A 63733-nucleotide genomic window follows, 5' to 3' on the forward strand; every position below is an offset into this window, starting at 1 on the left:
CGCACTTAGCACGTAGGCAATACTTTATTGCAAAACCATGCCCTCAAGCATCATTCATTATCCATGAAAGGGGGTTCAGTGTGCCCTGAGGTATTGGCACTTTCAGATAAAGGCACTGATAAGGTGGTATGCTACCCTTTCATGACTGTCACCAAAAACTTTATTAGTTAGTGATCAATGCGATACAGATGTCGGACATCGATTAGCGAACGAGGGGTTTTTTAGCCTCTAGTTGCTTGTCCTACAACTACCGAGTCGATAATGAGTTGCTCTTTGCAACCCCTTGACCCAATTTGGCAGCCCTTGCCTTCCTCGGGCAAAATGTTGTTGGTCTCGAGGTACGCATTGACCCTTCTACTAAACACGGACGTTATGAATTTGCAGAGGGTTGGTAAGCAAGTAATCGGTCCTGTGTCTGCGGGGTCCTGCACCGTGTCCTTCTTAGGGATAAGGTAGGTAATCCCCGCGGTGAGAAATGGTGGAAATTCCTCCGGCCGACTCCAGGCCTGATTTACGCTGTGTGCCAACCGACTGTGTACGCTGGTAAATTTCTTATACGAGAAATTCTGCACCCGATCCAGACCTGGGCCCTCCAGTTCTTCGAGCTGTTTACAGCTCGTCGAACTTCCTCTTCGGTAACATCCGCAAAATTCATGCTAGGCGTATTGGCATGACAGGTGCTTTCGGCGGTTATCCACTTAGCATGCACAACATGCTGGACGCGTAACACCCAAAGTCCAACCCAATACTCTTTCGTTTCCGTTACCGAAAACTGCATTGCCTGGGAGGTCTGATTCATGGAGGGATCTGAAAAAGGTCCGGTAGTTCATCGCATATCTTGCATTCTAGACACGTCTGGAGTGACTTTTCCTATACCGTCGTAACCGATCGCATTTCTTTTTCATTATTTTATATATTAATCTTAGCCTTTTCCATAATTTATTATTTTATCATTTTATATATTTTTGTTCTGTTCCCTGCGATTCTGTTTTTTTATTCTTCGTTGAATGGAATAACTTTAGCATGATTATTATGAAAATATACCCTATAATGAATTATATCTAGACACTTCTAATTTTTGAGGATTTCTTTTTCCCTACTCCTCTATAGCCCCGCGAAACTCATCTTGACAAGGAACACCTTCCAATACCATGACCTGAGACTGTCAAGTAAGGGTGGGGACCTAAAAGGCCGCGCCTCACAATACATCTGAGGCAGGGGAAACATTGATCGAGCATGTGATGCGTCGTGAATCCTCCTTTTCGATCGCGGCACCCGGATCCGGAATTTTATAGCTCCACGCACGCAGTCAAGCAGCTTTTTTTATTTTTTTCACTTCTAATGTTAGCCCGCGTGTTATTTATTCGATAGGTGCACGCATATCCGCGTTTTTAGGTTCTTTTTCAGGATCCAGTGCGGACTCACCTACCAGAAAATACACGTGAATTTTGTGCACGTGAGGAATCAAAGTGTTCAAAAGACCCTCCCCCACATTCCCAGGCCTGGCTAGCAGAGAGGTGTGTAGACAAGTGTCGACGGAGCGCTTCGATGGAGCTTTAAAATTTACGAGCGTACTCTCCCCCTCTTGGTCGCCTTCGACCACTAAGGATGGCCGTTTGACCATCGACAATCTACATTTTGTCATAACAGGTTTCTCTATGTTATGTTCTCTATGTTACTTTTTTTTCTTAAACTACTACATTTCTTCCCAAAGTACCCAATCTTTTTCAAGTAAAACTCTCTCCCAGTTCCTCTCTCAACTTTCTTTAAAACAAATTCAAAAAATGAAGAATTCACTCTTCAATGGACTTCCGCATTACAAAGGAACACAGGATAATAAAACAGGCCGCAGATTACCAAAAGTATCAAAGGCTCTAGAACTAAAACGCCTCAAATTCCGCATAACACTCGGAGCAAACAAAAACCAACTCTCGCTTTCATATATTCCACAATGCAGACATTCATATGTTCATAACTACTCTACAGTTTTTGAACACCAAGGGTGCGGGAGGAGTGGCTAAGGATCATGAGACTAAAAAGAGCCAGTCATGTAGGAAAACGCATAATTTATCGCGTATCATAACTCAAAAGGCATGAAGGAGCTTTTTTTGAACGGGTCAGTGAATTTTATCCACTTTGTGGCCAAGTTCCCATGTCTTTATTAAATTTAAATAAATGGCTGGAAACTTTACTCTGGGATATATTGTGGTAAAAAACCTGGGGATAAAATTTTGCACAAAGTTACTGATGAAGCGATGAGCCCAATAGACTTATATATGTGTGTACCTTTTGAAGTTCTTTCTGACCGCATAAATCTACATCTTCATCCAGTTATTGGCTTCATATTGGCTGACACATCCATCCATGCCTACATGACTATAAGCCTTGGGTTCCAAGGATTGTTCTTTCATAGGTGGTGCCTGCACGGCACTCAACAATATGTGTGTCTGCCTGTGCAATGTTTTTTGCCGTCCTGTATCTATCCTTTGAAAGTATACTCCAACTTTTCTATAGCACTACTTACCCCCTGCCGAGCTGTTTAGCACAGGCTACAAATTTTTGTTTGAAGAACGCCAGCATTCATACTCATCACAGTTAAGAGAAGCACTTGAAACTTTCATTTTCGACTCGTTTCGGCCTGGTTGAAGTGAAGTTTCGACGTACATGGAAAAAAGCAAGTGGGAACTACAGCTCAACACCTTCCTTTGCCATTACATTTTATGCGTCTTTGGGATCACACTTTTTTCAATTTGAAAATTTTTTCGTTTAAATCTGGATGATTGGCTGATGATATAAGAGTCCACTCCGATGTGTAAGAACTTGTCCTTTGATCTATCAAATTTTCAACACTTCAAGATGAATACAGGAAGGAGAAACTTGGGTCATTTTTAAGGTTTTGTGTGAAACAAAACCTTATTAGAATCGATTCGATGTCTGTCTGTCCGTCTGTCTGTCTGTCTGTCTGTCTGTCTGTCTGTCTGTCTGTCTGTCTGTCCGTCTGTCTGTCTGTCTGTCTGTCTGTCTGTCACAGCCGATTTATTCGGAAACGGCTGAACCGATTGTCACGAAAATTGGTAGGAGTATGTAATCTGCCGTTCCCTTTACATGCAGCGACTGACGCCATTTTGTGTTAAGTTTAAGGGGGGCTCCCCATACATGTGAAAGGAGGGTGCAAAATTTTTTTTTATAAAATGTGGCCATGTGGGGTATCAAATGAAAGGTCTCTCTCTGTACTTTTCGAAACTGGCTCAATATTTGATATGAGGTGAAACATAGGGGAGTGAGGGCTCAAAATATGACCCCCAAAAAGTGTAACAGGTCTCGTTCTCAGAACCTATCCAACCGAAAAATCTGAAAAAAATCTCAATAGTGCATCTCTACGAAATCTAGGCCTCAAAATATATCCGGTGCCGATATCTGTACAAATAAAGTTAATAATAGTATATTTCCACATTTTAGAAATTTACCCGACACCCCCCTTATGTTCATCCCAGAAGCACAAAATTTGGCATGGGTATAATGAAGAATATAGTACACAATTTGGTCAAGTTTCAAGAAAATCCAACTATTATTAACAAAGTTATAGGGGGTAAAACTTTACCATGTTTCGTGAATTTCATGCACTCTACACCTAACCTGAATGACGTCATCATTACATATCAATTCGTCAATACCACAACGAAATGAGTTCTTAGGAATGGGGTCGCAAAGAATTATTTTGTTTTAGTTTTTTAGTCATTTGCATATATCAATTACTCCAACCAGACATGTTTGTATGTAGGTATATAGTATATGCGTGCTAATGAACTTTGCGGGTAGAGCCTAATTCAGATAGATATAAGAAGTAAATCGGAAATATGGGTACGATCAATTTATATACACATGCACGTATGTACAGTATTCGAAAATAGGCAGTTTGTTTGTTTAGGGTGAGCGTAACATCTACGGCTGTAATATGTACGTATGGCTCGTAATTTTGTCGCTGTATGCGGGTAGAAAAATGTGCGTTGATAAGATGAACACAAAACCTTTATACCCGAAGCACGAGCTTCCGGTATTCCGACTTGTTTTGGATAAATAGACTAAGACCAGCTTAATTACTTACCGTCACTAGCCAATAATCTCATAGAATATTCGAGTTTGAATCACAGCATTATTCACTTGTGTAATTTCTGAAAAAGGGTCAACGATATTGAGTAAGGTGAAGATGATTTGCAGATACTCTCACAAACAGTGAAAACCTGGCAAATTGCATGTTTCTTTAGCAAAATAAAATCTGAATTGATAATTTGGTCAATATTAACTCTGTCGTGCTATGTGTACAGCGTGCTGCTTCTAAACCCACGTAAAGAAGGAGGATTTGAGGCAACGTGCTTAGTATTATTCTCAGTAAAAACCTGTGATCTGGAAAAATGAGAATAAAATGTAGAAATGGATGCCCAGTTAGTTGGGACGTCTACATCATACTGGCCCCCACTGATCCTCCCCCGTCAAGGTCTAAAGCAATTGATGTGGCCATTCAAGCTAGGGGTTCGGAACAACGGCCTTATAACTCGCTATCCACCAAAAAAACCAAATAATAGATACAAAGAAAACAAAACTAAAATTGTGACGCAAATGATTGACGAGACAACTTCTTCTTCTTCATTTCCATCTACCTTTGTCCCGTTCACAAGCGGGGTGGGCGCAACTAGTCCAAGGCAACATCTTTGTCTCCATTCCCCCAACACACCGTTCATTGTCTTTTATAGTCGGCCAACACTCAGAACCATGGAGAGCGACAGGACGGACGAAATCGAGTTAAATTTTAGATTTGAGACGTTCGTTGATGCGTCGATCATAGAGAACACCAATTCTGGAACGCCACTTTATCCAGGTTGCGTTGATGCGTGAAGGAATTTCGTAACGCAGGTCTCCATTGGCTGATAGCATTGACCCGAGATGAAAGATGGAAATGAAGTGAACGAAATAAAACGCCGAATTCAGGTCGCGAACAGAACCTTCTTCTCGGTCATGCCAATTTTCAAATCCAGTTGCATACACAGGAAAACACGGCTCCTAGTATACAAATCGATACTAAGACCTTATACTTAGAATAAAGGTAGGGGGGTAAGAACAGTATGCGATGTTAACGTTTATCTCTTGGGGAAATTCTAACAACAACCCCTAGTCTTCGCGACTATTGGAATATCTAGTAGGGATCGAACTGCTGATCTTCACCTTGGCGAATGAACCCACTATTTTTCAATACAACCTTATCTCCAACCGTCTTATTTCGAAATACGCAGCACAAAGCTATACACACATTAATGCTGAGCGTACAGGTTTTGATCTCTGAGAAACACAACTAACATGAGAAAATTTTTTCGAAAATAGCTATCTACTAAGGGCGCGAAAAAGGATGGAATACCATTGTAGTGTAACATGGGAGGCGCGAACCTGGGCGCATTATTTATTCTCCTCCACCACAGCATCCAATGGTCGAGGAAAACAGCTGACGGTTTGACAGTGATAGGAGGAGTCAACTGGTCGTCATCCGGTCTGTTTGCCTTAAATGTCAGGAAGAAAAATAGAGAACAATTTCCCAACGACGGATTCCAGTGTAAAATGTACAAGAAGTCGTTGTAATATTAGAAAGTTTTTGCCGTATTTAATTATGTTTTCAATTAAAAAGTTATAAATAATTACTGAATTTCCAAGCGTGAGTATCGATGTAAAAGTTCCGGTTTTATCTAGAAATTAATTAACAAAGAGGCGAAGAAGGACATTTTCCCAACGTGGTGGGTCGTCCGTTCGGTCAGAAGAGTTTTTTTCCAAAGCAGACAGTTGCATACGGGAAAAGAAAGTACCGTGCAATAAGCAACAATTTTAAACAAATTACGGCTGCTACACTAAAGTGTCTTAAGATTCAAGAAGCCGGGCGTGCAATTTCCTCAGATCGTCTTTTTGTCGACAATTTTCAATTGTAAAATATCGAATATTTATCGAAACATTGAATCCTGTGAAAGGTATTACAGTGAGCGAGGAAGCGAAGTTTAATCACTCGCTGAATGAGCTGACGTTAGGCGACCGTGGTTACGAGAAATGAAATAGCTGGATGGGGATAACATCGGCTCTGAGCTGCTAAAATCGCTCTGGCTGCAACGACCCCTGCAGAGCACCCGCGCCTGCGTCTTATAACACACGTCCTGCGTCCTATAACAAACGTAGCGCAGACATTTTCAACATGCCCTTCGCAGAGCTCGAAGTCTTCTTTCATTCCCCGATTCCTAAGCTTTGCCGAAATTATAATGCAGAACAGCTTGGTTCTTTTGACTTCCCTACTTTAAGTAGTTTTAAACGCAGTTTTTTGCTTTCTCCTCCTTATGAGGACAATAATGAATTGGTATTTACTCTGCTTGTTGTCCGTTAAATTAAATTAAATTAAATTAAATCATGACCTGCGCGGACTCGCCACGGCCGACAAAGTACACGAGGTGTACACGCGCTCGTGATCGCGGAAGCTTCTGTAGGCAAAACTCAGGAAATTGATGAGGTTACATCGATGAAACACGGAGCTCAATCGACTAAATATACACCGGAGGTCCGAGCTCACCAAACATTTTCGTGGGGTTTCATTCTGGCGAACATTAGTATCCCTATATTAGGCGCTGACTTCCTGTGTCACGATGAACTGCCGGTGGACTTACAGAACACCACAATAACAGACCCCGCAACTTCGTTACGTCCGTCAAAGAAGATTTCAACCTGCCAAAATTTGCGAGGACGTTGCCGACCACCTCATTCGCGCACTCCTTCGAAATCACAGTAACATCACTACTGAAAGTAGTTTCTCTAAGCCAGTTAAGCACGTTGTGCAGTATCGCATCAACACTACCAGCTCTCCAATCTTCTCAAAAGTGCTTCCACTTTCACTCCAGAAGCTTGCGTTTGCGAAGAAAGAGTTTGATGAAACAGAGTATCTGCAAACTATCCAATAGCTGTTGGTCCTCCCTACTTCATTTGGTCCCTAATCCAAAAGACGAATGGCGGCCATGTGGAGATCATAGGCGCCTCATACAGTTCCAAACCGATATCCAATTCCACTCATCCATGATTTTGCGCACTCGCTAAAGAACTGCGGTGTTTTTACAACCGTGGATTTAGCCAAGTCGTATCCCCAAATCCCTGTCGCTCCTGAAGACGGCAGTCACATTTCTGACTCTTCGAGTTCACTAGTGTGACTTTAGACTTGTGCAACGCTGCGCAGATTTTCCAAAGGTTCATCCACTCTGTCTTACGAAACTTGAACTGTTGTTTCGTATAAATGGATGATGCTTTGGTCGCTTCCTCTTCCTAATCTAAGTACTCAGAACATCTCAAGGGCATTTTTCAACGTCTACTTGGGGTCGAACTTGTACTGGACGTTGAAAACTGAAGTTTCCCTTAGTAACCCCTGGCGATATCCAACTTGACCCGGACAAGGTTAAGGCGATTAAGAGTGTTCCGCTACCAAGCACGGTGAAGGATCTGCGAAGGTTCTTGGGCATGTTAAATTTCTATAGTCATTTCTTGCCCAGGGCCGCTCATCATCAAGCAATCCTGAACACCTACTTGTCTGGGCTCAAAACTAAAAACTCCCGCTAGGTTGGGTGGTTTGATGAGGCCGTCCATGCGTTTGAGGCAGTCAAACAACAGTTTGTTGATACAGCATTGCTGGCATTTCCTCAGCCAGATGCACACCTAGCTGTGTTCGTCGATGCTTCTGAAACAGCGGTAGGCACCGCTCTTCATCAATGAGTGAATCAGACCTGGAAACCATTGAGCTTCTTTTCGAAGCAGCTCAACCCAGCTCAACGGCTACGATCATGAACTACTCGCCGCGTACCTTGAAATTAAAAACTGCCGTTTCTCCCTTGAGGGCTTATATAAAAGCCTGACAAAGCATCCCTTCACCAACTGATATCCAACACATATCTAAAAAAGACAACATGGTTGCTGACGCTTTGTCTCGAATCTTGGAGGTCACAGTCTCTGCCGTGGTCGATTATAGGGCAATTGCCGAGGCACAAGAAGACGGCATCGAGCTTCAGAACCTGAAAGCAAATTCCAAATACAAATTCAAGAAGTTTCCTATTTTCGGCTCAAACTCATATTTACTCTGCGTGACCTCACATAAGGGACCCAGGCCATTCATTTCGGCCGATTTTCGCAGAGAAGCATTCCACGCGATTCACGATCTTGTGGCGCGGCAGGATCCGCAGCATTCGAAATTTATTTCGAATGTTGCGGATGCGGACGGGTAGATGGCGCGGAACTCTCCACTCACTCATTTTCTGAACGCACCGGGGGAGTGGAGAATTAGCGGTGGAAAAATGCCGTTGTTTGGGACAGTAAGGACCGCATGGAAATAAGTCGGTCTCTTCTGTTCCAAACCGCGGCGGCATACACACGTAACCACCTAAAAGAAAAAGTGATTTTTGGCGATTGTTCATAATACTTTGCCTACTTAGTGATAAATTTAATCAATCATTTTAGCTGATATAGTGTTACTATCAATTCGATTATAACAATTAACTTTTGTGACATTTGAACTGCCCAGCAACATTTAAATTATTAAACGAACTTGCTAAATAAATTCAAACCTACCATTTATAGGAAATTTTACAAATATTATGAGAACATAGTTTAACTCCAATTACACTTTGAATTACTTGTGTGTTACCAATAACTACAGAACAATCTTTCGCACCCATGCATCAGGACGACGAACCAATTAGTCACTGATAAATATTTCTGGCCGTCCACGAACAAGGACGTAAACTCTTCGGCTAGACCGTGCACCGCGTGCCAGAAGTGCAAGGTCAACAGGCACGTTCGAAAGGAAGTAGGTGTATTCGCTCAGTCAACCAAGCGCTTCCCCACCATTCATCTCGACATCATCGGCCCTTTGCGAGACTCACAAGGATTCACCGAATGTGCAAAGGTTCACAGTAGAACCGGTACACCGAATTTCGTGTCAATATGTGCAACCGTTTCCGAGAATAGTACACATGACAGACAAATAGATAAACCAGCGAGGAGTTGCCAATCGCCCATCAGGTGCGATTCCAAGTGGTGGATAGGGGCATACCTGTTCATGTACAAATTTGTGTTCATATACTTTCTTTTCTGACTGTGCATGGTCTAGTGTTTTCTCATTTCTGGTACGTGGATCAAAATTGCTATGGGAAAGGTACCCAGAATATAAAACCACCATGGATCGGAACCCCAGTGCAGGCGGCTTTTGTGAGTGAATAAACGGGCTCCCGATCGTCGATATCTCTCGACTCTCGACTCGATCTAATGTTACAAATGTTTTAGGAGAAAGAAGTGTTCAAGAGTATCCTTCTTATCAAGAACACCAGTAATATAACAAGAGAAAGGCAAGTTAAAAGCAGACCGCTGGACTATAAAACCGAGACAGCTGGAGGTACTCTAGAACTAAGAAAGAAAACCATTCCGAAGGAGCTCTTCTATACTGAGATCTCCACCAAAGACTGTACAAGAAATGGTACAAGAAACATTTATGCAAGGAATCAACAGTCCGTTAAAAGAGAAAAGGGAACTGCCTGCATGGCAGTTTCAAAACCAAAACTAAAAAAAAAATCAAACTAAAAATTCAAAAGTGAGAAAACACATAGCCAAAGTGCGGACATTGACTAGTGTTGGCAAACCCACGGTACAAAAACACTGAATGGATCAAAATTATCAACAAAAACGCGAAAAGGAAAGCAAAAGTACGAATTCGCCAAGAGTTGTCTCTATTTATCTCTAGCAAGAGCAATCTATCCTATGCGGCGATACGCAAAAAGGTCAAAGCGGATCCCGACCTAGAGGATTTGGGCGGAAATTCCAAAAGAATCCGCAGAACCCAAGCAAGTGTTCGAGCTGAAAATATCCAGCTTGGGAAAAACTGACAGCTTTCGCACTCAAGTCAAAACCCACTTGGGGAGAATACTTCAGTACGGGCTCAAAAACATGAAATCCACATACAGTATAAAGATCTCTGTCTTGAAGGAACAATGCAAGTTAGAAGTACTTGCGGAGGAGTCTATTGTCAGTTAGAGAAAAGGATATGGCAGTACTCACCCGGCAATATTACGATCGCCAGTGGAGGCAACGCATAAGTTCAATGCTTGGGGCCTTGTATCGTGGAGCAAAGAAACAAATGGAAGAGGGCCAAGTCTATTAGAGGCTTTTGTGCAGTTGGATATAGTTCAACGAACCAGGGAGAAGTACCTTTCAGGGTACCACAGAGGGAACGCCATCATTCCCCAAACCGAGATTTCAGGCTGGTCTGCAAGAAAATTGAATTGGCCAGCCATCAATCAGGATGACACGGAGCCAGACGAATGGCCGATCAATGGCGAAAAGAGCACACCTATAAGGAAGCCCGAGAGGCAAGAGGTCAGAAGCGAACGTAAACCCGTACGGTAGCGCCTATAGAATCGTAATGGGACGTTTCAGGAGCCGTCATTTTCCACAGATCACGTCTCCCACTCGTTTGTTGAAAATCATCAAAGCGTTATTCGCCCTGCAAGAAAGGGGCACCGATAACTGAATGTGACGGCGATTCCAACATTCACCAGAGTGTAGCTACTGGAGGTTTGCGGTAAAATATGGAACAATAAAGCCTTGGACTTGGACGGAATACAAAATAAGGCCCTTATGCTTGCCGTGAAATGCAGATCGAAGCGATAGAAGTAGGTACTGCTACCTAACCTTCATACCTGAAGCGCCCAGCTTCCGGTAATCCGACTTGTTTGTATCTGTTGTAGGTACTTCATATTTATCAGTAATATTAAACTCCGAGTGTCGAGCGTATGAGGTTGACTATTATCAATACAGTGCTTTCCAGAAAATGATTTATTTAAATCGCTTCCTAAAAAATAGAGGCAAAGGAATTCTTAATTATATGACACGGAACCGTCATGCACTCGTCGCTCCTCACATCTACTTCTTCTTCTTCAGTTTTTGTCCCGTTCACAAGCGGGGTCAGCTCGTCGTGATCGATTTCTCCATTTAATTTTATCAAAGGTCTGATCTGGATGTAATCACGGGCTATTAAATCCCCATCGAGCGTATCAAGCCCCCGTTGTTTTGGCCGGCCTTTTGGTCGCTTACCATTGAGTTCGATGTTCAGACCATTCTTGGCAAGTGAATTCTCGATAGCGCGAATTGCGTGACCATACGATCGAAAACGTTATGCTCCTCACATAGGGAAGCACAAAACCTTTTATACCTGAAGCGTCCAGCTTCCGGTTTCCCGACTTGTTAAGGTTTTGTTTATAAAGGTTAAGGTTTTGTTTATAAAACAAAACCTTATTAAAATCGGTTCAATGTCTGTCTGTCTGTCCGTCTGTCTGTCTTTTTTTTTTGTTTTTCATCGTTGGAAGGTGGAAAGGTTCAAAACCTACTGCTGGCACCTGCCATACAGTTATGTGAGACTTCTACTCATTAAAACCACCTCCTTCTTCTTCCACTCTCCCCACGGGACTGCTATAAGCATTGCATCGTGGGGCTGGATCAGTTCTTAACTGCGGCGCATTATTGTTCGCTACCTTTCTTGCTTTCTTCGCAGTTCTTCACTTGATTCCAAGCCTCCGTTGATTCCAACATAAACTCCGCTATATTTCCAGGTCTTCAGCGCCTGTCTGCGATCGCCTCCAGCCTAGTTCGGTGTGCTGTAAACCTTGGGCACTCAAATACAACATGCTCCGCATTCTCAGCCACGTTACCACATCTTGGGCATCATGGTAACTCGTCGTGTCCTAATCGATAAAGACAAGCCCGATAACCTCCATGTCCACTTAAAAACTGGATGGAAATCACGGGGAACTAAGCTACGAACTAACAGCTCGTAGCTTAGTTCCCCGTGATTTTTTCCATCCACCTTCGAATGTGTGGAATGATACAGTAGGTCCAACGGCCAGTTTATGCCTCGTTCCATCTCTTTTGCCATTTTGCGATGGATTCTCGCTGTGCTAGTTGCCGTCGAAGTACAATAGACTCCCCGATTGCGTACATTTTGTCGTAGAGACGCCGACCTTCATCCGCCAAGATGTTTATGGGGATTGTCCCTGCCAGTACATATGCTGCTTCTCCTGATGTCGTTCGATAAGCACTGCATACCCGGAGTGCACTTAGTCGATACGCCATCCCTAGTCTTCCGCAGTTTGATTTGTTTTCCAGAACGGTTGCCCAAACTGGAGCTGCGTAGAGTAGCACGGAACTAACTACCCTTGAAATAAGACGACGTCGACTTTGTCTTGGTCCACCAATGTTCGGTAGTATCCTCGAGATCGTTACAGCGATGGAAGATGCTTTGCTTGCAGCGCACTCAATGTATTTTTTAAAATTGAGTCTTTTGTCAATCATTACTCCCAAATATTTAAGCGACTCTTGGGAGTAAATTGTTTTTTCACCAACTTTAATTTTCACGGTCGTGTCTTTCCTTCTTTTGCTGATTAGCACTAGTTCCGTTTTATGTTGAGCAAGTGATATACCGGACTTTTTTAACCAGGAATTGATCTCCCATATCGCTTTATTTGCATAGATTTCGATCTCGTCTAGGCGTTTTGCCACTATTGTTACCCCGATATCGTCCGCAAAGCGAATAGTTGTCACGCCGTTAGGAAGGCGTAGCGTCAGGACTCCATTGTATATAATTAACCACAGTAAGGGACCTAAGACAGACCCCTGTGGTACGCCGCACGTCATTGGGAATAATTTCTCTCCATCGTCCGAGTCGCAATATAATCTTCTTCCAAGAAGAAATGCAACAACGATGCGTTCAATGTACTTTGGAGCCTGTAGTTTGGTTAGAGCCTCTACGATTTTCGTCCACTTTGCAGTGTTGAATGCATTTTTTCCATCGAGTGTCACCACCGCGCAGCATTTGTCATCTTGAATTGCAGCGCATGCCAGGCCAGTCACTATGTTGATTGCATCGATGTTTGATCTCCCCTTACGAAACCCGAATTGCTTATCGGGTAGGCCTCCTTCCTTTTCCACAACAGCGAGCAGTCTGTATAATACTCGTTCAAATAGTTTTCCAATGGTAATGACCAAACATATCGGTCGATATGAGGAGGGATCTCCCAATGGTTTACCTGGCTTCGGAATAAGTATCCACTTTTGCAGCTTCCATTTCTCGGGGAATTCTCCTTCTCTAAGGCATGCCGTAAAAACTTTGGCAAACATACCTGGTGCTGACCTGACTGCCACTTTCAGAGCGATATTCGGGATTCCATCTGGCCCTGGGGTCTTATTTTCAGCGAACTTCCTTGCTGCATCAAAAATTTCCTCTTCTACCACTTCAGGAATTTCGTCGGGGTTTACATGAACTTTAGGCAGATTTGTGTAGTTCACATCCTCTGGGAAGAGAGTGATCACTATGTCTGTCTGTCTGTCACAGGCACTTTTCTCAGAAACTGCCACGCTGATTGACACGAAATTTGGTGACAAGGTGGGAACTGTGGACCCCCAGACATGCAGTGAGTGATATCCTTCTACGTTGAGATTTAGGGGGGCTCCCCATACATGTAAAAGGGGGTGTAAAATTTTTTTTCCCCGAATATAGTTATGTGGGGTATCAAATGAAGGGTCTCGATTAGTACTTTTCGAAGCCGGTCTTAGTTTTAAGATTTGTTAAAAAGACGGGGAGTGGGAGGGGTGCAAAGTGATGATTTCTTTATCGGAGCCATTCTCAGAAACTACTCAACCGAAAAATTTGAAAATCATGAAGCTGCCTCTATACGGTGTCCAGGCCTTAAAATACCCTCCATATCGATATCTGTTCAAATAAAGTTAAGTTAGGTAATATACTATTACCATATTTTTTGAAAAATTGAGTAAAACCCTCCTTAAGTTTATCTCAGAGTTATAAAAGTTGGTAATAGTATAAAATATAATATGGAGCATACTATCTCCAAGTTTGATCAAAATCATACTATTAGTAACAAAGTTACAGTAGCTCAAAGTTGTCTTTACCGTGTAAATTTACAACCCAAAGTACTAAATCTGACATGCTGAATGCATATTCGTAACAGGCTGCGCACAAATGGGATAGTTCTACACTCAAATATACTCACACAAGAAGCAAACAAAACCTTTCATACCTGAAGCGCCCAGCTTCCGGTTTCCCGCATCCTACGGCAATATAAAACCGTAGGATGCTTCTGGCTGTCCCATATTTGATGTTGGCGGCAATTGCTGCTTCCTTTATACTCATTCCGACCTCATACAATTTTACCAGGAGGTCTTTTTGCTCTGTCTTGTTGGAATATTAGATGAAGACCCGGATGGACGCTGTTGAACATCAATATCTGACGAAGCTGAGCTTTACTGAGGCTCAGGACTGTACTGTTCATCTAATTCCACATCGTATACGAACCGAAGCTAAAATCAATTACATTATTCCCATTTATGTTACTATCACTCATTGCATTGCATTGCAACAAGATAAGGCAACTACTAATGACAACAAACAAATTTTCAAAACCTTTCTAATTACTTGTTTTGCTTTCAAGTTTTTGTGTAGGTATTCATTAAAGAATTACCACACGCACAGTTAGACTGCATAAAGTGAACCACAATCGTTTACAACAAATTATACTTAGTAGTAGTAAATTAAACTAAGATGAAAAAATTTTAATTTAATTTTTAATTTTACTTTTTTAATTTCATTTGTTAAAGTATTTATTTCATTTTTTAGCGTTAATTTCATTTTTTGAAGCGTTAATTTCATTTGTTGAGGCGTTAAGAGCCTTAATAATATATATTCGATAGTTTGTGGCTATATATTCACAACGCAAACAAGTTCTTTAGGTCAACACTGAAATTAATCCCCACAAAGTCATTTCGCTATCAACAGCTATTTTTCTTGATAATCAACCTAATCATATAATGCAAATCAGTCTACATATGAATATGCAAGTTTTTCTACACTTGAAGATAGATTTCATACAATTTGACCGGTTACATGGCATACAATTGCAAGCATTCCAATAGAACTCTCCCAAAGTTCTCGATCAAAAAAGTAGCTGGCCCTTGTGTTTACAGGTAATATGAATTTTAAACCAACTCACAAATATGTACATATGTAAATTTACCCCCAACTGAGCGTCGTAGTAAATACAATCACTTGTGTAATAGAGCAGTCCCAATTAGCGATAAGATTACGAGGAATCCAATAAGCTGAATTATAGCAATCAGCGAAAAATTTCCAGTCACTATCTAAGCTGAGTGCCCGAATACAACATGAACCTCTCTTGAAATAGAACTCGCTCGAAGATACAACTCAGTCTAAGCATAATTTTAGTATCTCTCACGATTTTTAGTTTTCTATCTCTCATATTACGGATAAGACGTTGGAGACTCGCCTCGCTAAAGTGCCGGCTGTTGTTATAAGATTCAGAGGCTAGTGTTCAATTGTGGAGACTTCTGTGTAGTTTGAACTCGAGTGCTATCAATTTATCATTTGTGAGTATTCTTCTTGATATTTAGTTCTACCCTGAACATAATATTTTGAGTCAGAAAGTATCTAGTTCATATCTATGTAGATTATATCCCTTCCGTCAAGCGCATTGTCCTCAATGAACTATCGTGCGCGCATGACAAACAGATTTACACAAGTTGATAAGTGGAAATTCATTAAACTAAAAGATCCGTGGAGCGGTCTTCTAGTTTCTAGTCTTCTAGGTGGAAATAGTCAATTATATATTCTATGTATATTCGTGACCGCGTGAATGAGTGACAATGTGAAGCATGTGCTAATAACTACATAGCCTACCAGTAAGAGAATTTTTCATTCACACTTTTGATTTGGTAACATTTACATTTACCAACGCCTGCAGTGTGCTTATAACCTGACGCGCACTGATCCGCTACTCAGACTAAACTGAAATTAATGCGAAAAACAACATTTTTAAGGTTTTGTTTGCAAATCAAAACCTTATTAAAATCGGTTCAATGTCTGTCTCTCTGTCTTTTTTTTTATACGTTGGAAGGTAGAAAGGTTCAAAACCTACCGCTGGCTCCTGCCATACGGTTATGTGAGACTTTTGCCTCTTTGCCTTTTTTTTGCCATTCCAAAATAGAATCACTTCGTGCCAATTGCCGACGATTGGAATAGGGCTCACCGATTGCATATGATGGGTCATAGAGGCGTCGGACCTCGTTCGCTAAGATATCGACGGGGATCATGCCGGCTATCATACAAGCTGCTTCATCTGAAGTTGTACGGTAAGCGCATGACATACGTAATGCGTTCAATCGGTATGGGATTGCGATTTTTCTTCTGTTTGCTTCCATCTTCAAAGACGATGCCCAGACTGGAGCTGCATAAAGCAAAATGGAGCTAACAACACTCGAGATTAGGAGCCGACGGCTTTGCCTAGGACCACCTATATTTGGCAACATTTTTGCCAACAATGTAGCCACTCTGGAAGCCTTGGTTGCAAAATTTTCAAGATGAGACTTGAACTTCAGTCTTTGGTCAACCATGACTCCTAGGTACTTAAGCGTTGGCTTCGACTGTATTATGTGTTCACAATCCTGATCTTTATCGACGTATGCTTCTTTCGCTTTGTAATCAAAACTACCTCGGTTTTATGCTCCGCGAGTGTCAGACCAGCATCCTCTAGCCAAGACCTGATTTCAAAAATTGCCTCGTTTGTGAGTACGTCGATCTGATCAATGTCTTGGGCCACGATAGTTACTCCGATATCGTCTGCGAAGCCAATGATTGTCACTCCTTTGGTTAGTTGCAACTTTAAAATTCCGTCATACATTATTATCCACAGGAGAGGACCGAGGACTGATACTTGTGGAACCCCGCAGGTTATTGTATACGTCTTAGGTCCATCGTCCGAATCGTAACACAATATCCTCTCCCGGAGAAATTCCATGACTATCTGCACCAGATTTGCCAAATTTGGCTAAAGCCGCAATTATTTTGCTCCACTTTACCGTATTAAAGGCATTCTTCACGTCGAAAGTAACTACCGCGCAAGATTTATTGGCCTCCATTGCTTTTTCCGCAATTTCCGTCACCGTGCTGATGGCATTGACAGTGGATCTTGCCTTTCGGAATCCGAACTGCCTGTCTGAGAGACCGCCCTCCCTTTCTGTGATTGGTACAAGCCTATTGAAGATGACCGGTTCGAAAAGTTTGCCGATGCCGTTTAGCATGCCTATAGGTCTATAAGACGTCGTAAATGTTTCAGAGAACCACATTGGAACTGTTTCGACGGCCACTGTGAGTGCTTTATTCGGAATGCGGTCTAAACCTGGGGCTTTATATTCGGCAATCTTCTTCGCGGCTTCCAGGACTTCTTTCCTGGTTACTTCGGGAATTTCACCGGGATCTACCTGGACAGTGGGTAGGTTCGACTCACTTGAAACGTATGGGAAGAGAGTGCTAATGATTTCCCGCAGCAAATCAGAGTTGGTGATCGGCGCTTTCCCTTGATTGTTGCCATAACTGCCTTGTATGCACCTCCCCATGGGTTTGTCTGTCTGTCTGTCACAAGCGCTTTTCTCAGAAACGGCTATACCGATTGACACGAAATTTGGTGAGAATGTGGGACCCCCAGACATGCAGTGAGTGATATCCTCGCAGGTTGAATTTAGGGGGGGGGGGGGGGGGGGGTCCCCATACATGTAAAAGGGGGTGTAAAATTTTTTTCACCGAACGTAGTCATGTTGGGTATTAAATGAAAGGTCTCGATTAGTACTTTTCGAAGCCCAACTTAGTTTTGAGATTTGTTAAAAAGGCGGGGAGTGGGATGGGTGGGAAATGATGATATCGATACCTATTCAAATTAAGTTAATAATAGTATATTACCATATTTTTGGGGAAATTGAGTAAAACGCCCCTTAATTTTATCCCAGAGTTATAAACGTTGGTAGTGGTGTGTGTGTGTGTGTGTATGGTGGGGGAGAAGCTACAGCTTCTGAGCACTCAGGCCGTGTTGGCCCATTGTACTCGCCTCCCCCGTCTAACGGAATATTCCGGATTCCTTAACGTATCGCAGGATTTCCGTTAGTGGATGTGATGCTACCCGTCGCAATTGGAGAACATCGGCACCAAAGATCTGATGCCTGATGCGTCCATAGGCGGGGCATTCACATAGGAAATGCTCCGTGGATTCCGCTTCCTCATTACAGGAGGGACACATATCATCTTCGGTAATTCCTATTCTGAACATATATGCGGTGCGTATGTTCGGTTCTGGCAGGATAAGTTTGGTGTGTCGAGCAGCATTTAAGCTCTCTCTCATTATGGGAAACTTGTTCCCAGTTTTTGAAAACAGATTTAGCCAATGCTACTGATACTCCAATTGCTGGCTCCGGTCCCGGCATAGGGGAGATTGATCCCTCTTTCGCTAAAGCGTCCGAGATTTCATTTCCCTCTATGCCACAGTGACCAGGTACCCAGAGTAAATAGTTGGTAGTAGTATAAAATATAATATGAAGCATATTATCCCAAAGTTTGATCAAAATCATACTATTACTAACAAAGTTACAGTAGCTCAAAGTTGACTCTCCCCTGTAAATTTACTGCAACTAAATATCAATATGACATTGAAGTGGGTAGTCAGACATGCTAAATGCAAATACATAAGGGGCTACGTACAAATGGAATAGTTCTACACTTAAATATACTCATAGAACAAGCAAAAAAAACCTTTCATACCTGCAGCGCCCAGCTTCCGGTTTCCCGACTTGTTATTTCTCTATTCTTAACCTACCTTCTCATTAACTACCTTAACAGTTTAACTTAATCTAAGGTATAAACTAGGGAGTAAACTAACTTATCACCAGAGAACTATTGTAAGGAAAAGTCGAAAAAAACCTCTACTTATTGAACTTTTGATAGAACCACCCGGGCGGGGGAGGAACTAGGATGTGGGTTGGGATGGGGTGAATGCGGGAGAGGTTTGGCAAAAAGAAGCTAGGATTGGCGCTAGGGATGGGTGGATTTTGAAAATTGGGATGAGGAGTAGTTACCGGTGTAGAAGATTACTCTACCGTCGGGGTCGAAAAGGAAGTTTCAGGTATGGAGAGATACGAGAATTTGGGGGAACAGATAAGTTCGTAGAAGATTCTCTTCGACGATATCGACCTGTTTGGCCTGAGAGATATGGGGATTAGGATGGGTTTGACATTTACTGAGGAAGTTGGGGGCATGACGAACTAGGACGGCGGCGATGCGGGGCGTTTGGCAGATGTCGTAGAGGATCTGGTTGGAAATGTATTTAGACCGGTCTTCGTTTTTGTAAGTGTTGAAGCAGGGGCGAAGAATTCTGCACTCTTTGAGTCAGAGTCGTTCGATTTGGATAGGAGAGTTGTCGGACCAGAAAATGAAGCAGGGGACGGATAATCTGTTTGTGGCAAAACAACTTGACTTTCAGAGATCTTGGGATGTTGTATTTCTAGATTGGGTAAAGGGATTTGAAGGCACCAATTGCACGGCATAGTGCCCTCGTGATATGTCGGTAAGTGACTATATTTACGATTGGGATTAGGGCTTTTTGAATTTTGAGGGCTAGGATTGATTGTTATACCTCATTTTCGGTGTCATCTTTATGTTACCGCAGAATAAATTGTTTCCTCTGCCTCAGATTTTCAAGGATGCGCGGCCCCTGAGGCTCCCTGCCATTTTTGACATCCTCAGGTCATTATTTGGAAGATGTCCCTAAATAAAGGATATGCGAGGCGAAGGTGAAGGAGAAAAGGAGGAAGTCCACAAATTAAAAGGATTTAATTAGCGTTCATAGTATGATCTATATTATAAATCCGTAAATAGCAGTAGAATTAAAAGAAATATAAAATAAAAGTAGGAACCAAAAAGGAAAACCCAACAGAAAACCGGGTGAAAAAAATAAGAATTAACAAAAAATAACTAATTCCAATTGGTCAAGCCAAAATCATAAAATAAATAATGCATTAAAACGAATATAATTTAAATAAATAAAGGAAGAAAAATTAAAAAAAAAAAGAATAATAAGAAAACGAAAATAAAAAAAAAATAAAACGCAAAAACTTACACTTTTCACTCCGAGCCCGTCGTGACGTGTACCATCTACACGTTGGTTTCAAAAAAAAAATTATTTTCATCTCAAAAGTACAAAATATGCCGGAACATTTTCTGACTAATCGCCAGATTTTTCCAACGAGAAACAGAAAAATTTTTCCGTAGTTCCCTTTTTCCAAGTAAAACAAAATTAAAGTTTTTTCTCTTCCTTGTTTTCTTTCCTGAGTCTTCCCAGCACCGCACACGCGAAATTAAAACTCCACCATAAACCACTCCAATTCAACTATTTTAACTATTTTCCCCACAGCCGGAATACCATTTAACTAACGCAAGATAGTTAATTTGCCCATCTTCCGCCCTTCATCAGCTCTAGACTATAATTTTTTCCCAGATTTGCTACATTAATTTAGGATTGACTTTCTTTACAAGAACGCGAACTAAGAGATTTGAAAGAAACTCGCTCAAAACACTCAAATAACTCATTTAAAACAAAACGCTAAAACCGCGGACAAAAGCCTAATTTCTCACCTCTTTTCTACTCTCCCTTTTTCGTCCTCATTCCTCGATGGTTAATTTAGCCATCTCGCGCCGTTCATCAGCTGTCCACCTCGAGAAGATTCCGATCCCGCTACGCTCGCCTTGAACTTCGAAAGTTCATAGTGCAGCAACATACGCATGCGCACCCGGATGCCGCAAATCATTCCCCTCTGTCACGATCAATTCGCCCGAATGCATTCAATAATGCTTAATCTACGGCGAAAGTTAAGGAAATTGCACATAGAATGCATTATTTGAGCAAATTAATCCAGAAGAAAACTGTGGCCATGTGGGGTATCAAATGAAAGGGCTCAATTATTACTTACTTACTGAAACATAGAGGAGTGAGGGTTCAAAATATGACCATCAAAAAGTGCAGCAGGTCTCGTTCTCAGAACCTATCCATCCGACAAATCTGAAAAATAATCACAGTAGTGCATCTCTACGAAATCTAGGCCTCAAAATACATCCGGTTTCGATATCTGTAGAAATAAAGTTAATAACAGTACCGGGCAACCCCCCTTATGTCATCCCAGAAGTACAAAATTTTATATATAAGATGAAAGGGACAACATAATGCACAATTTGTCAAGTTTGAAGAATATCTAACTATTATTAACAAAGTTATAGGGGGTGAAACTTTGCCATTTTTTGTGAATTTCGTGCTTTCTACAACGTGTATGACGTCAGCATCCCATATCAATCGTACCAGCATATATCAGCGAACACCACAACGAAGTAAGTTTTTATGAATGGGGTCGCCAAGAGTTATTTTGTTTTAGTTTTTTAGTCATTTATATATGAATATCAATTACTCCAAATATGCTTAAATCTAGGTATATAGTATATGCGTCCTAATCAAGTTTGCGGGTAGTGTCTAATTCAGATTGATATATTTGTCCATTAAACTAGCCGTATTTAATATACGTACTATATATGTACATATACATGCTTTTGTACACGAAGTAAATTGAAAATATGGGTAAGATCAATTTATATACGTGCATATATATCTGCCAGGTGCACTCCTAATTAATTTCCGTTTTTTTTGTGAATAAAACACATAATTCCAAGGGGACCGTAATAGCTATTTTTTCGAAATATTTTCCATCGCTTTTTACACATCTCTCACACCTTTCTGGTAATTTGTAAATACCACCCCAGTAGAATTGACTGTCTTTGGAGTTGAACCATTCAGTGAGCCATTTCCGCAAATTTTCGGAGCAGTCGAAGTGCTTCTCAGAAAGTGGGTGGCCCAATAAGGTAAACAGGTGGTAATGCGATGGGGCCAGGTCTGGTGAGTAAGCTGTATGGTTAAGCACCTCCCGCTTGAATTTCTCCAGCGTGTCGCGAACGATTTTCGACTTACCATAAAACAAAACCTCATTAAAATCGGTTTACTGTCTGCCCATCTGTCTGTCCGCCTATTGCTCGCACTTTTCTCGGAGACGGTTTTAGGAATTAATACCAAATTTGGTGAAAAGGCGTGAACTGTAAACTCTCACGCATACAGTGAGTTACATGATTCTACCTCGAATTTAAGGGTGTCCGCATATATGTAAAAGGATATTTGAACCTCTAGGATAGCGGTCTTTGCGGTTGATGGCAATTTTATTTTCATTCTGTATAACTTTTTGTTGAGAAAATAAAGCCAGGTTCAACAAATACCGAACTTCGTCATCAGCGAATCGTCGAGAACATTTACAAAAAGTGAACTGGAACTACTCAATAACGGACTCAATTTCGAAATAGGTACTAAGCCACGAATTGAAAACGTAGTCATCGACGTAGAAGGAGCCATTCGGCATCTAAACTCTGAATCAAAGGAAATCATTCGTAAAGAAGTCGGGGATATTCTACACAAGAGAACTACAAGCGAAGAAAACATACAGATAATTTTTTTAAGTTGAGAAACAATAAAAAAAAATTTTTTTTAAGTTGAGAAACAATCCTCTTCCTGACTTTATAAAAAGGGTAAAAAAAGCGCTCAACGAAAGTAGGAAAATACTGGGAAACATTGCAGATCTAAAGATGCCGAACCTGCCTTTACCGAGAATTAGGATCCAGCCAAAAATCCATAAGCAAGGTAATGAGACACTAGAAATCATAGCGGACACCAATTCTCCAACCTATAAAATTGCAAAGCGGCTTATGGAAGATATCAGTATCCTCGGAAATTATCACAGCCAATATTCAGTAAAAAATAACCTGGAGCTAGTGAAGAAACCTACTGCACTCAAAAAGCTGGAAGGAAGCGACTGTCTGGTATCATTTGATGTAAAGGCCTTATATTCGAGCATACCAACCAAAGAATCTATTTCGAAACTCGAGGATTGGCTAACGGAACAATGTGTGGAACTTAACGAGATGAAAAGGGTAAAATCTACACAAAATTAACAGCTCTCTGAATGAATGAGAATTACTTCATCTGTGGAAACCAATTTTACAAAACCACTTCAGGAACTGCAATGGGGAATGCGTTATCCCTATTGATAAACGAAATTTTCATGAAAAGCATAGAAGAAGAAATTTAAAAACGGGGTATCATGCCAAAATTTTAGGCGTGTTACGTAGACGACGTATTCGTAATAGTCCCAAACACAATATAACTTTCAAAATGGAAAAGTAAGATGATCAAGGAATCGCGTTTCATCAATTATAAGAAATAACAGTTCGATATATTCAGAAAGAAAACTCACACACAGCATACCATACCGAGGACCTCAAAGCACACATATGGACAGAAAATTGCGGCTTACCCCAGTATGGTACATAGATTGCTAGCGACACCATTGACGGAAGAGCGCTTCAAAAAGGAAATAAACTACATAAAAGACACAGCGGTGAAAAATGGATATAGTAGGGATGAAATAGACAGAATACTACGTAAAAACAAAATAGGGACCAACTCACAATACATTACGCTCAGACCTGAGCAATTTATATATCTGGGTTCGATAGCATTAAGCATTGAGTCAATGGAGAACTGCGTAATGAAATTGCTTCACGCATTAACGCAACCTGGATGAAGCGGCATTCCACAACTGGTGTTCTTTGTGATCGACGTGTCAGCGCACGTCCCAAATTTAAAATTTACTACAATGTAGTCTGTGTACCGCTCTCTATAATCCTGAGTGTTGGCCGACTATCAAAGACAATGAACTGCGTCTTGTGGTAATAGGGACGAATATGTTGCATTGAACTAGTGGCGTGACACGTTTTGATCACATCCGAAATGAGAATGTCCGCGATCGATATGGGGTTGCAACGACCGTGGAAAAACTGCGAGAGAGGCGTTTTCGATGGTGTGGTCACGTGATTGGCGCCAACGAGAATTCACTTGTCAATATTGGTCTGAACATCGAAGTCAAAAGGCCGGCCGAAACAACGGTGTCTTGATACGCTAGATGCCCATTTAAAAGCCTCGCGATTGCATCTAGATCAGGCATTTGATAAAATAAAATGGCGAAACCGATGACGACGAGCCGACCCCGCTTGTGAACGGGACAGAGGCTAAAGAAAAAGAGCAAGATGTGAGGAGCGATGAGTGCCAGACAGTTCCGTGTCACATAGTTAAAAATTCTATTGGCTTCTATTTTTTAGAAAGCGAATTAAATAAATCATTTGATCGAAAGCACTGTATTAATAATAATAAACTTCATACGCTTCACACTCTAATATTATTAGCAAATGCGAAGAATTTAACCTACAACAGACATAAACAAGTCGGAAAACCGAAGTAACTAACACCACACGGGCAATCTGATCGACCACTTCGCGAACAGCAGTAGACTTAGCAGTTGTCTCCTGAATGTACCTAACGAGAGAGGAGTTGACATTGGCCTAGAAAACAGTCACCATCCAATGGTCGCTTACGTTTACCTGCGTGCTGCGTTCGCCACTTCTCACAGGGTTGGAGAGCTGCCACCCCCATGTTCAACATCGCCAGAAAATATCAATGAGTATTGAACGTCCAACAAAAATGTTCTTTTCATGGGTGCTTTGCAGGTCATCGGCCACGCTGCGAAGGAGCCTCATTAGATTTGAAGAAAGCTTTCGATAGTGTGAACAGGAAGAGTATCTGACTTGCTCTACACAAAATTCCGGCGAAACTTGAAGCTATTATCAGATTGAAATATGATGGCGCAAAATGTCACAAGCTGCACAGAGGTAAAATCTCATAGGATTTTGAGGTCCACTGCAGAGTCCGTCAGGGTTGCATCTTGTCACCGATATTATTTATTTTTATTACCGATGGCATTCTTTTTTCGCACTGTCCGAAGGACGTGAAGGAGTTGAATGGACGATAACATCTTTTCTCACACACCTCGACTACGCTCTTACCATCCATTTACACTCTCACCAGACTGGACTGGACTTTGGCCAAATGGCTTTGGATTTGGAAATAGGCGCAAGTAGAGTTGGACTGAAGATAAGCACTAACAAAACCAGGGTTGTCAGTCTGATGGGTCATTGTACTCTCCCTATCTCTTTTACAGCGTTGCTCAATGCATTAGATTCCCTTCCGCTGCTTTGTATAAAATCTGGAAATGCAGTTATCTCAACACCAAGGCCACGTTGAGGCTATTTTGTGCAAGTATTCTCTCTGTGTTATTATATAGGAATAGCACATGGAAAGTGAACTCCGCTACTCAAAAGCTCCAAGCTTTCGTCAATACCTGTCTGCGTCGTATCATCGAAGTACTCTGGCCTGGCGCTATTACAAACGAAGGATTTGGTCTGCGCATAGGCCTGGTAAACATAGACGGCGACAGTTGCATTGATGAATCCAGTAGAATCCCATGATGCCAACGAGTGGGCTGGCCAAGGGTACTTGTCGCAGAACAGTGAGCAGGGGTGCGGATGTCTCAGGGAAGTCGTGGGGGTGCTGAAGTACATTTCATGTAATCGCAAAAGATGGCGTAGGTGTGGTTGACGCTCTATACCCCACCAAGGGGTAAATGGCAACCATATACATATATACATAACAGAATTGATCCCCTTCTTCTGGACGTATATCGAAAAGGATGCTGAACATTTTTTTATATATGTACAAATTCAGCTATTTCCTTTGTTTTTGTTTTAATAATTGTTTGTCTCCAGATAGCTGAGTCATTAGGGCGCAAGTTTGTCGTACGGTCGGTTGCGGTTCAAATCTCGCTGGTAGCATTGGGATTTGTATCGTGATTTGACGTCTGAGTTAAATCAACGTAATAATCTCAGGCTAGCGCAATGCTGACCACATTGCCTTCTATAGGGTCCTGTAATCCTGTAGCGTACCGTTACGGTCTTAAATGAAGTGCTCTAACACACTTCAAGGCTCTGATCCAATTGGATTGTTGCGCCAATGATTATTATATTATAATTGTTTTTTCTAAGCCTTCGCAAATTGAGTACAGTTACTTCCTGGATGTGCGTCGTATGTCCAAATTACAATGAAGAATTAGAACCAAAGAGAAAAGGAAATTATCTAGGATATCATAAAATGCAAACACAGCACGATTGCACGATAGATTTTGTAGTACATAGTTCCAGTAAATAACCAAAAGGGACATCATTTGTCACAGATTATCTGGAGGTGAAATTCTTATTTAAGGGAGTCGATCGGTTTTGGCACCACTTCAGCGAGGGTCTCCCTTATTCCAGGTTTAAGACCTGGAAATATACATTTATCCTCATAGGTAAACAAGTCTGAGTTGAAAACCTTCAACAGCAATAACTGTGCAGGAATTATAGGATCCTGAGCCAACCCGGAGCCAGACTATAGCCTATAAAAGCAACGAATCTCTTGCCTCCGGAGCAGAGTTAGATGTTATCGTAATTCCTGCTCATATGTCCTGGTAGACTAACAATTGAAAGATGTAAAGCTAATATTGTTTCCTCGCTTTGTTTTTGAATTGCATTTCGAATTGAGGCAGTTGCGAGCCCACTTGATGAAGTATCGGATCAACTGAGCAGAAATGATCTTGTCTTTGTCCATCTCTGATTCGGACACTTTAGGTCTGCCCTAGGTCGTTGCCACCCTCAATATAATTCACACTCATATCATATTTTCAGATAAACAGAAGGGAGAAACCAAAACCTAGCCACTCATTTTAATCAAATTATTTCCAGGATGGAGAGAGACATCGTCTGATGAGTTGCTTCTGCCCCGGACGAAGCCATCAACCATCGTTTATGGTGACTTCATTCCAATTTTATAGCTGGGAACATGATGAGCAATGTGGGATGTAATGAGCCATTAAAAGGGTTTGTCTAGTATATCGGAGTACCTAGTCAAATTAGGAGTTGAATATTCTTTTCTTGAGGATGCTGGGAGTCCTGAGCCCGCATCTACTTGATGACGAACCGAACCACTTGGGAAGCAGCTTACTTCCTCTTGTGTGGTCCCCGAACTCTTCTTTTTTGAGTTAAATACCCAAGTGTATCAAAAAAAGTTGACTGGCGGTTTCATCCAGAGCCGAGTCAACTCATCAGACTCTGCCTTACCTCTACCCTGGGAGCAGCGTGACCGTAATCGCTCCATTTATATATAATGACTAGATGACGGACCGGACAAAGTGGCCCGGTTTAGGTTTGAACTTACGACGGATTTCACTTCAAAATAATTCACACTCATGTCGTCTTTGCGACTATATATAAATGGAGCGATTACCACCTCTTGCTATTTTCGCTATCAACCTATGGAGTAAAGGACTGCTTTCTATTGACCTGTAAGAAGCCACGCTTCTTTTGTAATGATGACTCGCTTCACTTTTACACCATTCCCAAACAACGTAGGTCCTTGTATAGTCCATCCATGGGAAAGCAGCTAAGTATCGATTATCCTGCAAAAGTAATCTGACCAGCTATCACTCTTTAAGCTTAGTCAATTACCTCCGCAGAGTCATCAATCTTAAAGCTAAAGTTTAAACATCTTAAGAGGTACTTAATCAGCTCTTCTATCAAGAGGCAATTTCACATCCCCTTTTCCTATACGCCAGATCAAATATACACAAATATATGGATGGGTATGTGTTCTATATTTACGAAGCACCATCTATAATTACCACTTCCCGTCCGCTTTTTATCTGCTATATTAAAAACAAAATTACTATCAAATGAGTGAGCTAAGTGACAAATAGTTGTTTGCTCCAAAAGTAATTCATTCTAATTTAAAAGCCATTACATTATAAAAATAATCAATTCTATTTTGTAACATTATTTCCATTCCATCCTCACCGCAAATTGCTCCATTACTGGAACGGCAAAACCAGTCAGAACCAGGTTCCAAAATTTATTTACATATTCTTCTCTGGTTCAATCGACTTAATAAATTTCATACCTAGACCTTTCGCCCTGTATATATATTGTCATTAACGTTATTTTTCTACCCTTCGAAATCGTCCTTTAATTTCAATGTAATTTAATGAATCGCTTATCGTCACCAGGCCGTTTTGGCAGTGGAATTTTAATTTCTGTTTACATTAATTACTGGAAATCTAATAAAGGAAATTGCATATAAAATGCCTACTTCAATAAATGATTCCCCAGAACAAATAGATACCCCGGAAATAATTATTGGTTTCAGAGCGTAATTACATGGGATTGGCCGAAAAGGGGTAATTAGTACGTATCGTAATGTGTTCCTTTCTTTTTAATATTCCAGGGGTGAGAGCAATAAGTTGTTCCATCGGTGGCAGTGAGAATTTTAAATTTGTCTACGCGTTTTGGCAAGACACTCTTCCTAAATAAACTGAAACCATCCTCATGTTTAAAATAAATAGCAGAAGTGGGGAAACCAAACTATTCTTAATGAATCTCTTCTGTATTTAATGCCGGCTTCTTAGGATGCTTCTTCCATACTGGTTCCTGTGCTTAACATTGTTATATTGGCAAAGTCTTGCTTGCTTCCAGCTTCATGCTTTTCGAGTCCTGCGTGCCGATCTCAGTTATTGTCTCATCTTCTTCCGCTATTCTGTCAGAACGTCTTTTTGCCGCGCTATTCGGAAACAAAAACTTCACATCGCAGGATGATCTTCTGACACTGCTCCTATCTTTTGCAGTCTCTCTATAACTTCTTTGGAGTTCTTTAACCATGCATTTCTGGTTGGTAGGTTCTAATTACTCACGCGCTTGGACCAGCCATTTTGTAATATTACATATATTTCTTATCTCACTCTCTTTTATAAAGCATAGGTAACTAGAAGCTTGACATCTCTATGAAAACCTGGGTTTGGAAAAGCTCACGCTAGGAAACTATTCCCAACTGCGAAAAGAGGGTCGTTCCAGTCAGCTTTCACCAAACGTGTTGATAAAGCATTAAATAAATGGTCACTGGTCGCTACGAACCCAGCTCACTTGCGGATAATCAAAAGAGTTGATCACTATATATGTTTCACAGAGCACTTAAAGGGAGTATGGTGACCAAACCCAAAGAAGAGGAAGCCTGAAAAACTTCGATAATTTGGAGGTAGATAAACAAGTCTTCTTTTTTCTTCAGTCTTTGTCCCGTTCACTAGCTTGGTCGGCCTTTCGTGATCGATTTCACTATTTGGCTCTATCAAATGCCTGATCTGAATGCAATCACGAAGCTTTTAAATCCCCATCCCGCGTATCAAGCCACCGTTATTTCGGCCGGCATTTTGGTCCCTTATCATTCACTTCGATGTTCAGAAAAATTTTGGCAAATGAATTCTCGTTGGCGCGAATTACGTGGCCATACCATCGAGGTGATTAAACAAGTATGGAATATAAATTATTCAAATCCCTATGAAAGTTCATGGATCAATAAGCAATCTATAAATATAGGACTAAATATGGATATTATAAACTGCAGCTCCCCTCTTTAGACTCACATAAGTAAAATTCAAAGTGGACTTCAACTTATCTATTTGTTATCTTATGTTAGCTGGATTCATGGGGACTATTATCCAGTTCTGCCCTAAGAAGAACGAAAAACAAATTAGCGATATATTTGAGACTCGCTTTTTGGATAAAGGGTAGATAATAATAATCGTTGGCGCAACAGTCCATATTGGATCAGAGCCTTGAAGTATGTTAGAGCACTTCATTCAAATCCGTAGCAGTACACTACAGCACACTGTAGGAGGCAATGTGGTCAGCATTGCGCTCGCCGAAATTATTACCCTGATTTGACTCAGGTACTCATTCATAGCTGAGTCGACAAATTCCTCTGCCACCAGTGAGATTTGAACCGCGACCACGCTCTAACCACTTGAGCCATCCGGACCACACGGGGGAAGATACTTAAGGCATTTTTTCAAAGGCCTTCCATAGCATACATATCAAAATGAGTAACTTTTGCATCATCCCCAATATCTGTTCATTTGTGTTACTTTTGCTGAAAGCTAGGAAAATTGAGGATACTATGAATTGATGCTTTACGTTCTTTCCTCTATAAATCAGCGCTACTGGAACCTGCTGTTTCTCCCCAGGACTTCCCACCGTTCTTTACCACATACCTTTAGTGTATTACACAACTTACAATACTACTTTCGCCGTCTGGTCAATATATCCGCGGCTATCTGGGCCCTACATCATTTGTTATTATCTGTGGCCAAAACAATCCGATGACACGTCGCAATCATGAGTTGATGAAACCTTGAAACTTTCGAGAAGCAGTCGCAGGGAATGTTGGTGTTGAGACAGTCGCATTTCCTGATTTACCATTATTAATGCATCGAGCGGGAGTAGTTTAGTGCCACTTTAAGATATACAAACTGTTCGGTGCTCTGAATATTGCGTCTAATGAAAATAGGAAGGATGTGATACCGATTCAGATTAAAAATTCAGAGCAATTAGGATCACATTCATCACTCGAAGAGAGAGCAAGCAGATGTCTTCCACGTGGTAGAAGTGCTTAGAAAAAAATGACGTAATCCATGGAATCCTTCCGCGTACTTCCAGGCAAAGCAGTATAAAAATAAGCCACCGATATTGAGAAAAAAAAGTAACGATGATGGGGTGGATCCTGGAAGACCCTACTTTAGACTTTAAATTAGTCCGAAAGTTAATCTTCTATGAAACACACGTCATTGAAAGGGTGCTTGTGAACTTCCTGCTGCCCAGAGACGTTAGCTAAAGTAATCTCAGAACGATCGAACCTTTTTCTGTTATGGATCCCTTCCTTTGACCACGTCAATATCATGCGGATCATTTTAAAATGATGTACGAAGATTAGATTCCCGGCCAGGTGGAACTTCACCGATTTCGAGAAGGGATTATATTTTAAATCCTCTAGGTAGAGTGCCAATTAGGAAAAAACAAATAGTTGTCCCAAGGCCCGTGTATGACCTCGGAAAATGTCCACGATGCGCAAATTAAAACATTTAGTTTGATAACTTTGTTCGCAATTATACAAATCTTTTATCCTCCACACATTCATAGGTCTCTTGTCATTGAAGGCATCGAGAAGACAGGATCTTTGCTATGCTATACTTTTTCACTAACTTTATATGTCATGGCCCACGCATTCCAGTTTGCCTAATGATACAATTTCCTACAGTTACTTCCAGGACTCGTTCTCAGAAACTACCCAACTCAATTATTTACATGCCCATGCACATGGTATCTAGAACCGTCTAAATTTCTTGATTCCAGCAAAAGTTCGGTATCCTTTCAGTTACTTGCTGCGCCATTTATCTCATTCGAACCACTACTTTCTCCCAAGGTCAGTTCAGATGTATCCTCTCCTAGAACCTCTGCCACTCAACAAAATGTCTCTGTTGACTTGTTTGGGAACGCCCTCCATTGTCAAACCCTCCAATATTGAAAAAGAAGTCCGAGAGATCACTGTGCGCGTTGTCATGACTCACCTGCCGGACCATCGACCCTACCACAGAGGTACCGTACTCCTCTGTGTTGAAATATCTAGCAATTATTTTAGGGCCGTAGCATTTACTATTCAATACCAAATTTCCCAAAGTGTCTTCGTATTGAGCTGTTGTTGCGATAGCAAAAGTATAGCGGTGCAGACCAAGGACAGAAGATCAAAACTGTCAAACAACCTATAAATCTGGGTAGCACCATTTCTACTGACGGTGGTACCGATCTACATATCATTACTCTCGTTAGCAGTGCAAAATTTTCTTCGTTATGTTGGTCGCTCCCGCTCGCGAAGATCCCAATTACTGCAGGGTGCACTGTTTGGTGCCACAAACTGTTAAAACCATTACTGCTGCAGTAAGAGCAAGGAAGCAGAGTATAGGCTAGTCAGCGCTTCAGAACAGGCCCGTAACATCACGCAGAAAAGTAACTAGATACCTCTTGGCTAAAACACCGTACGGCCAGAGATCTCTTCGAGGTCCTCAAAAAATGGTTTACCTAGTGTCCGTAACTTGGCCTTAGTTAGAGGTGGGCAATCGCAAAGGAAGTACCTGAGGCTTTTCCCCTCTCCTCCGCAGCTTCCACAATGCGAATTAAAGAATATGCTGAGTCTGGCGGCGTCGTCCCCTATAGGCCTATACTCCGTGCAGACCGCCGTAATCTTGTAAGCATTTGTACGCGTCTGCACAAGGGTTCTCGCGATTGGATTTTATTATAGACGGGCCAAATCCTCCTTTACTTGGTGCGGGTAGTGAGCCTTCGCCGTTGCTTCGTTGCAAAGTACTGCGAGTGGATTCCACTCTTAGGGCCGCTAGCGAGAAACAGAGTGCATATCGAAGGGCTGCCGAGAACAGACTCCCACCGTCAGTCCGCTCATTCCCTTATATATTCCTATGACCAGGAACCCAGCGGAAGATTATCTTGAGCATGCCGCCCAGACTGTTCAGTGCACTTCTACACTGCCTCACCAACCTGGATCATGTGGCTGAGTGCAAGACGTTTAGTGGCTGCTTCGCTACCTTCCGAATTAGACTGGATTATGCTGGTTCTTAATAATCATCATCATCATCATCATCAACGGTGCAACAACCGGTATCCGGTCTAGGCCTGCCTTAATAAGGAGCTCCAGACATCCCGGTTTTGTGCCGAGGTCCACCAATTCGATATCCCTAAAAGCTGTCCTGACCTACGCCATCGCTACATCTTAGGCAGCCATCGCTACATCTTAGGCAGGGTCTGCCTCGTCTTCTTTTTCTACCATAGATATAGCCCTTATAGACTTTCCGGGTGGGATCATCCTCATCCATACGGATTAAGTGACCCGCCCACCGTAACCTATTGAGCCGGATTTTATCCACAACCGGACGGTCATGGTATCGCTCATAGATTTCGTCATTGTGTAGGCTACGGAATCGTCCATCCTCATGTAGGGGGCCAAAAATTCTTCGGAGGATTCTTCTCTCGAACGCGGCCAAGAGTTCGCAATTTTTCTTGCTAAGAACCCAAGTTTCCGAGGAATACATAAGGACTGGCAAGATCATAGTCTTGTACAGTAAGAGCTTTGACCCTATCGTGAGACGTTTCGAGACAGTTTTTGTGGATTTATTTTCGAGGCAAGCTCGCTGGGACGTTCTCTTTATAATCCTGGATATCTAGAATGCGCCCTAAGGTCTTTAATACAAAAGAGGTGAGGCTAATCGGTCAAAAGTCCTTCGCGGACTCATGTCCGCGCCTCTCCTCTTTGGGAATGGAAACCACGCGGGAGTGTTTCCAAGAATGTGGTACGTGTACCAATGAGAGCTTCGATAAATCTCGACAAGCCACGACACATTATATTATAATCGCAGGCTTTTTATAGCCCAGCCGATTTCATCTTCAGTAATTACCGATCTGATAGCCTAACCCAACTGCATACCCTTCAAGCAAGACTCTGACTCGCAATCCTCTTCGCTGGTGGGCAAGTGCATATGGAATAGCAGCTCCAGATAGACAGAATCTTATCGAGCCTTGCAGATTCACTGGTGCTTTCGATGTCCTGATGACATTCTAACCACCTCTTGGCAATCTGGTCTACTTTTTCAGGCAGTCCTAGTGTGGCTGCCAATGTTTGTGTGGGTAGCAAATGTTGAAGATCTCCCTCGTCAGCTTCCTGGGCAAATCTCCATTCCACCACCGTGGCAATGTCTTCTTTGTGTATTTAGCAGAGTAAAACACTTTAAAGGCTATTTCTAATGACTTTGCCGGAGTCCCGAACTTTAACTCCAGTTCGCTTGATTGGGAAATCTTACCAAATTGTTGCTTGCTCTTGACAACTTTACGGTGCAGTCGATCCTCTTAAGGCCTCTAAGAACTCTAGAGTGGAAAGTATCCAATTGTGATCTGAGAAGGAACTCTGGACAGATGCTCTCCAGCTTCCCACCCTAAGAATCGCATCGTTGGTTAGTATTATAGGAATGGAAAATTGGTGGCTCCTATAAATTTGTGTTAATAACAAAAACGAAGAATGACTCACCTTGACTCACGGTTGACATTTTTTGCTGCGATGATAGATGTCAAATGTCGGACTTCTTCTGGTGGAGCCTACTTCAATTTGCACATTACTTGGTGACTGAAACTCAGATCGGGACACAAAAAGGCGTGTAGGCTCTCCCTGGCCGATATATACATGCTCTCAATCTCTCCCGATCAATGTCCCTTGTGGTATATATGGTTGCCCTTCACTCCTTGGTGTGGTATAGGACGTCAACCACACCTATGCGTTATCACTCGCTGTACTATGGAATAAATTCTAATGTTTACTTTGGAGTCCTTTGGCAGTTTGGCTTCCTCCGATCGAGGATTCCTATATTAGTGGAATTTCGATGAATTCCTCTAGGTAGAAGACGAGAAAATTAGACGAGGCGTATTTTGAGAGCTGAAGATTTATCTGCGCCAACTTTCAGCCTGATCAGCTAGCATAGGAGTCAGTCGCCGTCGGTCCGTCGACGTTCATCTCCTCGAACAGCTCGTTGGCGCCGTCGACTGACGCTTTTGTGTTCCTGCCTATAAACTGCACTTTCTACTTTTGCAGTGCCTCCAGAAAAGGTTGGCTGTTCGCCTGGGGTTCATTTCCCTTGATAACCATCCAGTTTTCGATGAGAATCTTCCGGTTCTGAAGGCCCAAAGATTGGACGAGCTAGTCCTTATTCATGCGAATATTCAGTAATCAAATGCAAGCGACCAATCTCCAGGAGATCTCGTCGTATAAGATGGCTTTGAGTTTTACGCCCTCCCAGGTGTCGCTGATCTTATTGACACACAAACCGAAAAAGTCTTTGGAGGATTTATCTCACACGCTGTAATATTGAACCCACAGACTATCTGTCGGATATCTATGCAGGGGATGAATTTTCACTGTTCAATTTTACCGTCCAGGGGATGCTGGATGACCATCTCCATCTTTCGAAATCGCCCCCCCCCCCTTAAATAACTATCTCTGACAAGGAGAAACTCAGATCGCGCAGGCAGTGCGAGAGCTTGGGTTGCACATTAACGAAGGCAAAATAACGTCAGCACCAAAAACTAAATCGAAAGTTATGATGATGAATTTGGTACTCCATTGTTGATCTTGCTAGTCCTCGGAGAATTGGGTCCTTTGGGCCCCATGATAAAAACATCAAGCCGCATCCAAGAGGAGGATCCCAAGAGGAAACTTTCAACATCACGACCCTTTGGTTGTGGATAAAAGCCGACTAAATGTGCTGCTGTGGATAGGCTACCAAATGCGTATGGATGAAGATGATCCCGAAAAATTGTAAAAAAAAATGCATGGTAGCTGTTGTGAATATCGGCTTTGTAGACATCGCTGTAAAACCGATAAGCTCGGTGTTCCTTACTAGGGCAGACCTAGACCGTACACCGGTCTAGCTAATATTTCGCCGGACCCCAGATTTTATTCTGCCGGCAAATGGAAATGAAAGAATGATTGTAATTTCTATCTACCTTTCCGTCGTATCAAAACATGATTTTGAAAGTGCGTTCGCATTAAGAGATAATTACTTCTGCATTTGCTTACAAGCTTTGTAGTTTGCATCTTACTTCGTGAATTTTCCTTAATTTGCTTTAATTCATAGTTGCACTACTCAGCTCTGATGCCCATGATTTTAAAAGCCTTTGATTCAAGCTATGTCACGTTAGCCATCGGTAAGTTTGATTTTCACAGGCCATGATTTCGTGCCCTTAGGCTTCATCTGAAAACCCCAAATCAACAGCACTGGACATTTGAAATATTCGTCGGAAAGCTATGCACAATTTCATTTCTCGCAATGAAGTCCCGTGTTAATCTGATCGTTAATTTCCAAATACACAACTATATGTACCTCCAAGTATCAAAGTCGCCCTCACTCAGAACTGGATTCTTCTGCATATCTGAAAGCGGACGTAATCCACCCTAGTCACTCGACTTACTACATACAATTGTTTAGGGCGACATCACTAGGGATCCAAGTAACATCTGATAGCACCAACTTGCTCCTCAAATCGTTTGTTCTAATTACATTCCAGGGAAAACGCCACTGAAGTTAAATTTAGTGTGTACACTTACAGTATGGAATAGGATTTTCGTCCTCTAATATTGGGAAATAAAATCTGAAAACTGCGGCGTAACAATATGGAATTCGACCATTCATATGTTAGCTAAAAGGATTTTGTAATATCTCTCACGGAAAAAAAATCCCTGAAATTGTTTGAATAAGAGAACTCTCTCTCAAATGAAATCAGATACAAAACCTGCAGACAATATACCAAAACACATCCCGATTTCAATGTATCTCACTCTAATTCCCGAATTATTTCTATCATCCCTACAGCTCCCTTATTGTCGTCAGTCATGAGTACCAATGTGAGTATGTACGCTCCAGCTTCTGGAATTAACGACCAACAGGACAATGGACTGGACAGGTATTACACGGTCGATATGAGATCAGATACTTTGAGTACGCCTACGGATGAAATGCGACAAGCTATGGCCAATGCAATTGTCGGTGACGATGTTTATGGCGAGGATCCAACAGTGAACGAGCTGGAAAGGAGATCGGCCGAGCTCCTTGGCAAGGAGGCTGCTTTATTCGTAACCAGTGGAACTATGGGCAACCTAATAGCAAGTAAGTACTACGCAATGGGACCTCATTTTAGTTCCGTTGGATCCCTAATGCAGAGAAACAAAGCGGACAATGGTTTAAATGTAAATGCGAGGAATTAAAGTAACAGAACGGCCATTATCCGTTTGTACCGACAATTCCTTTGAAGGGAACTATGTCTAGCTTAATTGATACCAACTGCGTTCTGGTTTGATATGCACAATCTTGTAATAAAGAAAGACATTGCTGAATGAATTAAAACACATACTGAAGTAAGCTGCATACCTACTCAAGTCTTAGGTGAAGCTTGGTTTAAAAAATATAAACTGAACACGTTGCTAAAAATTAAAGATAACACTAGTGCTTTATAGACCGCATGTTATCAGTTTAATATCAAATGGAAATGCCCGTTCTGTACTATTAGATGGTAGGGGACATTAGGGTTTGATGATTTGTTGATAAAAGATAAAAGATACAAATACATAGGTTATAAGGATGAAATTCAAGTTCTTTTTAAATTATTCCTTCTGCTTGGTCTCAGTTCAGGATATATCTACAATTTCTACCACTTTCCCCGCTGACAATGAGTTCCTGGTGGACGGTCCTATGTAGGAGACTTTTTAGGCACAAAGGCAACCAACTTGATCTGTAGTGTGAAAACTTCAAAAAGGTAAACACGAAAATCAAATGGCCAGAAGCCGATATTGAAGTTGAAAACTCAAGAAAGGACAACAGTGTAAATAGAGCCTAACACCACAATCTCTACATATAAATCGTCCTTTTTTATGGCAATGTCAGCATCTTCCTTGGGTGTATTCAGCCCCCTCCTGGTGTGACCTCGGATCTTATTGATTTATCGGGTTTCCTCGGAATCGAAGAGACTCTCAGGGTTTTCTTCGCTTGGATTCCAAACGCGAAGAGGGAGTGCCGAAATACGGCGCTACGGAAGTTGCAGTAGGTAATGAGCTCCTTTAAAAAAATTTTATAATATTGCTAAGCATTTTCGCTTGCAAACAGGAGATACCACCACTTTTCCCTTCGAGGGTGATTCTTAATGATCCGACATTCTGATTACTCCTCCGCGATTATACTAGTTTATTATATTCGGGAAATTTTCTGATTTCTATTTTTTTTTTTCAACGAACCCTATCCTGTTGACCTTATGTAGGGGCATAGCACGATGACTATTCAACGCAACCGTTACTATGCTATTGTCAATTTACCTGACAATGGACAAATCCCGAAGGCTTTTAGAAAATTAAGTAACTTTTACACTTTTACAAGTTAAAACCCTTCACTGAAAGTAGCCTTGATGATAATTCAGTAACAAAAGCTACACCCCAGTCCTTATTCACCCTGATCAAGAAACGGTGGTAGTGCTGGCCTAGATAAGGCTCAAACAATATCAAGTGCCCATGCCTGCTTTTTTGTTAATATATTCAATTTATTCAACTTAGTCATCATCATCAATGGCGTAACAACCGGTATCCGGTAGAGGCTTGCCTTAGTAAAGAACTCCAGACATCCCGGTTTTGCGCTCAGGTCCACCAATTCTTCTTCTTTTTCTTCAGCCTTTGTCCCGTTCACCAGCGGGGTCGGCTCGTCGTGATCGGCTTCGCCATTTGGCTCTATCGAATGCCTGATCTGGGTGCAATCTCGAGGCTTTCAAATCCCCATCCAGCGTATCAAGCCACCGTTGCTTAGGTCTGCCTTTTGGTCGTTTACCATCGACTTCGATGTTCAGACCAATCTTGGCAAGTGAATTCTCGTTTGCACGAATTGCGTGACCATACCATCGAAGACGCCTCTCTCGCAACTTTTCCACGATCGGTGCAACCCCATAACGATCGCGGATATCCTCATTTCGGATGTGATCTAAACGTGTCACGCCACTAGTCCAACGTAGCATCTTCGTCTCCATTACCGCGAGACGCCGTTCATTATCTTTTATGGTCGGCCAACACTCAGAACCATAGAGAGCGACTGGACGGACGACATTGCGGTAAATTTTCGATTTGAGACGTTCGTTGATACGTTGATCACAAAGGACACCAGTTGTGGAACGCCACTTCATCCAGGTTGCGTTAATGCGTGAAGCCATTTCATAACGCAGCTGTCTGGCGTCCTGGCCTACGCCATCGTTCCATTTCAGGGAGGGTCTGCCTCGTCTTGTTATTCTACCATAGACTTTCCGGGCTGGATCATCCTCGTCCATGCGGATTAAGCGACCCGCCCCCCGTAACCTATTGAGGCGAATTTTATCCACAACCAGACGGTCATGGTATCGCTCATAGATTTCCTCGTTATGTAGGCTACGGAATCATCCATCCTCATGTAGGGGGCCAAAAATTCTTCGGAGGATTCTTTTCTCGAACACTGCCAAGAGTTCGTAATTTTTCTTGCTGAGAAGCCAAGTCTCCGAGGAATACATAAGAACTGGCTAGATCATAATCTTGAACAGCAAGAGCTTTGACCCTATGGTGAGACATTTCGAATGAAACAGCTTCTGTAAGCTGAAATAGGCTCCGTTGGAGTAAAGAGGATTTAAAGAGGATCGTACCTCTCGCATTTACCTCAGCATTACGGATCACTTTCTACAGGGCCAGGTTAAGGATGACACATGATAGGCATCCCCTTGTCATTGGCCATTGTCGATGTCGAATTGTCTACAGAATAATGCTGCTGCTTTTATCTGGCCTCGCACATTGGTCTGGGTCAGCCTAGTCAATCTTATCAACTTCGTCGGGATACCGAATTCTCTCATGGCCGTGTACAGTTTTACCCTGGCTAAGCTATCATAGGCAGCTATGAAGTCGATGAAAAGACGATGCAATTGATGTCCATATTCCAACAGATTTTCTATCTCTTGCCGCAGAGAGAAAATCTGATCTGTTGCTGATTTGCCGGAAGCGAAGCCTCTTTGGTATGGGCCAATGATGTTCAGGGCGTATGGGGCTATCCGACCTAGCAAGATGGCGGAGAATATCTTATAGATGGACCCAGAAACGTGATACCCCTATTGTTGTTTCACTTTGTGATATCTGCCTTTTCATGTATGGGACAGATAATGCCTCGTTACGAGTCGTCAAACATTGATTCACTCTCCCACACGTTGAACATCAGTTGATGAACCGCTTGGCGTAATTGGTCGAGTCCATATTTAACCAATTCTATACTTGATGGTGTCAGTATTTGTCCCCCGCCTTCAGTTGGCGGGACCTCCAACTCGCCGATGTTCTGGTTGTTGAGCAGTTCATCAAAGTACTCAACTGATCGCTTCAATATGCCCATTCTGTCGGAAATCAGAGTTCCCTCTTTGTCTCGGCAGGATGAGCATTGAGGTTTGTAAGCCTTTATCCTGCTGTCCCCTGTACTTTTCGAGTTCACAAATATTATACTAGGGATAGGCTTGGAGTGTTCGTTCATCTGCCTCATAGAAGGTATTCTTCTCCGACTCTACAGTCTCCTCTGTAAGGGCGTGTATCTTTCTAAATTTACCTCGGAAGCGGAGAGTGCATAGCCTCTCGCTTATATTTTCAAAGCCGATAATAGCTGGCTTCATTTTTTGGCTGACTAAGAAACCTACTCCGACCACATGGTTTATGGTGTACTGGCTCTTCTCCAGAAAACCGGTCCCTGTTCAATGCATCTCCTGCAACGCTGTTACATCAGCCCTATATTGGGACTGGTTATCGGCTAGCTGTTTGGTAACATGTTGTTTTCCATGTAGGGTTGTCAGCCCTACCAAACCCCCAACCTGGAGGACCAGTTGGTTCAATTTTCCCGGGTTTTATCCTTGTCCGTCTGCAGGTTTTCATTAAGAAAGTGCTCCCAACGGTCACCACGTGAAGCTAAAGATTGGGTTTGGTAGTAGAGCTGTTGGTGTTGATTCAGTAGGCGTTTCCCAGGTTTTATACTTTGTGGTGGGTACCAATCCACATTTCACGCTGGGATCTATACTACGCTTTGACCATCAACATCATTATGGTGTACAAATTGCTTAAGACTAAAACTTAGCACAAAGATTTATCTCTGACAATTACAAATTATACCTAAAAATTAACCTATTGCTTAATTTGTAAAACTAGCTTAGCTCTGTAAAACTAACTTGAGATTCGTGGGAGGATTTAGAAAGGATACTTGTAGGAAAAGTCGAGGAAGAATGACGGCAGTCGCACTTTGAGTAGATTCCAGTTAGTGACCACATTATTAAGAAAGAATTTGGGTTGGGTTTTGGGTAGCTTTTTTCAAAAGTTGACTAGCAGCGCAACACCACCCTCGTCACTGAAGCCCCGAATGGAAGTCAGGTTTATGAGTGGAAATTGGATAATTCATGACGTTTCTGTATGCTGACTACCGAGTTGACATTCAGCAGAATCTCGTTATCAGACATTGTCCGGGGAGACCTGACAGAGGAAGGGGAGTAACGTGAGGCGCTTCTCCATTGGAAAGGAGAGAATAGGAGGTGGGACTGAAGTTTTGGAGCAGGAAATGTTTGAGAGGGTTTGGGCTGAGGGATATGTCATTGTGCAATCTCATGAAATTGGATCGATTCGAATTTTACCATAAGGTGAAACATGGCTCTTGCCTTCGAGAGTGAGGAAAAAAGTAGCAAAGGAAGAGGTGCAACAATTTTACGTTTGGACGGGACGTGCTCGTTTGGTATGGGCGGACATAAGTTGTCTCACTAACTCTTTGACGATGAAGTTCGTCTACGTTTAGTCCGCGGAGGACTAGATTCACCGGCTTAAGATGCATGTACGCTTTTTTAAGTAGCGCTTTTGCCGATTTATATTCAGTTTGGGACAAGGCAAGCACATTGGTTTAGAGGACGGAGGTCTTTTTAGGGTCAAGTTGTTTGCGATAGTTGAAATTAATTTATTTGTAATAGTTTTGGTTGTAGCAGCGTCCGCGAATAATGCGGGGAAGAAGTTATAGTGAACCTATTGATCATAGTATCTCAAGCAGGCCTATAACTGTTAGGAACTTTAGTATGTACCCTAATTCCAGATCTTTCAGCTTTGCATCTGGTATTAAGGATTCTCCCAGATGCCTCCACCTACTTTGCACAAGTGCCGGACACTGTCCCAGGACGTGTATAGAGGTTTCGTCATCCTCCTCACAATACCTGCAGGCAGTGTCCATAGATATCCCTAGCTTCCCTAGGTGATAGTTCAGCCGAAAATGACCAGTGAGAATTCCCACTATGATTCGGATGTTCTTTTTGGTGAGGTTTAAGCAACCCTTTGTGCGTATAGGATCGTATCCCTCAATAAGCACCCTGGACTGCTCCATCCCTGGTAGGCCCGCCAGTATAGTTCCCTCAACCGTTTCCAATTTCACAGAAGGGTTCTGGCCCATGTAAAGGCGTCCCTGCTCCCTTCTTGGCTTCATGGCCTGGAAGCCAAAGTATCCAGACCTTGTTGGACGAGCCGAGTGTATTCAGTCTCTCAAAGCATTTCCATACCAGTCAGACTTGTAGTCAGGAATTTAAGTAATTCACGTGTACACACACACTCTACTACACTATCGCACTTCCCGAAACTATTCGCTTGCGCACAAAACATCGTCATCATTATTCATGGCGCAACAACCGGTATCCGGTCTAAGCCTGCCTTAATGAGGAACTCCAGACATCCCGGTTTTGCGCCGAGGTCCACCAATTCGATATCCCTAAAAGCTGTCTGGCGTCCTGGCCTACGCTATCGTTCCATCTTAGGCAGGGTCTGCCTCGTCTTTTTTTCTACCATGAATATTGCCCTTATAGACTTTCCGGGCTGGATCATCCTCATCCATATGGATTAAGTGTCCCAAAGCTGTAGTCTCCTATCTTTATTCTTCCCATTTGACCAGTGGATTTGATTTTGTTGGTTGGTTGGTTTTTGGTGCTGACGTTGCCATCATATAAATTAAATAAATTCTTCGGAGTTCGCAATTCTTCTTGCTAAGAACCCAAGTCTCCGAGGAATACATGAGGACTGGCAAGATTATTGTCTTGTACAGTAAGAGCTTTGACCCTATGGTGAAACGTTTCGAGCGAAACAGTTTTTGTAAGCTCTAATAGGCTCTGTTGGGTGATGTCGATATCGTCAGGATTGGCCAGTAGTTGGGTGGACTTAAAGGGGATCGTACCTCTTGCATTTACCTCAGCATCACGGATCAAATTTTCGAAGGCCAGGTCAATCTACTATTGATCAAAAAGTAGTCAACCTGGTTGCTCGTACAGTGTCGGTTAGTTAAAATCCAACTGACAAGCTCGGTACTTGAACAAACTACTACCAATGATGAGGGACTGGAAGATACGGAAATCCGCAAGCCTTCCACCATTATGGTTACGGTCGCCCAGGCCGTTCTTTCCTATCATATGCCCGAACAAGGTGTTCAGAGCCCTTAGCATTCACATCACCCTCGCAGCTTGATATGCTTTTTCCAGTGCCACAGTAGCACAAAATCGGACAGTTTGGTTTTGGACACTGTAAACAACACCTCTAAAATAATTTCGTGGGGTCTGAAAGTTCTGAATTCAAATGACAAACTGTAGGGTTGGTCCCTCCTAATTGAAATCTTTGGAGAGCTGGAAGTCATACTAATCGTGGGATACTTGCCAAGATTCCAAAATGTAGGGTTATGCTAAACCGAAGATACCTCAGTACATGATTGGTGAGAGAAACAGTTTAACGGCTGAGTGAGCAGCATATCTACACTGGCCTTTAGGCTCAACATTGGATACAAAGGAAAGAATTGGGATTATCTTCTGGCCTATTTGAACTGTTGTAGGGATTCCTAGCGAATTTAAGAGCGCTGTGTCAGCGCGCAACGAAAACATACGAAGCTGCAACGGTTTTCACTTTCCCGCAGAAAACTGAATCGCTGGTGGAATCAGGGAATCTCGACGTTGAAATTGTTCTACCTGCGGACTATGAGGGAACCCGGCGAATGGAAACACTCGAACCAATAGTCGAGTTTTATAGGAAGCTTCAGAAACTATGTAGATCAAGCTCGAAACGCAGCGGACTAATTTTAAGGTGCTGGTGTGGAGCAGAGGCCTTCCCGTGAGGTAATATATACTTCACACTCCTTTTACAGGGATATGAGTAGAAAAGTGGAAGTGATATTAGCGGGTCCTATAACGTGACGCTACATTGTCTATCTATGATATCCACCTCCATCCATGATGAAAAGACTCTCGTATTAATTAAATTATAAAACGGTTGTGTTAATACAGATAAACGCAAAGGATGAAGGTTGTGAAGCAAATATAATGCACAATCCTATTGTGGTCCCGAGTGAAAATAAGCACTTTAAAACAATAGAGTGTAATGGCATAGACAAACCATATTACTACTTTCAAGAAGAAATATTATTTTCATTCAACAATTAGAAACTACGGCAACTATCTTAATTCCATTTAATTGAATCTCAAAGTTTAAATTGACATTTATGCAAATACGCTTAAATTACGTAACGTAACATCTTTATATGATACTTTTTCAGCGATGGTACACTGCAACCGGCGTGGGACGGAAGCAATTGTCGGCGACTTGTCTCATGTGTTCTTATATGAACAAGGTAAGTAACCAATCTTGCAGAAATTTAGCTAATTAGATTATGCCTCGAAGAGACAATGTAAGACTATTTTCAAATGGAATATTCCAAAGCAGATTTTGCAGAAATAGAAGTGTGTATTAAATTTTAATTATTCCTTGTCAGCTGTCCTCGATGTTCTCTTTAGAACTGTAGTGGTTTTCGTGTGCTTGCTTCTTCTAGCTAACAAAAAGATAACTCGCAAGGTAATGCCAACTTTTCAATCACCGCAATTAACTCGACGGTATAAATAAAATATTTGCAAGCAAGCAATGCTTCCTGAAATCAAAGGTTGAGGAAAGATTTTCTATTAACTATTCTTACCATGCACATCGTGTATATACAATAGAAGATTCCGGTGTCTATCCTTTTTCCTTTGTCAGTTTTCGCTTGGGATCCAATTTAGATTTATCTAAAAGCTCAATTTAAACGTATTATCTACCGTCATCACCGCCAGCGATCGCTAAGATGGACTATCTTAGCTTTGCTTCTTTCTGTTCTTATAGAAAATGACATCGTCATTATTGTACTAATAATATTCCAATAATGTGCTTGACCACCTAAAATTCTGGATGTTACCCTCAAAAGTTTTCTTTCACTTTTGGATTTTTTGCTGGACTGCAGGATGTTATATTCAATAAAGGATCCCGCTTAGAATTTGTCCTGATGGAAGTCCATTCTTAGCTTGCTCTTCATGAGACTCGTTAGTTGGCACTTAACTGTGTTCTTACCTTGAGTATACTTCTTAGTCCCTAGTGTTGTGGAATAGTGCCCCCAACATTCCGCATTTTAATTGAATGGATCATATTAATGATTTAAGAAAACAGGGAATAGTGAAAATATTGGTATCTTAAACTTGTTCTTTAAGGACAAACCAGATCCTTGGAGGGGCATTTTAGGGAGGGGAGAAACTATTATCTGCTATCAGAGGTGTGTTGCATGTGTGTTTGAGGTCAGGGAGAAGCAAAGTCGTTATGGGAAACTTGTTGGCAGTTTTTGATAGCAGCATTAGCCAATACTACTACACTCCAATTGCTGGTTCCGATCCGGGCATAGAAGAAATTGAACCCTTTTTTCCTAAAGAGCAGAAAGATTTCATTTCCCTCTACACCACGAAGACCAGGTACCCAGAATAGTTCTACTGTATTGAAACTTGAAACAGAATTCAATCGATTTCTACATTCCTGGCCGATTTTTGAAGTGATCAAAGTACTACTCAAACCCCTCAATGCAGTTTGGATATTGCTACAGATTGCGATTCGCCTAGCCTCCAACCTTTAACTGCTTGTCAATCATCCGGGTCGCCGCCCTTAGGATCACATACACTTCACCCTAAATGACCGTTGTGTATTGTCCAAAATGGAAAGTCCACTTCTCGTTTTTATTCCTGCACCAGAGCCCCTACTCCTTTTTTGATCCATCAGTGTAGAAAACGTCAGCATATCCTGACACATATTCTTCTGGTTCGTCCTAGTTTTCTGCTCGTTTCAAGATAACCTCATATCTTCTACCATACAGATGTATGGGAATCCGAGAATCAGAAGGCATTGCGAAAACTGGACTCAGTTCTCACAATAACTATTCCAATGCTCTATGCCTCCGCCCCCCTCTTCCTTCCATGTTTCCCCACAGATCTAATCGAATTAGTCTTTGAGCTGCTCTCATTGCAGTGCTCTGAAATAACAAGTCTAAGGTCTATACACTGATTAATGCATTCAGAGCTGCTCCGGCTGTCGTGCTCATGGCACGGGCGATACCCAGGCACACAGTTCTTTGCATTACGGTTAGTTTACTGTGAAAACTCTATCGAGGCAAAGGTCCGCCTACAACACCCATAAATTGAGACAGGTCGTTTCATCCTTACCTCTACATGTTTGTCCCAAAGGACCTTCTTCTCTAGAATAACTCAAAGATATTTCACTTCTTTGGGGAGTTTAAGGGTTTTACCCCCCATTTCTGGAAGTCAAAGGCCATTCAGTTTCCTCCTTTTTGTAATTAATACCATTGCACCAACAACCGGTACAGCCACATCATCCGCATAAGCTAGAACATATGTTGGCAGATTTTGCAGTTGGCATAGTAGTGAGTAGGACTTTCCACGTTGGTAAGCATGTTGGTTTTCATTTGGTGGGTGCAACCTCAGCGCCTTCTCGCCAATGCAAAACTCAACCAGTCTCTCCACACATTTCAGCGAAAATGATGTGAAGTTGATTTACCTGAAGCTCTTTGGATTTGAATAGTCATATCTCCCAGGTTTAGGTATGTATATCACCTTCACCTTCTGCCAAGAGGAGGGCACATAGCCCAGAGGAAGACATTTTCGAAAAATATTTCTTTGAAGTTGCTCTAAATGCTATATACCCTCCTTTAGCATAGCTGGGTAGATTCTAACCATGCCAGCTGCTTTGAACAGTTCAAATAATGGTATAGCAGCTCTCGTCTATTTATTGATAACAACCACTCTCGCGGGGTCCCAATTCCCCTTGCAACACCTTCGTGTTGAACGGTTTTGCAGAAACCGCCAATTATCATCTTCCCACTTTTGAGACCTGTTCTCCCGTTTGGTGTACTTCCAAGAGAGTCTGTATAGACTCAACTCTGGAGATCGTTAAAGTACCATCCGGTTTTCTAAGAGAGCCCAACTTGGCCGACTCAACCTTATTAAGGACTCTGCACAATCTAGAAGTCTCCCTTTCACCTTTTTGTTTCTCACAGTATGCTCTAAAAGAGTCTCGTTTTGAACTTTTCGGGGACCTCTTATATTCACGCTGTGGGTTCCGGAAGTTTAACTAGTCCTCGCCCTTATTGCTTTTGCAAGCACGATTTAAATGTCGTCGGGAAACAAGACAAGAGTCTTCAAAATACTGTAAAAGTGTGCGATTCAGAGTTTCCAATTGATCTTCTATCGCCAAAGGAGTCCTAAGTAGCCTCCACTTTGTCGCCAAAAAGTTCATAGAACTTTGTCCAATCCGTTTCCCGATTCCGTCTTTGTATTACAGACTAATCGCATGCAATACTCAGACTAAATTCTAAGTAACAGTGATCTGAGACTTCATCTAGCACTGGCCAGTCTCTAATCATCTTTCCATTTCTTCCGCTTTTTCTGGTACATGTGGAGGACAAGGTTCTGATTGACAAGTCTGTAGTCCTTTTCAGTTCCTCTGATTAAGTGAGTTGTTGCACTATCCTTTCTGGCTGACCACGCCGTAGACAACAGGTGCAGGTTTTCCACTTCTTCTACAGATTATTATAGGTGCATATGATAGAGTAAAATGTTAATCGAAAACAGAGTTTGCCAAGGTTACATCTTCTCATCGATATTTTCTCGTCGTATTTGGTGACGTTTTTGGAAGGGTTCAGCGGACGCAACTACGCGAAACTTACTTACTCTCTTAGTAAACCATAGAACTTGGACAAATTACTCCTTATTTGGAGAACGAACCAGGCAGAGTCGGACTTAAAATAAATATCACTAAAACCAAGGTCCCTAGTCTGATGGATCATACTCCTCCGATTTGAATTAATGAACAGAACAATGAACGCCTTAATCAATTTGTCTATCCTGGTAGCGTCGCTCAGAGGATTAATAGCGCTAGATATGAAAATGTAGCTATCTGAAGACCAACATTATGTCAAGAATATTACATGTATTTTGTTCTTTCTGAGCTGCCATGAACGAGCAGCATATTGAAAATTATTGGCACTGTTACTTGGAAGCTTCAACCTTCCATCAACTCATGTCTACGTAGTATCCTCGGGATACTCTGATCTCGTCTGCAACAATATCAAATTAAAACTTCATTAACGTATTTGCTAGATACCAGTAGAACTGCTGATTAGAAGGCGGAAATGTGCATAGGTCAAACATTGATTAGTTGCAAAGATTACAACCCAGGGTGTACCGTGGAATAGAACTCAGTACCTAAGATGGCCGGCGAATAGATCGTAACCTCCCGGAAAGTAGGTAGGAGAGCTAATGTATATATATGTATTCTCAAGAACCGAAAACGATGTCGTGTAGGTGCGCTTGATGCACAGCCAAATGAAACTTCTCCCTCTGGGATAATTTTCATTACTGCACCATTCTCATTAAGGCTTCTACAATATCTAACTTTGTCCATAGTACTTCCTATCCATCCACGTTATTTAAGGGCTACCTCGGCCATCCAACTGAATTAGTGCAGAGGAAGTTTACTTATTCCCTAAACTTAACAAAAAAGCGTCCATACTCTAACAATCCTGATCATCTAATTTTTCTTAATCTTTCATCCCTGCAACACTGTTGACGTACAAATGATATAGACGTCTATTTCAAATTTTCCGCGTTTTCCGGGACACAATGCAGTATCTAATTGTATAATAATCATACTCTTAGCTTTTTTGCAATTTTATTCGCGGAACTCTTATCTTCCTTTCTACTTAGAATTTCCCTTGATTATAATCACTAACGTCTGGGCTTTGTGATCTCATCCTTTACTGCTTTCAAAAGGAAAATTATCGTATCAAGTCAAGGTTAGCTTTTTTATCATCAGTAGAAGTAGAAATAGAACTGGACTGAATATTAATATTCCAATAGAACCAAGGTCCTCAGTCTGAAGAATCATATTCTTTCCCAATCTGTATTAATGAGAGGAGCACCGAGCGTGCCGACCGACTAGTATATATGTAGGATCCGAGCTTCCTGTTGGCACCGAAGCGAATGTCGCATGATTTTTTAACAGCGCTTGATCCGCTTTCATTGGATAAAATCTCGAAATGCGGTTATCTCAACACCAATATCAAGTTGACGCTGTTCTGCGCTAGAAGAAAGAACGAGTAAAGGTTTCTTCCAGGGCAGAAGCAACACATCAGCTACTGTCTCACCTCTGCACAGGGAGCAGCGTAACCGAAAGTGGCAATAGATGGAAGGAAATTAGCGATTTCCATCTGTTTCTATTTTCGGTCCCACTGCTCCCAGTGGGGAGTAGCAAATAAGCAGTGACCACTAATGTCACTCAAAAACTTCAAACCTTCGTGTCTGCGACGTATCATCGAAGTACGCTGTCCTAAAATATATTCTTCCCTGAAAAATGTGATCGAAAGGCGGAAATGGCAGTGGATAGGTCACTCATTAAGGAAAGGCGACAATTGCATACGCACAGGACAATTGCTAAACTATACAGTCAAACCCACTCTCCCCAACTGGCCAACGAGGGAATCGCCCCAAACGTACTTGAAGCAGGACAGTCTCTCGGGGGGAGCTGAAGTGCCCTTCAACGAAAACGATGGCACGCTGTATCTCATCAAGAGGGGAATAGCAACCATACACATGAAGGAGATGAGGCTTATTGACCTATAAGCTTTAGCTTGATTGATTTGAATTCCCGCTAACTGTAGAAGCATTAGGTGGATTTCCTCTAGACCAATCAATTACTACGATTCGTATGGAGTCATCACGTGCTCCACCTTGTCCGTAGTAATGATCAAGAACGAAATTTTCCAATCGTCTTTACTTACCTTGCTGTTCAAAACTACTTCACCCGACTGGATTTCGCCATTCATTCTTCCTGGATTTTGTGCATGCTCCCAACGGGATGATGTGAATACTTATCTAGTCCAGAGGCACATTCCTTCTGGAAATATGTCCATATATTCATAGAGTTTCCACTCTTTTGTTTGTTTGTTTTTCAATAGACATTATATATGCCGCGGTGATTCCGCCAACTGGGTTTTTTGTACTGGCATTTCTTTGCCATCCTAAAATCATTCATGCAGACGATTGCCCTATGTAGTGTGCCTGCGACCATCTCGATATGGCTACCATTTTTAAGCCCCTTATGCCAATTGCCTGGTTTCATTTATATTGCTCTTAGTTCCTAGTTTAATGACTTGCGGAGAGTGCAATCAAGACTCTTTCAAAGAGCTACTCGTGAACTGAGGCTCAGAGGAGAATTCACGGCCCTGTAGCTCCTGCAGTGTAGCCGATTACCCCTATATACCGTCTTGCTTCTCTATCGGGTACTTTTCTACCACCCCATCCATTTTCAGAGAAACTAATGCTTCCATGTTAAATTCGTCAGATTTTGTCAGTTAATTAGATAATCTCACTCCTCACTTAATTAAGGGAAGTCTTCGTTCACTTGATTCCGGAACTCATTGCTAACTTCAGTCTTGGACAAAGGATGGGATCACAACACGGTTGAATTGGTTCCACTTCTTTTTCACAATCTCTCTATTTTGCCATTGCACTCAAGGCAAGCTTTTTCCGGATATGTTTAGTCTCCCTATTCCAGGTTACAGCACATTCATGGATTCCTCTACTGAGTTTATGTTTCCATACACCATAGCAAGTGTGCTGCCGCCAGGGACCGCAATTTGAACTGCAAAATCCGCCAATGCAGGTCCAAGTAAATGCGGATGATGGGGTTGTGCTGGCTGTTGACTGCAACCTCGGAACAGTCCTCTTTCCTTTGTCCTCGGTCCTGGGTCCTCTGCTCTCTGTCCTCTGTCTTCTATTCTCTATCCTCTGTCTTCTGTCCTCAATCCCTTGCCTTCTGTACAATATAATTCGTCCTCTGTCCGGACCGTTTATTTATTGTCAGTTGGTGCCTTAGCCGCGGACTTTCCGCAAATCCAAATAAAACCAGAATGGTATTTTTTAAAGGTGGAAACTCAAACGCCCTACCGTTCCAAAATTGAAGGGAACAACTCTCAGTTTTGAGAACAAATGAAACATCTGGGAGTCATTTAGAGTCCTTTGGATCATGTAACAGCAACGAGCTTTTCTTATGCTTAGGGACTGTGTAGGCAGACTTTAGTCATCGCGAAGCTATAGATGTGCTACTCAATTTGCAACCTTTTAATACTATGCATTCTAATGAAACCAGCTCAAGGACTAACTCGTTTAGATCAGGTACAATGACCACAGCGCAGTGGAAGAGATATTGGAATAATTAAATCCAATTCTTATAGTGCCAGATCGAAGAGTGCATGGCAGGGTTTACTAAAGTCTTCTATAGCGATGGATCAAAAACAGATCGAGGTTCTCTAAAAAGGGTCTACTCTTCAGATAAAAACGACAAGTTGGCTTTTTATTTGGGATAATATTCATCTTTTTTTTTCAAACTGAAGTAGATGTAATCTTAAGAACTATAAACTTGGGTTATTGCCGGGTGATTGAAATTTTTCCCATGATCCGTGGATTCTCCCACGAAACATATTAGTTGATTTATTCGACACTTACCCATCCCATAGTCCTACTATATTATTAGGGTGTAGAGGAAGCGACATAGCTTAAATTTTATATAGTCAAAAAGATCCATTAACTTAGCTCATTATATATTTTCAGGTTCTGCTGCTCAATTAGGTGGGGTGCAATTATCAACACTTCCCAACCGTCCTGATGGAACCTTCTGCCTAAAACAGCTTGTCCGAAAGATCCGAGGCTTCGATTTACACGAGCCCATTACATCGCTGGTGGTTGTGGAGAACACTCACAATATGTGTGGCGGGAGAGTGGTACCACTCGACTGGCTTGAGCGACTTGCCAAAGTGTGCAAAGAGCACTCCTTGAAAATGCATATGGATGGAGCTCGAGTATTTAATGCAGCTCAAGTGCTTAATGTACCTGTCGCGCGGATCGTTAAGGATTTCGATTCTGTATGTTTTTGCCTAAGTAAAGGACTTTCATCTCCGGTCGGTTCGATTTTAGCAGGATCCAAGGATTTTATCACTCAGTAAGAAAATATCTGAAGTATCACTTAAAGCATACTTTTTACAATATTAGAATTTTTCATTGCTTTTGTTTATATATGCGCGTGCTTGCGTTGTTTCCGTCCATAATCCTTGAAAAGGGCTCGACGTATGCGAAAAGCACTTGGAGGTGGTATGCGCCAGGTTGGAGTGTTAGCTGCAGCAGGAATCGTTTCACTTGAGAAGATTGTTCCACGCTTGGGCGAGGACCATAAAAATATCCTGGATATTGCGAAAGGTATTCAAATTCAATAGCATGAGTGAAATATGTAGTTGTACTCCAGTGTGAAAGTTTTTAAATATTGATATGCAAGGACATGTAGAGCTAGCCTGGAATTTGAGTTGAAAAAAAATGCTATCATATTTCAGTAAAGTATCCTCGATTTATGAAGAGAATCGGAATTTTTGCCATAGTTCAAAATGAAAAAAAAACTTTATCATTTTTATTCAGCCTCAACATTTTTGATTAATTATTTTAAGCGTGCTGTTTTTATGAGGTCCGTCATAATGAGAGCCCGATCTCACGAGATCGTATCGTAAGTTTATGCTTGTAGATAATGCTCTTGGCGCTTTATCCATTATACAATCAATTTCGTGTTTTTTCCGTCTTTCCGTAACACGATTAATTCCATAAATAAAGCTAAATTCTTTTTTAAGGAGTTGGCTGCCTGTCTGCCTGTCTATCACACGCAGTTTTCTCAGAAATGGTTACATCGTTTGACACGATACATGGTAGGAAAGTAGAAGTGAACCTTCATGCATGCTGTGAATTACTTTGCCGCACATTGAACTTAACGGGGGGAGGGAGGCGGAGGTTCCCATACTCCTAAAAGAGAGGTGCAATTTTTTTACCGAATATAGCCACGTAAGGTTGTAATGATAACAGTGGATATAGGAAGGTCAGCTCGATCATCCTGAGCGGCCGACAACGACCTAGAGGGCAGAGCTATCCCAGAAACCTAAAAAAATTGGCTAAGTTGACCGTGAAGGTCCGCCCGCAAAGATTGAAGCTCCATCAAAGTGCTCGGTCGACACGTTCTTGCATGCCTCTGTGCCAGCCAGGCTCGGGAATGTGGGGGGGGGGTCCTTTGAGCGCTTTGATCCCTCACACTTCACTACTACAAAACAACGTGTCTATTCCGATGCGTGGGTCCGCACCGGATTCTCAAATAGACATTAATAAGGATTTCGCGACGGCCTATCGAATGAACTAAAATTGGAAAATAGAAAAGAAAAAAAAACGGCTCGACCGCGCGCGTGGAGCCGTAAGTCTCCGGACCCGAGTGCTGCGATCAAGGAGGGGAAGATCCACGACGGATCACCGTCTCAATTATTGTCTCTTCCGCCTCAGATCTTGTATGAGGCGCGGCCCCTGAGGTTCCCACACTTCCTCGATATCCTCAGGCCAGTTTATCATTTTGAGGATGTCCCTTCTAGAAGTTCCACGGGAGAAAGGAGGATAAGAAAGGGAGAAAGTCCTCAAATTACAATTGAATTATTCAAACATAATTATTTATCATCCAAACAAACTTATAAACATGCATAATAAAAAAAAAATAAAAATAAAAATAAAAAAAAATAGTTAAATTGAATGCAAGACTAAAGGAGAAAACAAAAGAAATATGTATCAAAAGCAAAAGAAATTAAAAAAATAGAAAAACAAAGACTTACCCAGGTCGTCACTCCGAGCTCGGGATGATTCTGGTTTTCAAATTCTAACATTTTTATAAAAAACAATTATAAGGAAGATTAATTCATTATTATATATATTTATGTTATTCTAACTTGACGATTCCTTCTCGGGCAAAATATGAAACACTTGGCATCAAGCAGGCGTATTGCTTAAATTCTTACAGCAACGATTAATATATTATGCTAGAATCCGCACGTTTCTTAGTTGTTCAAAATCTGTCGTTTCCTACGAACGAAAATTTTTCCGGAATTTCTCCCCAACGTTTGAAACTCACAACCATTCCAGTCCCCCAAAACAAAGCACTCTCCTTTCTTCTACCTGAACTTATTCGGAATATTTCTTTTAAAATACACTTGAATTATGGTTTAGAACGATGCGGTGTTAGTTTTCTTGGTCCGATTCCTCTATTTTCCTCGCGAAAAACTTCACTTCTTTTTTCAAACAACAAAACCGATCTCCACTTTTCGCATCCAACTGTCACTTCCACTATCCAACGTTCACCCACCCAAAAAAACAAACTCCTTCTTGTCTCGCCCACCGTTCACCAGCCAAAAAAAAACGCCAAAAACTCCACACCCGTTTCTTCTCTGGCTCAGTCCCGCTTCCTTTCCTTTGTTCTCTCCGCGCACCGCTTCATTTGCCGCTACATAGTCTTCAACTCTCTCTAGGCAATGTTGCGGCAACATGCGCATGCGCCTGCGGATGCGGCAAATCATTCGCCTCTTGTCAAGATCAATTCGCTGGAATGCATTCAATAATGTGCAATCTGCGACAAACATTAGGGCAATTGCACACTATTAAATGCATTGTTTAAGCTAATTAATTAAGGAAGAGCCGAATGAGATTCCGCTTCCGTCGTGCAGCCGCGGTCACTACAAGGTATCAAATAAAAGGCGTCGAGGAGTACTTTCCGAGGAAGTATTAGTTTTGACATCGATTGTGAAGACGAGGAGTGCGGGGGTCCGAAAACGGTCAATTACCTCAAGGATCCATTCTCAGAAACTACCGAACCGAAAATCTGAAAAAAGTATGGTGGTCCATGCACCTAGTGTCTAGGCTCCAAAATACTTTTCGTTACGATACTTACTCAAATAAAGTTAATAATACCATATTACTACATTTTGAAAATTTACTGCGAAGCTCTCTGTTCATCCCAAGTCCATAGAGTAATATTGGTTTTAATATGAAGCAGCATTCTGGAAAGTTTGGTGGAAATCCTAAACTTATTAACAAAGTTCTAGTGGCTTAAATTACCACTCTCTCAAAGATAAAATGTCAGTACCACATCGACTTGATTATTGACTATACTCAACGCATTTACGCATTTTAATTTTAAATGTACCCGAATGTTCGTACATGAAAACTGAATGAAAGCTTGCATACTTGGAGCGCCGAGCTTCAGATTTCCGACTAGTTCTGATTGGTTTGCCATGAATGTTGATGTGATAAATTTCATACTAAAATGAAGAGCATGGTGCTACAGGTTCTTACGCTACTCCTTTTTAGTCAGCAGAATTATAGAGTTTTGTGAACGAATGTGCCTTTTTCTGAGAGTTTTTGCAACTGCATTGCATTGCAAAATACGTAGTCAGGGAACCGTTCTTTCCCAACCTAATTCAAATAAGACTGAAATTAGCCATGCCACTTAGTAGCTTCATAAGTAAATAATCAATTTCATTATCCTTTCGATTCAGTCAAGGTGAGTTGCGTAGTTCATCTGACCCTTGACTCATTTTTCCTAGGACACTGCATTCATTTAGTAAAAGTTGCCACTCCGCACGAGAGTCTTCTCCCCTCCATTTGTAGGTGACTTTACGTTCCGATCGAAATCACTCCCACGATCATCACCACAACCGGCTCTGAGGCAGAGTAATGAGCAAACATCACCCGCAAAGCTCCCCAACTTGGGCTAGGCGTCATCAAGGTCATCCATACATCCGCGCCATAGGGTAAGACGCAATGCGTTGCAGGATATGGTAGGCGTTCTTCATTGACCAACTGAAGACCGAAACTCCAAACTGCAGCCTTGCTAACTGATGTTTTGATTTGGTCAAATAAAACTCATCTTTGACTCGTTATTTTTTACTCTATAATCAACTTTTTTGATGGATCTGTTGTGTCCTCGACTACCTTTTCCAGCGCAAGGCTGAAACCATAAGCATTCATCTACTCGCTTACTCGTTGCATCAATGTGACAACTCAAGAGTGGCAGCAAACGACAATTTTACTGACCATGTTAAACCTACACATGATCGGACAGGTCAGCAATTTCTTCGTTCAACAATACATAGACGGTTAATCGTGACTGAGTGCCCTCGAACCGTGGAGATTCCGCAGATCGTCGCTTTCAAGTACACCACTGATTTTATGACAATGTCAGCTGCCGCGTCACCAACCTTCGCAGCTTTGCCTAATCCAAGAAATCTAGCAAATTTCCCAATGTTCACTAATTGTTAAGTTCCACGGACAGAAAAAGCACCAGCGAATAACCAATTATTGTGCCAGTGTTTCCGACTGCTGCGCCAGAAACGCTTCCTTCACAGCCTGGGCATCACACCAATAACTTGAAAGCGATTGCACTCCAATATACGTCAAATTGTAGGATGGGGATCATGTTAGCCACGTCCTAGTTCTTTCCAGTTCCGTCTTATAGACCGGACAGGATCACGAGCCTGCAGTAAGTGCAACGCTCTCACCATAACTCCCACGATAGCCGCAGAGATTCTAACACTTTTTTGCGTTGCGATTCTTTGCTTTATGACCTACCTGTCAGATCCTCGGCAGGTTGTAGACGTGTCAGATGCAGACGCATCACCACAGCACGTTTTTGGTCTCGAGAATTTGCACAAGTACCACCTATCCATGGATTGGTTACCACTAAACATTCACGACTGATGGCCTCCTCCACTTCGACTTTTTCTGTGAAACAGTAAAGATGTCCGATTCCAGAGAATCCGATTCCGATTCAGAGAGCACATAGACTCTAGACCAAAAAACAAGACCTTTCTCTTCTAGCAGTCCTCCCTTTTAGTTGTCTTCGGGGTTAATTCAACGAATTCACCGCTCTTAGTTTTCTGTATGGAAGACACCTCTACTCCACTTTCTTTGGTATTGATCCTATAACGAATCTTGTTGATAAATTCCGCAAATGGCTTGCCTGCCGTCGGTTTAACGAGCAGAGCCGTCAGTCTAGATATTGTTCCTCGTTTTTCCTTTAGTGATCCACCATTCGTATCTGCGTAAGCGCTGAAAGTTTTGAAAAGCATGACCTACAGTTTCTTTCTATCCCTCTTCGTTTTCTTTGTGTGAGGCCTGGAGGCTACTTGAAAGAAGTCTCCTTGAGGCGCGTCTTCCTCTTTACGCTTTTTTTCGAGTTTGCTTTGCAACGGATCATTTGCGATCCATTCGATGCGCATATTATTCACAACGGGATGCGCGGTTGTTTATGATTTTCGTACATCTTCTGTTGCTAATCATGTCCGCCTCTAGAAGGAAATGCACTACAGAAGGAGCTTTACAACCGACGCCCATTTCCTGATAAGCCTTCCCTTTTCGGCTCGAACAAGGATGGGTAACTACGCTCCCCTGGGCTTATGTCTAAATCGACTTGTTCAGTTTCAACTATTTTCTCTGGCTTTTTTCCGAAGCAGGAGTGCGAAGTAATGTCAGTACAAAAACAGCACTGGAAACAGCCTCATTTTGCGAGACATCTTATTTAATTGAACATACACATACTGGTCCCGAAGAGGTTAGCTCCTAACATGTCCCATAACTACCATATTGACAGAGCTAGGCTCACATCACCCCATCGATGACGTCCAGATTGTTTCCACGTGTGCTGATCACTCGCGATTAATTCAGAGACGCAGATATACTGCTAACTAGGCGGTCAGAACTACTCAGTGGAGCGCCTCTGAGATTTCATTCCCTGTATCGTGAGGGGCTCCCAGACGACCGCTGAGGAACCTAAGATAAAACAGTAACATGAATATCGGACATTAATGCATTTCTTTATCAACCTGCCTCCCCTCAGTTACTTCAGCTCTAATATATTTTTTTAGTTTTTCTGCTCCTTACTTGAGAGCTCGTTCCAGTCGCAAGGCGTTTGGCACTTCCTGGCATGATCACCAACCGACTTCTCTTTTTGGGGTCTCGGTTCTTGATAGGATAGAATTTTCTACAGAGGATTTGTTCGAGGAGGAGATTTCATTGATATTAGGACGAGTAATCGCAACCATCTTGTCGGCATGAGCAGCTTGCGACGTATTTCCTCAGGCACCTGTTCTAGGAAAAGCGTGCACAGGTTTGTTCGTTACACAGCCCAACAGTTAAGTATCGAATTTTTGGGATTTATAAGGAAGATTTCTCACTCACGTATGAATCACCATGAAGAAGATGCCATTTATTTGCTTTTGTCATGGAGATAAAGCATTGAGGAAGTGTTCTTTTTCTTTAACACCAAAATGTCTGGCGACGTCGAATTTTGTTGAAAATTTGGTCTCGAGCATGTCAAAGTAGCATTGCGGATCATGGTCTTAGAACGGGGAAGTTTCATAGTGTTAACGCTAACACCTCTTTCGTTAGGTTCGAATAGAAGTAGATGATGTTGGAGTATGGGTGGTTTACGCTATCCAACAATGCCGCTGGTGTCCCTGCTTCTCGAAATCGAGATCATGAAATCGCATTGGCTCGATTGTGGTGAAACTATGCTAACTAGGGCCGAATCCTGAATAATTATCCATTTGGTTGGGAGGACATTTAATCGGCATGGCGATCCATTCCTGGCTTTTCCTTATTTTCAGACCCGTCGTGGTCACCATTCAGAACGGATGCTTCTCAAAGATACTTGACGCCCCATTCACTATGTAAGTTTACAGTGGGTACAATGTTCAGCTGCATAGACTGGAAGGTCTTACGCCACTCACTCTGACTATTCCGATTACTACTTGCTTCTTTCGATGCATCATGTAGTTTCGGAACAACCCTTCAATTCCTAGAAAGAAATAAAAATTTACCTCGATTAATGAATGACGACAATGTGAGGTATCTGAGGTTTTTGTCATAACAATGGGCGAAGGTCATTGTTAAACGATTGCATGTATCCAATCCACCAGTTGAAATTAATACACAAATTTCATAGAAGATCGGGTTTTCATAGGAATAGACTTAACAGTGTAAGTGAAAAAAAACCTAAGATACAAGGTTTGGTAACCCTTGGTATCAATATTCCATCTCCTCTTGATTTGCGTACAATGTTATAAATTTCTAAAATTCTGATGGCTTTCTTACTATAACGTATAACAATTCGTTTCTTTTCAGCAATCAACAGTGCAGGCAGCCCAAATATCAACGTTGATTTGGCAACTACTGAGACTAACATCCTCCTCGTCCGCATTAACAATAGCAAGATCACATCAGATGATCTTCAGAAACGTCTATTATCAGTAACTGAACAAGAAATCAAAGATAATATAACAGACGATCAGGGTCGTGGCATTATTGTGAAAGTTAGCGCCAGAGATTGGAGTTTTGCTCGTATAGTATCTTATCATCAAATCACACCGAAGGACGTTGAAATGGCAATTAAAAAGATACTGTATGTGATAAAGGAATATGATGCTAAGTTTCAATAAAGATTTTTTGGATTAGTATCCTACAAATTCATTTCACTTATCCTCTTGTTTTCATAGTACGGTAAGTAAGAACTGATTTTTAGTCACGGTTGCCCATTGTATTCATTGGAACATACTTGGCCATGTATCCCTTATCCTTTTAGAGGTTGTGCTCTTTTTGGATTGTTATAAATGGCTAATAGCTAATATGAGTTGAGGATATATAAGATAAACAAGCGTCAAATCAGTGAGCTCAACAATAGTTCTATCAGACACTCGTCCCCACTCACTTCCATCCCTCTTTCCCAGCTTGTTAACAAAAACTAGGTGGGAACTTCGTTCTCCCTCTCATGAAATGAAAATATCCGGAGAAGAAAGTAAAAGCTATCCCACTTGGAGGAATTCCACATATTGAGAGAGTATTTTCAGTTACCATTAGGTTTTTGACGACAGATACTGTGCTTTGATCTCTTGAGGCTATGGCCGCAGGTCAGTTCGCCTTGTTGTTCCAACGTCTTTTGAACCTTTTTGGAAATGAGATCTCGTTATCATACTGTCAGTAATGCGAGAAGCTGCCTAGAAAAAATATAAATCTTCCAATCTTCCAAGATTGCCTGTATCTGTATGTTAAGATAGAGAGGAATCAAACCCAAAAGGACCCGTAAGGATGCCGTTGGAAATGTCCTAATAGTCCTACTGATATCCATGAAAGCAAATCTTTGAAATTTGTGTAACTGTGGCTGTTGCGTTTAGTTCTAATTGTCCAGCTTACCACCGAATAGGTAATCTTTGGCTTTGCTATTACAGTATATATCCAAAGAAGTATTTTTGAGATGCATCGCCATTTTTTCCCTGCTACGGACTGACAAGTCATTGGAGCCCTTGTAATCGTTCCGGTTTATTGTAAATGAAAACATAATTGACCTCCGTTTCTCGTTTCATGCCATGTAATGTAATAGCACTCATGTGATCAAGCTTGCCTCTCCTAGTAAGTGATACTGTGGTGACCTTGGTTTGATTTCGTCTTCCTGTACCAGACACTAGTGATTCGTTGTCTAGTTTGGATTCTGCCATATAGAGTAACCTCATATTTGGCCCTACAGATGAAAACAATGTCAGTGGACCCTGGACCTATATTCCAGTGTTTGCTAGCTCTCGTAGGATGGTACCCCTATGGACAACTTTGTACCTGTCGGCACTTCTGTTTGCCTAATCCCGAACATTTCTGTTCATCAAGAATGACAGGGTGTTTTCTGCTTCCTTGTGGTAAGGAAGGCATTAGAACCTTCGTTTTAATATACATAGTTGTCTATGACCTTCTTCACTGCTTTGAGTTTAAATGATGTCAGGTAAATTGGTCTGAAAGATTTAGGATGCAAATGGTCCTTTTAACTTCCTTTCGGAATAAAGATTATAATTATAGATTATATAAAGCTATACTGTCCCTTACCACATCTGTTATTACCAATTTCCTCCCCGCCTTCAGGGTATTATGTGGTTGACAGAATGATGTTATCTTTCATAGTCTGGTAGGACCCCGTCAAATGAATTCTGAGAAATGGATGTGCCCTATGCTCCTCATTCTTGTTAAAAGTCCCACCTTCCTTCTTAAGACAGACAAAAGATATTGTCCTATCTTTAGCAATAGTTTTGTATAGCCTGGCTGCTTGACTGGTTCAATCTCTTCACAGATTTCCCTAAAGCAGTTACATACATCATCAGTCTGTTGTACCGCGGCTAGTCCCTGGTTTGTTTCTCTGTCTCATTCTGCCCAGGTTCATATACCCTAGTGGAGTATATCCCTTGCTGACGTGTTCTAGGTATCCTCATATGCATCAATGGCGACTTTGTTTAGGTCTTCAATAACTATTTCCAAGCCTATTTTGCTCCCGATGTCACCGCCCGCTTGTGGATAAGCCATTTTGACGTTCAGGTGCCTTGTACAACATTCCCAATTTGATTTTCCGGACATTCCTTACTAGTCTTCTACTTCCGAGTGTCCTCAATGTCGAGTCCGATAGTTCTGTGCCCCGACATAAAGGGCTCATCAGACCGCCTTCAATCTTTGACAAGCCCGTTCATCAGAGCGTCCCCAAGAATTATGTTTAGCACCTTTTCGCTAGTACTGGCCACCGATGTTGACGGGTTCCTTACATTATATGTTTCCACCCTAGTTTATGTTTGTCTTCCACTTTGCCTCTAAACATTTTCCATAGTCGCTTGTGGAGATATGTATTTTGAGTAATTAAGAGGCATAGAAGCTTCTCAATTGCTGTGGCTTTGGAAAGGTAGACTGTCAACGCCATCGCACATTTGTATGACAACAAAACCTTCGTTGATTCCCTACCCCTCACGAGTGAGTATTTGCTCCGGAAATAACTTTGGCAGTCACCCGAACAGTCACCTTCCGGCTGCTATCTTCATCGCTTAACTTCTCGGGATGTCCTCCCTCTTGAATTTGTTGGGAGCATTCCCCTTAGGTGGGCTGAACTCCGCTTCCCTATTCCTTGGTTTCATTGTTGAAGGCTTTGGGTTATCCTCAGATTTCTTGAAAGAACTTTTTAGTTGCAGGCCTTCCGTCAGATAATCTTCAGACACCTACGGCCTATCTCCTTCCTGATGTCTGACATACCGACATTAACATACTTTTGTTGGTCTATTCCTACTTGTTGTTTGCGGTCTTCGCAGTAAGTCTATATATATAATAGTTTGACTCCACTGCTTCCATTCCTCAGTGTAGATCCGTATCGTTTTATCAATAATAAGGCCACTTTATTTAGGGATGGGCTTTCACCGCCTGCTATCGATCATGGTAGGCGAGAGTCTTTGCCTCTGAACAACTACATATCAAACCCAGAGAGAGGTAGGCTGGTCCCCAGAGCGCTAGTTTAGTTAATTTAGTTTGATTATGTAGGGTTAGTCGCAGCTTTAAGCAATCAGCCCTTTTTAGGTCCATTTTACTATCTCCGGAAGTCCCCTATTCAATGGAATTCCACCTGAGGTTTTCGTGGTCTTTAGCGAATCTGAGAACATTCTCCAAGAGACATAGAGTTCGCAGATTCCTCGCTGAGGACAACCTTACCGAGGTATCTTCGTCTTCTCCTCCTCCTCTTCACATTGGCTGCATATAGCCAAGAGCACCACCCAATGTTTTCCTTGCTTATCTACTAGGGTCGAAATCTTCCAATTCTTAAGGGACAACTAAAATATTGAGTGGCGAGTACACTTGCCATAGGATGTTGACACTGATCCCACCATTCTAGATCCAGATCCTTGGCCTTCAAGTATCCAGGCACCCAAATCAGAAATGTTTCGCTCAGTTGGCCAAGCTTCAGCACCTGGTGGCAATTCCACACCAACTGCGTTTTTATCTCGTTCCTTTTTAGTGTTAATGAGGCTGTCCCACTGTCAGAGCTGATTCGAATGGTGTAACTCCATTATTTTGCTGCAAACATTCTTCTGCTGCCAATGATATAATGGCATAACGAATATCTTCGGAATATGGCTGTAATTTTTCCGGAGGGTCGGGCCAATTCTATGATAGGTTTTCTCGAGAACACCCCTGCATCCGATTTGCAACCCATCAGTCAAGATTATAAGGTCTGCAATCCCAAAAGACTCGTCGCCATTTATCAACCATTCCAACTATATCATCGGCAGGTATCAGAGTCACCTGATATTTGCCAAGGAACTTCCAGGTCGACGAATAAGCGTATGATTGGCCGCCTTTCCGTAGATTTTATTTCTCCAGTAATACATTGGCAAACGAGCCTCTAAATTTGGGCCAGATTCCATGCACGTCACAAATCGCCACGAATGAGGCATAATTGAAGGCGCCTTCGATGTCCTAAGGTGTACCACCTTCTTAATCTTTTCGTGGATATATGGAGTGCTGTCTCCATGGATTTGCCTTTCAAATAGGCATGTTGCCTACAGTGAATTGGCTGCATAGGGATAGATGTATCCTTTATAAATCGATCAACTAGTCACAGTTCTCTTTGTCGAAAAGAAGTTAGAGTGATCGGTCGAAAACCAATTTACCGTTTCTTCATATCTTCCTGTGTACTTTCCGCTCTGTAAACGTAGACAATCCAGCTGCTGCTAACGTTTTTGACGAGAATTTGCTTCAGCTTTGCGGTTACCTTGAAAGAGTTAGACACTTGGCAAAGCATATACATGATGATCGTTTAGCAGAGCTTATACTTATACTTTCTGAGCCTCTTCGTACCGATTCCTGCCAGCGACTAAATTAGACTTTAGAACTCGTTCTCCTCCGGTTTGCTAATCCGAGTTCTACCGTGGTGTCTTACGAAATCAATGCGGATGTGATCTGAGAGCGTGATATCATTTGATAGGCTCCTCTCCTGACAAGAATCGCAATGTCTGGGGATACCACTGCGATGTCGATAACCTCTCGCCTGACCACGATGAAAAAAGTGGTTTCACAACCTAAATTGAGAATCTCCAGCTCAGTTCCTACCAGATACTCTAATAGTCTCGGTCCTCTCGCGTTAATGCTGGATCTTAACCAGCGTATATGGTGAGAGGTAAAATCACAGGCAGCTATTAC

General features: G+C 41.9%; 1 protein-coding gene across 1 annotated transcript; it reads left to right on the forward strand.

Annotated features, from left to right (window-relative positions):
* Positions 1–15261: 15261 nt before the first annotated feature.
* Positions 15262–59224, forward strand: LOC119652688 (probable low-specificity L-threonine aldolase 2). Its single transcript, XM_038056962.1, has 6 exons — positions 15262–15504; positions 36274–36567; positions 44038–44112; positions 51455–51842; positions 51960–52096; positions 58871–59224. The coding sequence occupies exons 2-6, from the start codon at positions 36294–36296 to the stop codon at positions 59182–59184; spliced, it is 1188 nt and encodes a 395-aa protein (XP_037912890.1). The 5' UTR covers positions 15262–15504; positions 36274–36293; the 3' UTR covers positions 59185–59224.
* Positions 59225–63733: the final 4509 nt, after the last annotated feature.

Source organism: Hermetia illucens, chromosome 3 (assembly GCF_905115235.1).
Source record: "Hermetia illucens chromosome 3, iHerIll2.2.curated.20191125, whole genome shotgun sequence".
NCBI classification, from domain to species: domain Eukaryota; kingdom Metazoa; phylum Arthropoda; class Insecta; order Diptera; family Stratiomyidae; genus Hermetia; species Hermetia illucens.

What these genes read in the sequence shown, in the direction of transcription:
- LOC119652688 (XM_038056962.1), top strand. Translation starts at nt 36,294, where the DNA reads ATGAGTACCAATGTGAGTATGTACGCTCCAGCTTCTGGAATTAACGAC. An exon ending in TATGGGCAACCTAATAGCAA is followed by an intron (nt 36,568 to 44,037) that starts GTAAGTACTACG and finishes ATACTTTTTCAG; the next exon opens with CGATGGTACACTGCAACCGG. An exon ending in TATCCTGGATATTGCGAAAG is followed by an intron (nt 52,097 to 58,870) that starts GTATTCAAATTC and finishes GTTTCTTTTCAG; the next exon opens with CAATCAACAGTGCAGGCAGC.